Raw genomic sequence first — 72,089 nt, 5'->3', positions numbered from 1 at the left:
AAAATGTCAAAAATGACATGTCCAAAAAACAGCTGAAAACAGCTAAAAACTGCATAAAATAGCGTGCTAGACACGCCATAGCAAAATGTTGCAAAAATGGCCAAAAAACCATCAAAAACATGTTGAAAAAAAATGACCCAAAAAAGCAAGGCTATAGTAAGGCGAAAATGTCAAAAAATGACATGTCCAAAAAACAGCTGAAAACAGCTGAAAAACTGCATAAAATAGCGTGCTAAGACATGCCATAGCAAAAATGTTGCAAAAAAATGGCCAAAAACACCATAAAAAAACATGTTGAAAAAATGACCCAAAAAAGCAAGGCTATAGTAAGGCGAAAATGTCAAAAAATGACATGTCCCAAAAAAAACAGCTGAAAACACTGAAAACTGCATAAAATAGCGTGCTAAGACATGCCATAGCAAAAAATGTTGCAAAAAAAGCCAAAAACACCCAAAAAAAAACATGCATTGAAAAAATGACCCAAAAAAGCAAGGCTATAGTAAGGCAAAAATGTCAAAAAATGACATGTCCAAAAAAACAGCTGAAAAACACTGTAAAACTGCATAAAATAGCGTGCTAGAAGACATGCCATAGCAAAGAAAAAAAAAAAAAGCCAAAAACCATAAAAAAAACATGTTGAAAAAATGACCCAAAAAGCAAGGCTATAGTAAGGCAAAAATGTCAAAAAATGACATGTCCCAAAAACAGCTGAAAAAACACTTGTATAAACTGCATAAATAGCGTGCTAAGTTACGCCATAGCAAAAAATGTTGCAAAAAAAGCCAAAAAACCAAAAAAAAAACATGTTGAAAAAATGACCCCAAAAAGCAAGGCTATAGTAAGGCGAAAATGTCAAAAAATGACATGTCCAAAAAACAGCTGAAAAACAGCTGAAAACTGCATAAAATAGCGTTATAGACACAGTGTTAGCAAAAAATGTTGCAAAAAAATGGCCAAAAACACACCAAAAAACATGTTGAAAAAATGACCAAAAAAGCAAGGCTATAGTAAGGCGAAAATGTCAAAAATTTGACATGTCCCAAAAACAACTCAAAAACAGCTGAAAAACTGCATAAAGCACATAAAAGAGCGTGCTAGTAGACATGCCATAGCAAAGAATGTTGCAAAAAAAGCCAAAAACCATAAAAAAAACATGTTGAAAAAATGACCAAAAAGCAAGGCTATAGTAAGGCGAAAATGTCAAAAAATGACATGTCCAAAAAACAGCTGAAAACACTTAAAACTGCATAAAATAGCGTTATAGTAGACAGTGTAGCAAAAAATGTTGCAAAAAAAGCCAAAAAAACCATAAAAAAACATGTTTGAAAAAATGACCCAAAAAAGCAAGGCTATAGTAAGGCAAAAATGTCAAAAAATGACATGTCCCAAAAAAAACAGCTGAAAACAGCTTAAAACTGTAGAGGCATAAAATAGCGTGCTGACAGTGTTGCCATAGCAAAGAATGTTGCAAAAAAAAAAAAGCCAAAAAACCATAAAAAAACATGTTGAAAAAAATGACCAAAAAAGCAAGGCTATAGTAAGGCGAAAATGTCAAAAAATGACATGTCCAAAAAAAAACAGCTGAAAACAGCTGTAAAAACTGCATAAAATAGCGTGCTGAGTTACATGCCATAGCAAAGAATGTTGCAAAAAAAGCCAAAAACACCATAAAAAAACATGTTGAAAAAATGACCCAAAAAAAAGCAAGGCTATAGTAAGGCAAAAATGTCAAAAAATGACATGTCCAAAAAACAGCTGAAAACACTTAAAAACTGCATAAAATAGCGTGCTGAGTTACATGCCATAGCAAAAAATGTTGCAAAAAAAGCCAAAAAACACCAAAAAACATGTTGAAAAAAATGACCAAAAAAGCAAGGCTATAGTAAGGCAAAAATGTCAAAAATGACATGTCCAAAAAAAACAGCTGAAAAACCACTTAAATAGCACATAGAGGCATGTTATAGCGTGTAAACACATGCCATAGAAAAAACTTTTGCAAAAAAAGCCTAAAAACACCACCAAAAACAACATGTTGAAAAAATGACCCAAAAAGCAAGGCTATAGTAAGGCAAAAAATGTCAAAAAATGACATGTCCCAAAAAACAGCTGAAAACCACTAAAACTGCATATAAAATAGCGAGGAGATGCCATAGCAAACAATGTTGAAAAAACTTTCAAAAAAGCCAAAAAAACCATCAAAAAAATGGCACATGTTGAAAAAAATGACCCAAAAAGCAAGGCTATAGTAAGGGCAAAAATGTCAAAAAATGACATGTCCAAAAAAACAGCTGAAAACAGCTGAAAACTATGAAAAAACGTGCATAATAGCATGCTGAGACATGCCATAGCAGAAGTTGCAAAAAAACCAGAAAAGCCAAAAAACCATTAAAAAAACATGTTGAAAAAATGACCCAAAAAAGCAAGGCTATAGTAAGGCGAAAATGTCAAAAAATGACATGTCCCAAAAAACAGCTGAAAAAACTGAAAACTGCATAAAATAGCGTAGAGACATGCCATAGCAAAGAATGTTGAAAAAAAAAGCCAAAAAAAAAACACCATAAAAAAACATGTTGAAAAAATGACCCAAAAAAGCAAGGCTATAGTAAGGCGAAAATGTCAAAAAAATGCCATGTCCCAAAAAACAGCTGAAAAACACTGTAAAACTGCATAAAATAGCGTGTGCTATTGTATGCCATAGCAAAAAAATGTTGCAAAAAAAAAGCCAAAAAACCAAAAAAACATGTTGAAAAAATGACCCAAAAAGCAAGGCTATAGTAAGGCAAAAATGTCAAAAAATGACATGTCCCAAAAACAGCTCAAAACAGCTGAAAAAAACTGCATATAAAATAGCGTGCTGAGACATGCCATAGCATAGAATGTTGCAAAAAAACCAAAAAACACCATAAAAAACATGTTGAAAAAATGACCAAAAAAGCAAGGCTATAGTAAGGCGAAAAGGCAAAAAAAATGTCAAAAATGACATGTCAAAAAAAAAGCAGCTGAAAACAGCTGAAAAAACTGCATGTTGAAAAAATAGCGTGCTGAAAAGTCAACACGCCATGTAGCAAAGAATGTTGCAAAAAAATGTTGCCAAAAAAACCAAAAACCAAAAAACATGTTGAAAAAATGACCCAAAAAAGCAAGGCTATAGTAAGGCGAAAATGTCAAAAAAATTGACATGTCCCAAAAAACAGCTGAAAAAACACTGAAAACTGCATAAAATAGTGTTGAGTTACAGCCATAGCAAAAAATGTTGCAAAAAACAGCCCAAAAAAACCATTAAAAAACATGTTGAAAAAAAATGACCCAAAAAGCAAGGCTATAGTAAGGCAAAAATGTCAAAAAATGACATGTCCAAAAAAACAGCTGAAAAAACTGCTGAAAACTGCATAAAAATGCGTGCTGAGACATGCCATAGCAAAGAATGTTGCAAAAAAAGCCAAAAAAACCATAAAAAAAACATGTTGAAAAAATGACCCAAAAAAAAAGCAAGGCTATAGTAAGGCGAAAATGTCAAAAATTTGACATGTCCAAAAAAACAGCTGAAAACACTGAAAACTGCATAAAATAGCGTGTTGAGACAGTGTTGCCATAAAAAATGTTGCAAAAAATGGCCAAAAAACCATTAAAAAAACATGTTGAAAAAATGACCAAAAAAAGCAAGGCTATAGTAAGGCGAAAATGTCAAAAAATGACATGTCCAAAAAAAAAACAGCTGAAAACACTTAAAATAGCATAAAATAGAGGCATGTGAGACACGCCATAGCAAAGAATGTTGAAAAAAAACTTTCAAAAAAAAAAACCATTAAAAAAACATGTTGAAAAAATGACCCAAAAAGCAAGGCTATAGTAAGGCGAAAATGTCAAAAATGACATGTCCCAAAAACAGCTGAAAACACTTAAATAGCACATAGAGGCATGTTATAGCCACAGAATGTTGAAAAAAAAAAAGCCAAAAAACCATTCAAAAAAACATGTTGAAAAAAATGACCAAAAAAGCAAGGCTATAGTAAGGCGAAAATGTCAAAAAATGACATGTCCCAAAAACAGCTGAAAACCACTTAAAATGCACATAAATAGCGTTATAGTACACGCCATAGCAAAAAACTTTGCAAAAAAAGCCAAAAAAACCATTCAAAAAAAAACATGTTGAAAAAATGACCCAAAAAGCAAGGCTATAGTAAGGCAAAAATGTCAAAAAATGACATGTCCAAAAAACAGCTGAAAACCACTGAAAACTGCATAAAAGCACGTAGAGACACCATAGTATAGAATGTTGAAAAAACTTTCCAAAAAGCCTAAAAAAAACCATTAAAAAAAAACATGTTGAAAAAATGACCAAAAAAGCAAGGCTATAGTAAGGCAAAAATGTCAAAAAATGACATGTCCAAAAAACAGCTGAAAACACTTAGTAAAACTGCATAAAATAGCGTGTTATAGTAGACATGCCATAGCAAAATGTTGCAAAAAAGCCAAAAAAACCACAACAAAAAACATGTTGAAAAAATGACCCAAAAAAGCAAGGCTATAGTAAGGCGAAAATGTCAAAAAATGACATGTCCAAAAAAAAAACAGCTGAAACACCACTTAAAAACTGCATAAAATAGCGTGCTGAGTATACATGTAGCAAAAACTTTCAAAAAAAGCCAAAAAAACCAAAAAAAAACATGTTGAAAAAATGACCCAAAAAGCAAGGCTATAGTAAGGCGAAAATGTCAAAAAATGACATGTCCCAAAAACAGCTGAAAAACAGCTGAAAACTGCACATAAAATAGTGTGCTGATAGACATGCAAAAAACTTTTGCAAAATGGCCAAAAAAAAACCATTAAAAAAAACATGTTGAAAAAATGACCAAAAAAGCAAGGCTATAGTAAGGCAAAAATGTCAAAAAATGCCATGTCCAAAAAAACAGCTGAAAAAAGCTGAAAAACTGCATAAAATAGCATGTTATAGTACACCATGTTGCAAAAAAAATGTTGCAAAAAATGCCTAAAAAACACAAAAAAAACATGTTGAAAAAATGACCCAAAAAAGCAAGGCTATAGTAAGGCGAAAAAATGTCAAAATTTGACATGTCCAAAAAACAGCTGCTGAAAACAGCTGAAAACTGCATAAAATAGCGTTATGAGTAGCCATGTTGAAAAAAACTTTCAAAAAAAGGCCAAAAAAACCATTAAAAAAACATGTTGAAAAAATGACCAAAAAAGCAAGGCTATAGTAAGGCGAAAATGTCAAAAATGACATGTCCAAAAAACAGCTGAAAACACTGAAAACTGCATAAAATAGCGTGCATGTTACGCGCCATAGCAAAGAATGTTGCAAAAAAAACTTTCAAAAACAGCCTAAAAACCATTAAAAAAACATGTTGAAAAAATGACCAAAAAAAAGGCTATAGTAAAGGCAAAAATGTCAAAAATAGGCTATAGTAAGGCAAAAAATGACATGTCCAAAAAACAGCTGAAAACCACTTAAATAGCATAAAAGAAGCAGTACATAGTAGACATGTTGAAAAAACTTTCAAAACAGCCAAAAAAAAACCAAAAAAACATGTTGAAAAAAATGACCAAAAAAGCAAGGCTATAGTAAGGCGAAAATGTCAAAATTTGACATGTCCAAAAAACAGCTGAAAAAAACCACTTAGTATAGCACTGTAGAGGCACACGTTATAGTATACAGTGTTGAAAAAACTTTCCAAAATGGCCTAAAAACCATTAAAAAAACATGTTGAAAAAATGACCAAAAAAGCAAGGCTATAGTAAGGCGAAAATGTCAAAATTTGACATGTCCAAAAAACAGCTGAAAAACTGAAAACTGCATAAAATAGCACATAGAACATGTTATAGTATACAGTGTTGAAAAAAAACTTTCCAAAATGGCCTAAAAAACCATTAAAAAAACATGTTGAAAAAATGACCAAAAAAGCAAGGCTATAGTAAGGCGAAAATGTCAAAATTTGACATGTCCAAAAAACAGCTGAAAACACTTAAATAGCACAGGCACATAAAATAGAGGACACCAGCAAGGTATAAATGTTGAAAAAACTTTCAGAATGGCCAAAAAACCATTAAAAAAAACATGTTGAAAAAAAATGACCAAAAAAAGCAAGGCTATAGTAAGGCAAAAAATGTCAAAATTTGACATGTCCCAAAAAAACAGCTGAAAAAACTGCTTAGTAAGCAAATAGAATGCACATGTTAAAGTAGACAGTGTTGAAAAAACTGAGACACGCCAAAAAAATGTTGCAAAAAAACCAAAAAAAAAAACATGTTGAAAAAATGACCAAAAAAGCAAGGCTATAGTAAGGCGAAAATGTCAAAAAATGACATGTCCCAAAAAACAGCTGAAAACACTGAAGTATGCACATAATAGCGTGCTTAGACACGCCATAGCAAAACTTGTTGCAAAAATGGCCTAAAAACCATTAAAAAAACATGTTGAAAAAATGACCAAAAAAGCAAGGCTATAGTAAGGCGAAAATGTCAAAAAATGACATGTCCCAAAAACAGCTGAAAACACTTAAAACTGCATAAAATAGTGTGTTGAGTACACCATAGCAAAAATGTTGCAAAAAAAGCCAAAAAACCATAAAAAAAAAACATGTTGAAAAAATGACCAAAAAAGCAAGGCTATAGTAAGGCGAAAATGTCAAAATTTGACATGTCCCAAAAAACAGCTGAAAAAACACTAAAATAGCACATAAAAATTAGCGTGCTAGAGACATGCCATGTTGCAAAAAAATGCCAAAAATGGCCAAAAAAACCATAAAAAAAAACATGTTGAAAAAATGACCAAAAAAGCAAGGCTATAGTAAGGCAAAAATGTCAAAATTTGACATGTCCCAAAAAACAGCTGAAAACAGCTGAAAACTGCATAAAATAGCGTGTGAGACATGCCATAGCAGACAATGTTGAAAAAACTTTCAAAAAGCCAAAAAAACATTAAAAAAACATGTTGAAAAAATGACCAAAAAAGCAAGGCTATAGTAAGGCGAAAAATGTCAAAAAAAATTATGACATGTCCAAAAAACAGCTGAAAACACTTGAAAACTGCATAAAATAGCGTTATAGTAGACACGCCATAGCAAAAAACTGTTGCAAAAAAGCCTAAAAACCACACAAAAAACATGTTGAAAAAATGACCAAAAAAGCAAGGCATAGTAAGGGAAAAAAAAATGACCCAAAAAAAAAAAGCAAGGCTATAGTAAGGCGAAAATGTCAAAAAAAAATGCCACATGTCCAAAAAAGGCTATAGTAAGGCTCAAAAAGCTGACATGTCCAAAAAACAGCTGAAAAACTTATAAAAATAGCGTGCTAGAGCACGTTGCCATAGCATAGACAGTGTTGAAAAAACTTTCAAAAACAGCCTAAAAAAAAACCAAAAAAAAAACATGTTGAAAAAATGACCCAAAAAGCAAGGCTATAGTAAGGCAAAAATGTCAAAAAATGACATGTCCCAAAAAACAGCTGAAAAAACAGCTGAAAACTGCATAAAATAGCGTGCTAAGTTGCCAAAAAAATTTCAAAATGGCCAAAAAACCATAAAACAACATGTTGAAAAAATGACCCAAAAAGCAAGGCTATAGTAAGGCGAAAATGTCAAAAAATGACATGTCCCAAAAAACAGCTGAAAACAGCTAAAAAAACTGCATAAAATAGCGTGTTATAGTTACCATAGCAAAAAAGTTGCAAAAAAAGCCTAAAAAAACATTAAAAAAACATGTTGAAAAAATGACCCAAAAAGCAAGGCTATAGTAAGGCGAAAATGTCAAAAAATGACATGTCCCAAAAAACAGCTGAAAAAACACTTAAAACTGCATAAAAGAGGCATGTTATGAGACAGCCATAGCAAAAAATGTTGCAAAAAAAGCCAAAAAAACAACCAAAAAAAACATGTTGAAAAAATGACCAAAAAAGCAAGGCTATAGTAAGGCGAAAATGTCAAAAAATGACATGTCCCAAAAACAGCTGAAAACAGCTAGAAAACTGCATAAAATAGCGTGCTAGAGACAGCCATAGCATAGAAAGTTCAAAAAATGCCTAAAAAACACCAACAAAAAACATGTTGAAAAAATGACCAAAAAAGCAAGGCTATAGTAAGGCGAAAATGTCAAAAAATGACATGTCCAAAAAACAGCTGAAAACAGCTGAAAACTGCATAAAATAGCGTGCTGAGTTACACCATAGCAAAGAATGTTGCAAAAAAAGCCAAAAAACACCACAAAAAACATGTTGAAAAAATGACCCAAAAAGCAAGGCTATAGTAAGGCGAAAATGTCAAAAAAATGACATGTCCCAAAAAACAGCTTAAAACAGCAAAACTGCATAAAATAGTTGTGCTAGACACACGCATAGCAAAGAATGTTGCAAAACAGCCAAAAAACCCAAAAAAACATGTTGAAAAAATGACCCAAAAAGCAAGGCTATAGTAAGGCGAAAATGTCAAAAAATGACATGTCCAAAAAACAGCTGAAAACAGCTGAAAACTGCATAAAATAGCGTGTTGAGAGTACATGCCATAGCAAAGAATGTTGCAAAAAAGCCAAAAAACCATTCAAAAAACATGTTGAAAAAATGACCCAAAAAGCAAGGCTATAGTAAGGCGAAAATGTCAAAAAATGACATGTCCCAAAAACAGCTGAAAAAACACTTAAAACTGCATAAAATAGGCATGCTGAGACATGCCATAGCAAAAAATGTTGCAAAAAAAGCCTAAAAAACACCATTAAAAAACATGTTGAAAAAATGACCCAAAAAGCAAGGCTATAGTAAGGCAAAAATGTCAAAAAATGACATGTCCCCAAAAAACAGCTGAAAACAGCTGAAAACTGCATAAAATAGCGTGCTGAGACAAGCCATAGCATAGAATGTTGAAAAAATTTCAAAAACAGCCAAAAAACCACAAAAAACATGTTGAAAAAATGACCAAAAAGCAAGGCTATAGTAAGGCGAAAATGTCAAAAATGACATGTCCCAAAAACAGCTGAAAACAGCTGAAAACTGCATAAAATAGAGTGCTGAGTTACGCCATAGCAAAGAATGTTGAAAAAAAAAAAGCCAAAAAACATCAAAAAAACATGTTGAAAAAATGACCAAAAAAGCAAGGCTATAGTAAGGCGAAAATGTCAAAAAAATGACATGTCCCAAAAAAACAGCTGAAAACAGCTGAAAACTGCATAAAATAGCGTGCTAGAGACACGCCATAGCAAAGAATGTTGAAAAAAAAAAAGCCAAAAACACCATAAAAAAACATGTTGAAAAAATGACCAAAAAAGCAAGGCTATAGTAAGGCGAAAATGTCAAAAAATGACATGTCCCAAAAAACAGCTGAAAACAGCTTAAAACTGCATAAAATAGTGTGTTGAGTACGACCATAGCAAAGAACTGTTGCAAAAAAGCCAAAAAACCATCAAAAAAACATGTTGAAAAAATGACCAAAAAAGCAAGGCTATAGTAAGGCGAAAATGTCCAAATTTGACATGTCCAAAAAACAGCTGAAAACTGCTGAAAACTGCATAAAATAGCGTGCATGAGACATGTTGCCATAGCATAGAAAAAAAAAAAAAAAGCCAAAAAAACCAAAAAAAAACATGTTGAAAAAATGACCCAAAAAGCAAGGCTATAGTAAGGCAAAAATGTCAAAAAATGACATGTCCAAAAAACAGCTGAAAACCACTTAGCTAGAAAACTGCATAAAATACGTGTTGAAAACGCCTTAGCATAGAAAGAATGTGTTGCAAAAAATGCCAACAAAAACACCAAAAAAACAACATGTGGAAAAATGACCCAAAAAGCAAGGCTATAGTAAGGCGAAAATGTCAAAAATGACATGTCCAAAAAACAGCTGAAAACAGCTGAAAACTGCATAAAATAGTGTGCTGAGTTACACGACCATAGAAAAAACTTTGCAAAAAAAGCCTAAAAAACATTCAAAAAACATGTTGAAAAAATGACCAAAAAGCAAGGCTATAGTAAGGCGAAAATGTCAAAAAATGACATGTCCCAAAAAACAGCTGAAAACAGCTGAAAACTGCATAAAAATAGCGTAGAGAGACACGCCATAGCAAAGAATGTTGAAAAAAAAAAAGCCAAAAAACCATTAAAAAAACATGTTGAAAAAATGACCAAAAAAGCAAGGCTATAGTAAGGCGAAAATGTCAAAATTTGACATGTCCAAAAAACAGCTGAAAACACTGAAAATAGCACATAAAATATGTTATAGCATAAAATGTTGCTTTCAAAACAGCCTAAAAACCATAAAATGTTGAAAAAATGACCAAAAAAGCAAGGCTATAGTAAGGCAAAAATGTCAAAATTTGACATGTCCCAAAAACATGAAACCTGAAAAAAAGCAAGGCTATAGTAAGGCAAAATGTTGAAAAAATGCCATTTCCAAAAACAGCCTAAAAACCATTAAAAAAACATGTTGAAAAAATGACCAAAAAGCAAGGCTATAGTAAGGCGAAAATGTCAAAATTTGACATCCAAAAAAAAAGCAGCTGAAAACCACTAATAGCGTGCATAGCATAGCAGAATGTTGCAAAAAAAAAGCCAAAAACAGCCTGAAAAAAAACCATAAAAAAACATGTTGAAAAAATGACCCAAAAAAGCAAGGCTATAGTAAGGCAAAAATGTCAAAAAAATGACATGTCCCAAAAAACAGCTGAAAAACAGCTGTAAAACACATAGATAAATAGTGTGCTAAGACACGCCATAGCAAAGAATGTTGCAAAAAAAGCCTAAAAACCACAAAAAAACATGTTTGAAAAAATGACCCAAAAAGCAAGGCTATAGTAAGGCAAAAATGTCAAAATTTGACATGTCCCAAAAAACAGCTGAAAACACTAGAAAACTGCATAAAATAGCGTGTTGAGATACGCCATAGCAAAGAATGTTGCAAAAAACTTGCCAAAATGGCCTAAAAAACCATAAAAAAACACATGTTGAAAAAATGACCCAAAAAGCAAGGCTATAGTAAGGCGAAAATGTCAAAATTTGACATGTCCCAAAAACAGCTGAAAACACTTAAAACTAGCATAAATAGTGTGCTGAGAGTTACATGCCATAGCAAAGAACTGTTGCAAAAAAGCCTAAAAAACCACCAAAAAAACATGTTGAAAAAATGACCCAAAAAGCAAGGCTATAGTAAGGCGAAAATGTCAAAAAATGACATGTCCCAAAAAACAGCTGAAAACAGCTTGAAAAACTGCATAAAATAGCATGTTATGAGACAGCCATAGCAAAAAACTTGCCAAAATGCCAAAAAAAACACCATAAAAACAACATGTTGAAAAAATGACCCAAAAAGCAAGGCTATAGTAAGGCGAAAATGTCAAAAATGACATGTCCCAAAAACAGCTGAAAACAGCTGAAAACTGCATAAAATAGCGTGCTGAGACATGCCATAGCAAAAATGTTGCAAAAAAAAAAGCCAAAAACCACAAAAAAAACATGTGTTGAAAAAATGACCCAAAAAGCAAGGCTATAGTAAGGCGAAAATGTCAAAAAAATGACATGTCCAAAAACAGCTGAAAAACAGCTAAAACTGCATAAAATAGTTATAGAGACGCCATAGCAAAAAACTTTGCAAAAAAAAGCCAAAAAAACATCAAAAAAACATGTTGAAAAAAATGACCAAAAAAGCAAGGCTATAGTAAGGCGCAAAAATGTCAAAAAATGACATGTCCAAAAAACAGCTGAAAACCACTTAGTAAACTGCATAAAATAGCGTTATGTAGACAGCCATAGCAAAAATTGCAAAAAATGCCTAAAAAAACACAACAAAAACAACATGTTGGAAAAAATGACCAAAAAAGCAAGGCTATAGTAAGGCGAAAATGTCAAAAAATGACATGTCCCAAAAACAGCTGAAAAAACTGCCACTTATAAAATAGCGTAGAGACACCATATATAGCAAAAATGTTGCAAAAAACTTTCAAAAAGCCTAAAAAAAAACCATAAAAAAACATGTTGAAAAAATGACCCAAAAAGCAAGGCTATAGTAAGGCGAAAATGTCAAAATTTGACATGTCCAAAAAACAGCTGAAAACACTTAAAAACTGCATAAAATAGCGTGCTGAGATACGCCATAGCAAAAAACTGTTGCAAAAATGCCTAAAAAACACAAAAAAACATGTTGAAAAAATGACCCAAAAAGCAAGGCTATAGTAAGGCGAAAATGTCAAAAATTGACATGTCCCAAAAACAGCTGAAAACAGCTGAAAACTGCATAAAATAGTGTTATGAGTTACGCCATAGCATAGAAAAAACTTTGCAAAAAAGCCAAAAAACCATAAAAAAACATGTTGAAAAAATGACCCAAAAAGCAAGGCTATAGTAAGGCGAAAATGTCAAAAAATGACATGTCCCAAAAAACAGCTGAAAACACTTAGTGAAAACTGCATAAAATAGCGTGTGAGATACACGCCAGCATTGCAAAAAACTTGCACAAAAAATGCCAAAAAACCATTAAAAAAACATGTTGAAAAAATGACCCAAAAAAGCAAGGCTATAGTAAGGCGAAAATGTCAAAAAATGACATGTCCCAAAAACAGCTGAAAACAGCTGAAAACTGCATAAAATAGCGTGCTGAGACAGTGCCATAGCAAAAATGTTGCAAAAAAAAGCCAAAAAACCAAAAAAAAAACATGATTGAAAAAATGACCCAAAAAAGCAAGGCTATAGTAAGGCGAAAATGTCAAAATTTGACATGTCCCAAAAAACAGCTGAAAACAGCTGAAAACTGCATAAATAGTATACGTGTTGACACGCCATAGCAAAGAATGTTGCAAAAAAACCAAAACACACAAAAAACATGTTGAAAAAATGACCCAAAAAGCAAGGCTATAGTAAGGCGAAAATGTCAAAAATTTGACATGTCCCAAAAACAGCTGAAAACAGCTGAAAACTGCATAAAATAGCGTGCATAGAGAGACACGCCATAGCAAAGAATGTTGAAAAAAAAAGCCAAAAAAACCATAAAAAATGACATGTTGAAAAAATGACCAAAAAAAGCAAGGCTATAGTAGTAAGGCGAAAAATGTCAAAAATGACATGTCCAAAAAAAACAGCTGAAACACTGCTGAAAACTGCATAAAATAGCGTGCTGAGACATGCCATAGCAGTGTAGAAAGTTGCAAAAAAAAGCCTAAAAAAACCATTAAAAAAACATGTGGAAAAAATGACCCAAAAAGCAAGGCTATAGTAAGGCGAAAATGTGTCAAAAAATGACATGTCCAAAAACAAAAACAGCTGAAAACAGCTGAAAAAAACTGCATAAAATAGCATGCTAAAAAAACATGTTGAAAAAACGCCATAGCAAAAATGTTGCATGTCCAAAAAAAAAAAAGCATGTAAAAACATCAAAAAAATCAAAACAGCCTGTTGAAAAAAAATGACCAAAAAAGCAAGGCTATAGTAAGGCGAAAATGTCAAAAATGACATGTCCAAAAAACAGCTGAAAACAGCCAAAACTGCATAAAATAGCATGCTGAGACATGCCATAGCAAAAAATTGCAAAAACAGCATAAAAAACACCATTAAAAAAACATGTTGAAAAAATGACCAAAAAAAGCAAGGCTATAGTAAGGCAAAAATGTCAAAAATGACATGTCCCAAAAACAGCTGAAAACTGCTGAAAACTGCATAAAATAGCGTGCTGAGAACAGCCATAGCATAGAATGTTGCAAAAAATGCAAAAATGGCCTAAAAAACATTAAAAAAAACATGTTGAAAAAATGACCCAAAAAGCAAGGCTATAGTAAGGCGAAAATGTCAAAAAATGACATGTCCAAAAAACAGCTGAAAACAGCTGAAAACTGCATAAAATAGCGTGACAGTTACGCCATAGCAAAAATGTTGCAAAAAAAGCCTAAAAACATTAAAAAAACATGTTGAAAAAATGACCCAAAAAAAGCAAGGCTATAGTAAGGCAAAAATGTCAAAATTTGACATGTCCCAAAAACAGCTGAAAACAGCTGAAAAACACGTGCTAAAATAGTGTATAGTGAGACACGCCATAGCAAAAAATGTTGCAAAAAATGCCAAAAACCATTAAAAAAACATGTTGAAAAAATGACCCAAAAAGCAAGGCTATAGTAAGGCGAAAATGTCAAAAATGACATGTCCAAAAAACAGCTGAAAACAGCTGAAAACACTGAAAACTGCATAAAATAGCGTGCATAGACACGCCATAGCATAGAATGTTGCAAAAAATGCCAAAAACACCATAAAAAAACATGTTGAAAAAATGACCCAAAAAGCAAGGCTATAGTAAGGCGAAAATGTCAAAAAAATTTGACATGTCCAAAAAACAGCTGAAAACAGCTAAAAAACTGCATAAAATAGTGTTTGAGAGACACCATAGCAAAGAATGTTCAAAAATGCCAAAAAACCATTAAAAAAACATGTTGGAAAAAATGACCCAAAAAGCAAGGCTATAGTAAGGCGAAAATGTGTCAAAAAATGACATGTCCCAAAAAACAGCTGAAAACAGCTGAAAACTGCATAAAATAGCGTGCTGAGCACGCCATAGCAAGAAATGTTGAAAAAAAAAAGCCAAAAAAACCACCAAAAACACATTGAAAAAATGACCAAAAAAGCAAGGCTATAGTAAGGCGAAAATGTCAAAATTTGACATGTCCCAAAAAACAGCTGAAAAACAGCTGAAAAACTGCATAAATAGCGTGCTAGAGACATGTTATATAAACAATGTTGAAAAAACTTTCAAAATGGCATAAAAAAACCATTCAAAAAAAACATGTTGAAAAAATGACCAAAAAAGCAAGGCTATAGTAAGGCGAAAATGTCAAAAATGACATGTCCCAAAAACAGCAGAAAACTGCTGAAAACTGCACTTATAAAATAGCGTGCTGTAGAGTTACGCCATAGCATGTAGAAATGTTGAAAAAACTTGGCCAGAAACAGCCTAAAAACCATTAAAAAAACATGATGGAAAAAATGACCAAAAAAGCAAGGCTATAGTAAGGCGAAAATGTCAAAAAATGACATGTCCCAAAAAACAGCTCTGAAAACAGCTGAAAACTGCATAAAGGCAGCGTTGAGACACGCCATAGCAAAAAATTGCAAAAAGCCAAAAAAACACCATAAAAAAACATGTGGAAAAAATGACCCAAAAAAGCAAGGCTATAGTAAGGCGAAAATGTCAAAATTTGACATGTCCCAAAAAACAGCTGAAAACTGCTGAAAACTGCATAAAATAGTGTGCTGAGTTACACGCCATATAAGAAGTGTTGAAAAAAAAAAAGCCATAAAAAACAACCATAAAAAAACATGTTGAAAAAATGACCAAAAAGCAAGGCTATAGTAAGGCGAAAATGTCAAAATTTGACATGTCCAAAAAACAGCTGAAAACAGCTGAAAACTGCATAAAATAGCGTGCTGAGACACCATAGCAAAAATGTTGCACAAATGCCAAAAACACCATTAAAAAACATGTTGGAAAAAATGACCCAAAAAGCAAGGCTATAGTAAGGCGAAAATGTCAAAATTTGACATGTCCAAAAAACAGCTGAAAACAGCTGAAAACTGCATAAAATAGCGTGCTGAGACAGTGTCATAGCAAAGAACTGTTGCACAAAATGCCAAAAAACCATTAAAAAAAACATGTTGAAAAAATGACCCAAAAAGCAAGGCTATAGTAAGGCGAAAATGTCAAAAATGACATGTCCAAAAAACAGCTGAAAACAGCTGAAAACTGCATAAAATAGCGTGCTGAGTTACGCCATAGCAAAGAAAAAAGTTGCAAAAAATGCCAAAAAAACCATTAAAAAAACATGTTGAAAAAATGACCAAAAAGCAAGGCTATAGTAAGGCGAAAATGTCAAAAAATGACATGTCCAAAAAACAGCTGAAAACAGCTGAAAAACTGCATAAAATAGCGTGCTGAGACACCATAGCAAAAATGTTGCAAAAAATGCCTAAAAACACCATTAAAAAAACATGTGGAAAAAATGACCAAAAAGCAAGGCTATAGTAAGGCGAAAATGTCAAAATTTGACATGTCCAAAAAACAGCTGAAAACAGCTGAAAACTGAGGCATAAAATAGCGTGCTGAGACACGCCATTGCAAAAAATGTTGCAAAAAAAGCCAAAAACACCATAAAAAAACATGTTGAAAAAATGACCAAAAAAGCAAGGCTATAGTAAGGCGAAAATGTCAAAAAATGACATGTCCCAAAAAACAGCTCAAAACAGCTGAAAACTGCATAAAATAGCGTGCTGAGACACGTCATAGCAAAGAATGTTGCACAAAATGCCAAAAACACCATAAAACAACATGTGTGAAAAAATGACCCCAAAAAGCAAGGCTATAGTAAGGCGAAAATGTCAAAAAATGACATGTCCCAAAAACAGCTGAACAGCTGCTGATTTAAAAACTGCATAAAATAGCGTGCTGAGTTACGCCATAGCAAAGAATGTTGCAAAAAAAAAGCCAAAAAAAACCATAAAAGATGGATCTGAAAAAATGACCAAAAAAGCAAGGCTATAGTAAGGCGAAAATGTGAAAAAAATTTGACATGTCCCAAAAACAAAAACAGCTGAAAACTGCATAAAATAGCGTGCTGAGACATGCCATAGCAAAGAATGTTGCACAAAAAGCCAAAAACACCATCAAAAAAACATGTGGAAAAAATGACCCAAAAAGCAAGGCTATAGTAAGGCGAAAATGTCAAAAAATGCCATGTCCCAAAAAACAGCTCAAAACTGCTGAAAACTGCATAAAATAGCGTGCTGAGTTACGCCATAGCAAAGAATGTTGCAAAAATGGCCAAAAACACCATAAAAAAAGATGGATCTGAAAAAATGACCCAAAAAGCAAGGCTATAGTAAGGCGAAAATGTCAAAAAATGCCATGTCCCAAAAACAGCTCAAAACTGCTCAAAACTGCATAAAATAGCGTGCTGAGAGACATGCCATAGCATAGAATGTAGCAAAAAAAGCCAAAAAACACCATAAAACAACATGTGGAAAAAATGACCCAAAAAGCAAGGCTATAGTAAGGCGAAAATGTGAAAAAATGTCATGTCCCAAAAACAGCTGAAAACAGCTGAAAACTGCATAAAATAGCGTGCTGAGTTACGCCATAGCAAAGAATGTTGCAAAAAAAGCCAAAAACACCATAAAAGATGGATCTGAAAAAATGACCTAAAAAGCAAGGCTATAGTAAGGCGAAAATGTGAAAAAATGCCATGTCCCAAAAACAGCTCAAAACTGCTGAAAACTGCATAAAATAGCGTGCTGAGTTACGCCATAGCAAAGAATGTTGCAAAAAAAGCCAAAAACACCATAAAAGATGGATCTGAAAAAATGACCCAAAAAGCAAGGCTATAGTAAGGCGAAAATGTCAAAAAATGCCATGTCCCAAAAACAGCTCAAAACTGCTGAAAACTGCATAAAATAGCGTGCTGAGACATGCCATAGCATAGAATGTAGCAAAAAAAGCCAAAAACACCATAAAACAACATGTGGAAAAAATGACCCAAAAAGCAAGGCTATAGTAAGGCGAAAATGTGAAAAAATGTCATGTCCCAAAAACAGCTGAAAACAGCTGAAAACTGCATAAAATAGCGTGCTGAGTTACGCCATAGCAAAGAATGTTGCAAAAAAAAGCCAAAAACACCATAAAAGATGGATCTGAAAAAATGACCTAAAAAGCAAGGCTATAGTAAGGCGAAAATGTGAAAAATGCCATGTCCCAAAAACAGCTCAAAACTGCTGAAAACTGCATAAAATAGCGTGCTGAGTTACGCCATAGCAAAGAATGTTGCAAAAAAAGCCAAAAACACCATAAAAGATGGATCTGAAAAAATGACCCAAAAAGCAAGGCTATAGTAAGGCGAAAATGTCAAAAAATGCCATGTCCCAAAAACAGCTCAAAACTGCTGAAAACTGCATAAAATAGCGTGCTGAGACACGCCATAGCATAGAATGTAGCAAAAAAAGCCAAAAACACTATAAAACAACATGTGGAAAAAATGACCCAAAAAGCAAGGCTATAGTAAGGCGAAAATGTCAAAATACAACATGTCCCAAAAACTGCTGAAAACTTTTTTTGGGTGACATTCTATACTATGATTTTTCAACGAGAAAGCATACGATGACATTATTTATGATCTTTGAACATTTTTTTTTGGCATAGTATAGTATGACTTTTATAATGAAATTATTATCAGTATACTATACAATGACATTTTCATGACATACAATTGGATAATTTTATTCTGCTTTTTTGATGGCATGATATACTGTAGTGGCATTTTTACAGCATCATATACCAACACTTTTCATGACTTTTCATTAGCATACTATTTTATGACATTTTAATGACACACTATAATATGACGTTTTTCTATTAACTTTTTTTTAAAGTGAGTATTACAACAACATGTATTATCTAATTATTACAAACTTCAGCACTGGGGCATGCAGATACATTTTGGTCTTGTAGAGGGCAGCAAACTCTTTGGTGCATCTTCTCTACCGCAAATATTTTAAAAAGACGAAGAAGAAAGGTCGCCTTCCTATGAGTCCTTCGGGAAGTGTAGTTCTATCCTCGTAGCTATCACCTTTACTTCCATTGTACAGAGGCATCGGCTGCCCTACAGTTCCCAACATGTCCTCTGACCTGAACTAGTGGCAAGTTACCGACTAACAACTGAATTTATCTTTTACTGAACGGTGTTATTTCTCCCGAGAAAAGCAGAAGAACTACATTTAAAAGAGTAAGTCTCCGATTAGCTTTGTCACTATGCAGTTAGCTGGTGTGACTGTTGAGATGGAGGTCAAACTTCATGTTATCGTGTTGTGTTGCAACGATCTAGCTTTTAAAGAGTTAACGTTAGCTTTGTGCCGAGCGGTGTTTTCTTAACGTGCTTCAGGTAGCAGCGAGTTTGTGTTGAAACGAGTTAAGCAATATTTGTCAGCTTTCTCTGGATATCAGCAGTATGAATAGTCCTTTATCTCACAGTATTTGGGAGTTTTGCGGCATAGGTGGGTCATATGAATGTATTTCAGGAGTGAGGAAACATTTCAATGAGGTAGTGTTACTGCAACATCATCTTCTTCACCGACATAATTGGACTTGACAGGAAATTAAATTCAATCAGGTAACACGTTAGTATCATACATAGTATAGTTTGAATTAAAGCTAAACTAAGTAAACAGGGTGTTTTTTTGGCTCTTTATTCTTTGTTTTGTTTGGCTTGCCTTTTAAATATATGGTATACCTTATTTACAGCCGATATTATTTTACTTATGTGTAATATCAGTTACAATTGAAAAACACAAATACGAATACTATTTTTCTAAAGTAGCCTTAACATCTAAAATTGCAAAGATAATCTGGTTCTAACTTTTGATATGTGGATTGATTAGATTTTCACTGTTTTTTCATTATTACTAAATTATTTATTATTAATATTTAATATTTATTATATAATTATTACTGAATTTGAGAAATGCCATGGGCCAAAATTGATACACTGACACCAAGTATTGTTTTTTTCACATGTATTATTATTATTATAAATAAACTTTTGTTGGCCTACTAGAAAAAAAAAATCTTATGCTTCTTTTGCTTGTCACTGTATTTTCAGACATGTTTTACATTTATTGAGGAATTGATTATTAATAACAATATCATCTTAATTAGTATACTATATACATAATGCATACATTTGTATTTGACAGCGATGATATTTACATTTGAAAAAACCTTATTAAAGAGTGAAAATGTATTATTTACAGGCAGAGTGGATACTAGTTTTGGGGGATTGCTAGTTAATTCAGGCACTAAAACAACTTATTCTGTTCACAGCTCAGCCATGAGGAAACTTTGGTCCAAAGCTGGTGTGTTTGGTTCGGTGTCGGTGGTTTTTGGTTCAATGTTGTGGTCCCAGAAGAAGACTGAACCAGACCACTTTGCTTCCAGTTGCACCCCAGCTGAAACAAATACCAACTCTCCCTATGAGCTAAAATTAGTCCAAGTCGTGTTCCGGCACGGTGCTCGGACCCCACTTAAGTCAATACCTGACGTGATGGAGGTAAAACTCTTGTTATCAACTCATTTAGTATTTGTTTTTCTAAGTGTGACATAATATCTGCATGTAATAACATTTCTTTGTCCGGGCATGTTTGTTTCGTTAAAGGCCCAGTGGGTGCCCACGCTCTTGGAGCCTCCAGCACACACCAACATCAACTATAAAGTGACAGACCTACATGGTGGCCCCAGGCCCCCGGCTCCTGTAGAGGACAGCTATCGAAAAAAACACGCTGACCGTGAGTAGGTGTGTTTTGTGGTGTTGAATGCGGTTAGACGAGAAGGAAGCTGAAAGAATAAAGTTATGTGCAGTAACTTGTGCTGTTGGTTCCTGGTAAAAGGCTTTGCAGGGAAGAGATAAAAGCCAAACACGTGAATTTTCAAGGCAGATGTTCAGACATGCTTCTTTGTACTTTTATGCCACAACATTTCAGAGGGAAATATTGATTTAATAATATATTGATAATATTGTTATTATTATTATTATTATTATTTTATAAACTTTTGGGTTTTTTTTTTCATATTTTTATAATTTAGATTTTTTTTATTTATTTTTTTTACTTAGAATGCATTAAAAGTAATTTGAAGCTTTTGTGTTTTTGTTTGTTTTTTAAGATTTTTGAGGGATTTTTAAAAATTCTTTTTAATAATTTAATTTGTTGGGGGGGTCTTGTTTATTATACATTTTTGTGGCAGGGGCTTTTGTTTTATATGTTAAATGTTACACGATGGTGTGTAAAAAGGGTTGTGACGGTGATTTACTTCTTATAGACTCTCCATATTTGGACGTTCTTGCCCTTCATACATGTGAAACACCTTGTGGATTCAGGAGCTTTTCTCCCTCTAGTGGCCACTAGGATTCAATACAAAGCCTTACAGATGACATTCATTCATTCATTCAACTCCTCTCTGTAATGCTGCTGAACTGTCAGAGCTTCTCAGTGAAATAAGTTTGCCCCCCTCTGTGTCCATAGAAATGATAGTTTCCTGTGCTGACTTAGCTGCTTTGCTAAAGAGGTTTACTGCACTGGATTTAGCTCAGAAAACTAAATCCCACAACATGGACTCCTGCCATCCTTGTACCACATTGACTCTGGATTCCTGCGTGCCATGGCAGGTGTGTGTCTGTTTAGGCCACATCTGTGAGTAAAACCTCATCCTGTTTGTCGCACTTGGCAGGGTGGCACGTTCCCTGGTCAGCTGACCACAGTGGGCATGCAGCAGCTGTATGAGCTGGGCAGGAGGCTGAGGAGGAGATACACTGAGGAGAGTCCTTTCCTCAGCTCCACCTTTAGCCCCGCTGAGGTCTAGTAAGTGGTGCAACTTTTATGTCCACTACAGCGCTGATCCATTGTGTTTATGAGCGCAGTACAAAGGGTATCAGCCTAAATGCTTTACTATTTTGAAGTTGGCTGCCTTCCATGACCTGTGTTTTTTTTTTTTTTGTTCATTTTTAGTGTTCGCTCCACTAACATTGTGAGGACCATTGAATCTGCCAAGTGCCTGGTAGCAGGGCTCTTCCAACAAAAACAAAAAGGTAGGGGAGAAATCTGTACATACATGATGCTTTGTATTCTATTCTGGATTAGCTTTAGGCGATATGACCTAAAATTTGTATCACAGTATTTTTAAAGATTATGGATATGATGGTATTTTTTTCCCCTCTTTATATTGATTTAGTCTGTAATATCCCACTGTCACACGTGATTGAATTAGACTTTTGATTTAAACATTTTTTTCGGCATTTAAATTCCCATTGTTAGACTATCAACTGTCGATTCATAAGGATCAACAGGTCATTGCTTTTAGGCCCTCACAACTGTCATTTCATTTTTAAATTCTCATTTAAAAAGGTCGACTGCGTGACGTTCTAATCTTTTTTTTGTGATTTTCTGTCCTATTTGAAGAAGTTGTGCCTATATTAACAACGGATGCAGAATCTGAAATCCTGTATCCTAACTACCATGGATGCAAGCTGCTTAAATTCCTCGGCAGGTACGCACAGTATATTTTCATACCAGGCCTCAAACATCCTATGCGCTTGCTACCCAGAAAAAGGGAATCTAGAATAATGTGTTGTGCAAAATTATTAGCAGAGTTGAGATGCCTCTGACAGCTTGTCATGGTGTGTCTGTGTTTCGCGGCTGACACTGTGTGCGTTCTGTGCAGCCACCGCTGGGCAGAGTCGTCCACTCTGCCAGACATTGCAGCAGACCTGCAGAGCATCCAGAACGCACTGGGCATCGCTGCTCACCAGCATGTCGACTTCATCCTCATTAGGGACGACATGGTTGCCAGAGAGGTGACACCGCTGCATCACGATTCATATGACTTTTATTAGGTCTCACCACAAGCTATCAGAATACATACGATTATTATAAAAACTTGGCCTGGCTGGAGGCGCCAACCCAGCAAGCTGCTTGTTATGCGTGATGAAACTCCACAACAGAGTTCATCAAAATTTTAACAAGTAAAATATCAGATTCAGCATGATTTGAGTTATTAAGCCAAAATTATACTGCCTAAGTAAGTTGCCTGAAGTAGACACCATTTTTGAAAATAATAAAGGAGGGAAACATGGGTACAAAAAATCTCATAATAACATGACAGCCCAGGAAAAAAATGTGAGCAAACCTTCAGTCATGTTAGAAGTTTCCTTTATGAGGTTTGTGTTTCTCAGCAGCGTTGCTGATACTGATTGTGTCAAGTCTCCGCACATTAACAGACACATGGCCTGCCCTGCCCGTCAGTGTTGGACGCCTGGAGGAATACGGTGGAACAGAGAGCTGTGGACATGATCTGCCATGTGTATGAACCCGACAAGAGGTTAGATTTCACAACTCAGCAAATGGGGGGCTTTGAAATTTCAGATTTTTGATTTAGACAATAGTACAATGTAACTAAGTAGATTTACTAAACTATTGTACTTCAGTATAAATTTGAGGTACATTTTAGAGGGAAATTTTGTACTTTTTACTTCACTACATTTATCTGAACGCTTTAGTTACTTTAGAAATTAATATTTTCACATAAAAACATACCAAGACATTAAAGTTATTTTTTAAATATTTTTTCTTTTTCTCTTTTTTTTTGATAATTTAAAAATTCGGGGGTATTTTTTCTATTTTATGTAATAGAAAAAATTGGGTTGGTGTTTTTTTTAATTTTTAAATAATTTTAAAGGTTTTTGGGGGCGTTTTGTTTTTTCAAAATCTTACAATAGTTTTGAGGTTCGGGGTGGGTTTTTTTCCTTTTTTTTTTAAATATTGTTTTTTAGTTTTCAGGTGTTTATTTTTTTTAACAATTTCGAGAATTTTGAGTTTTGGATGTTTTTTTCTAACGTTCTAATGTCTAATGTTTTTTCTAAGTTTTTTTGGTTGCTTTATAAACTTTTTGGATCATTGTAAGGCTTTTTATGTGTTTTGTTTATTTCCTTTTTTAAAAAAAATCAATATTTTGGAGTGTTTTGTTTGTTTTTTTTAAGATTTAAGGAATTTAACTTGTAACAGTATATTCACAGGGCATATTAGTACTTTGACTTAAGTAAAGGACCTTAATACTTAGTCTACCACTGGATTTCAATCACTTGTTGTGTTTCAACAGGCCAACTTTAATTCTTGTGCTCTGTTTTTTTGCAGGGAGAACTTGCAGCTGTGCGTGGGGCCCCTCCTGCACATGTTATTAACCAACATTGATGAGAAACTAGAGGGCACCTCATCAGAGCCCAACAGGTTAGACACCTCTGGATGGACACACCCATTTTTCGCACAAACTTGATTGTGTTTGTTTTTAAAATGTTTCGCCTCTCTCAAACAGGAAGCTGTTTTTGTACTCTGCACATGACACCACTTTGATTCCCTGTCTGATGGCTCTGGGGGTTTTTGACATGAGATGGCCACCGTATGCCGCAGACATCACTCTGGAGCTGCACCAACAACGGCAGACCAACAAGTCCTTTGTGAAAGTGTCATACGTCGGCCAGGTAGGGGGTGAAAATGTGTTTATTTGATAAGCTGTGGCCTTTTTCCCTTCTGTGCGTTTACTCTAAGTTGCTTGTCTTTCTATAGGATCTACTTATACCAGGTTGTAGTGGAGTCTACTGCCCTCTGGAGGAGTTCAAACAGGTCCTCTCTGCATACTCACTGAGCACTGAACTCTACAACTCTCTTTGCAACAGCACAGAGGGCCTGACCACACCCTGAACACTCAACTAACCGTCACATCTCAACACAGTGCTACTCATGACATTACACTCTCATCATGTTTTTTTACGTCCACTGTTATCACTCCATCCAGCCAGCATCACCAGGTGAAACTTTCCTTGGTGTAAAAATCCTGGATCACAGCCTGTTTTGGAGATCTTTCTGTTAGATTTTTAATTTTAATCAGGGTTCCCACAGTCAAGAAAAACCAGGAAAAGCCATGGAATTTCACAATCACATTTTCCAGGCTTGGAAAAGTCATTGAACTAGTAAAAATTATTTTTGAAATTTTTTGAAAGGCATGTTTTCATTAAAAATCGCCCAAATGACACCATTGATCACAGCCAGAAAACGAAGAATTTCTGACTGTCCTTAAACACATAATGTGGTACTCTAAAATTATGTTTGAACAGAGGTTGTATATGATATGTTTAAATTACACCGGGCAAAAAATACATAAATAAATATTTTAGGTCCTTAAAAAGTCATGTAAAGTTTTGAAGTTTTGTACATGAAAATTATTGGGAACCCTGATGAATAATAAATCCTGATCTCCATCTAACCATGGCAGTAAAATGTTTTATTATGGTGGATTAATTTCATGGTTATGGCATAATGACAAGTGTAAGTGCAGAATAATATAGTAATAAAGTGTTAAAGTGATATCAGATGCTTTAGTGCAAAGGTGTCTGTTTGCATGCACTCAATCTTTTTCTTATTGTCAACAAATCCCAAAAGACTAATACCAAAAATGTTTGCTCCATCTCCCAGTGCTGTCATAAATCTTTTAAAGCAGATGACAAATGCATAATTTCATTTTTTTTTAAAGGTAATTAAAGCTTAAACAGATGGACCCTGGTTTTAAACAGGAGTAAATTGTGCACTTGTTAAGGGGACTACTTTCAGCTGCAGATTGATAGAAATTAGGTATTCTCAGGCATAATCACTAAAATGGCATCTAGTTTCCACATAGAGATGCCCGGCAGAGAATCCAATTTACATTCCATGTGAAAAAATAAACAGGTAAGTGTTGAGTTGCGTTATTTACCATGTTTAAATGCTGATTATAGCAGGACAATTTTTACAGTCCAGTCTGAAAATGCCACTGATGATAATCCAAAAATAGTTTAAGTAACAACAGATAAACTTAAAACAAACAAAAGCAGTTGAAAAACTGTGTGCTGGTGTTTTCCTGAGCTGATTAACTGACTGATGACACATGGGACAGTCAAGGGAGAGTCAAGGCTTCAAAATAAGAGCACTTACAAAAGTAAAGCAAAAAAAATCTCACTTCTCACCTAACCAAAAACATACATTGAGACATAAATAAAAACTGATTGGGCTCAGTTATTAAATATTAAAATACAAACAAAAATGGCTCCCATTATGACTGTTTCAGGACCATGGATGTATAAAAAGAATTGGATACAGGGTTGAAGGCAGGGCCCTGTTCATTTCTATTGGAAGTTGCTCAGGGGCTTGATCAGGACAGTGTATGTCTGATTGACTTAAAATAAGCTACAGTGCCCTTGTTTTGTTTTTGAAATAAAGGAACATATTGCTGTACATGTTAGTAGTGCGGTTAGATTTTAAGACAATACTGAAATACGTGGCACAGAGGGTTAAACTATATTGGGTTGTTAGTAGGAGAAATTGTTGGTTTTTCTCTTTTTGGGGATTTGTTGAAATAAAAAATACAGAATATTACTAGACTTTTCTTCAAAGTTCAAATCATTGCCGCAATTTACTATTACACAAAAATGTGAACATTTCAAAGGTTGACCAATGTGGGATCATCAATGCCTGTATCTGATTGCTGATGCATTTATTCTGCCAATTTGGTTGTGTTCACAATCAAATCTTTCATATTCCGTATTTTCATTCCTCAGGGGAACACTAAGCAGTTCATGTACTGTATCTAATTTGGGGAATGTACATTAGTGTGTAGGGGAATGTCTTCAAAACCATGTAGAATCTGCAAAAATGAAATAATTCTCATACCGTTTGTTAAGAATTAAACATTAGGTTGCCTTCTCGTGGGGGTTTGTTGGTACCATCAGACTGAAGAATAATGTATGCATGAATACATGGCCATTATACAGACCTGTGTTACAATAACACGCATTGTACCTCATCATTAGCGGGAGTTTCCCGTGCCCTGCTGCTTAAAATTAAAAGGTTGGGATTAGTGAGTCATAAATAAAGATTTTGATCACTCTTAAGTCTCTTTTTTTTTGTTGTTCATGTCATGAGGGGCAGGAGAATAAAACTTCAAAACACAGGTTAGTAAAGCGCAACTACACTGTAAAATCTGACAAGTTAAATAATCTTGGAAACCATTTTTCTTATAAAAGTAAAATAACTATGACTTTAAATCTTAGTTTATGTTTAGTTTATATCTAATTGTTGAGTTTACTTAAAATGTATCTGCATTTACTTAATTTTGTGAAGTTATTGCAACATAAAAATGACAAGTGGAATGGGGCACCTGTTAGCTCACCTGGCGCCCCATGTAGAGCGGCTGTGTCCTCGCCGCAGCAGCTGTGGGTTTCACTCTGACCTGCGGCTCTCGCTGCATGTCATCCCCTCTCTCTCCCCCTTCCCACTTGTGCTGTCCTATAAATAATAAAGGCAAAATCCAGAAAAACAACCTTTTAAAAAAGACAAGTGGTGTAATCTTGTTCTTTATAAGTGTTAGCAACTTCAGTAAACCAAGTTAGTCTGACTTGACCATTACAAAGAGGATTTAGCCAATGATTAATTTAGGAGATCTGCGAGATCTGTTTTATAAACATGTTTAAAAAATACAAATATGATTACAGATACATAGTGCAATAGACTTGGTTTACTGAAGTTGCTAAAACTTAGAAAGATTGGTTTAAAGTTGCAGCAAGAAAATTAAATGAAAACTACATTTAATGTAAACTTAGCAATTAGATATAAAGTTTAAGACACAGTCGTATTTTCTTACATTTTTCAAGGCAACTTGTCAGATTTTACAGTGTAGTTTAATAGAGTTGAAATGCATCAACATGCTTGCATCTATTTTGGAAGTGTGGTGTCCTCTGAAAGTAAGTTGCACTAAGTACCTCCTGATAAAATGTCAACTTGGCGATGCTGCTTCTTGGTATGACTTGCTCTCTTTGTTTCAGCTCAATGTTGGTGAGCTGGTTTGACGTGTAGAATAACAAAGACACCACCTGGTCCACATAACTGACTAGATGTGAAAAGCCACGTGGACCCATACATGCACGCCCACACACACCCACACTCCATAGACAACATGTATATACCAAAACAATATCTTTTATTTGTAGTCCATCACCACAGCCCTGGTAGGCTATTCTGCACCAAAGCCAATGGAGAAACACATGACAAGCTTATACAATAGAGAAAAGAGAGGAAGTCAACTGGATGGTAAGCAGTACGTGTTTACATTTCTGCGTGTCTCACTCTGGACACCACACCTGCCTCACTAAATTTTTTTACCAGATCTACCTAGCTCTAGTTCTATAATACCTGGCATACCTGCTGTGGCATTCAGCCACTCCTGTCCCATTCTGCTGACCATTGGGGGGAATTATTGCTGTGGGAATGATTATTACCCAGAGTCAACAAGAGAGTCAAAACAAAACAGGAACACAACAGGAACAAGAAGTACACACATAGCACATCTGGGTATTAGCAGTTATTATTCACGCTGGCGAAAAGTTGAGTCCTGAAAGTTTTGGAGCACCAAGTCAAATGTCATCGACAACTTGAAATGGACTGGGGATTATCATTGTGCTGCAAAGCTGCCAGGATCCTCACACTTCAATGTGTTGCTCTCAATGGTAAAAATAGAGAAAGAAGACGCTTTCTGCAGACGGTCCATGTTTGTGCTTTTTTAATAATACTATTATCTTAATGAGGTCATAGTTTGGTTTGTTATACACTGGAGTTACAAAGGAAATTAAAATAGACTAAAATTCGAATAGCCCACCAATGGTAAACAGTACAGTATTTTTAGGGGGCGTTCCTCCCCCAATGAAAGTTGGGTAAGAGGAGTTGAGAGGTCACTGATAGAATGCCTATACATACAGACACATACATACATACCACACAAACATACAGTCTGTCAAGCACGCACACGCACTCTCACACGTATATACTGTACAGAAACAGTCAAAACAATGGAGCGAGAGACAAGATGGAGTTCCACTAAAGTCTTCACAAAGCACAAATTCTTCTTATTCCTTTCTCTTGTTCCATACCACTTTCATGACAAATTTTTGTTTTTTTTAAATTTGAAAAAAGTAGACATATACTGTAGCATCTCCACGCTGACTTTGAGTTAGGTTGATTCCTCTTTGATGTTGAAAGTCCTCTTTATAGTCAGATAATCAAAAAACACAAGAACAGTTTTTGCGAAATTGATGCACAACAATCCCATACATTCTGAAGTTCATGAGTCAAAATTAAATGTTCTTGTGGCAAAAGTACTCCCATCTGGGCCTGTCCTAGTCTCCACTGGAATAGTTCCCACAGGACATTTTTAGGTGACTGGTTAGCTCCGTTCTGTTCGTCTCTGGGTACATCCTCTCTCTCAAATTATACTTCCTTTACTTGAGTCCATCAGAGTTTTCTGAACACTCTCCACATAACATCACCGTTACTCCATCCTTGTGAATTGTCCAAGAACATTCTACATACAAGGTTTCTGTTGGATTAGAACATTCCGGGGCCCGGACTGAACCCCATGTCCATGTCACGTGGCCTCATCTGACCCCCCATCATCATTGTCTGCTGTGGGGGGCCGCCCATTCCCTGCAGTGACATCATCATATTAGGTGAGCCGCCAGGGCCTGGGTGGGCCATTTGTCTCCCCTGCATCATCCCTCCCGGACCCCCCGGGGACATCATCCGGTGCTGGGGGCCCATCATGCCTTGGCCCATGAATCCTGGTGGCCGCATCGAGTTGTGGCCAGGGTTGCCCATTGGCATGTCTTGGGGGCCCATTCCCCCACCGGGCCCCCCTGGCATCCCCCCCATCCCCTGCATGGACATCCCCATCCTCGGTGGACCATCGCCCATCATGCCCTGCATGGGGAAGCCAGAGGGGTGTGGTGGTTTACCCCCAGGGTTGTCTCCCCCTCCTCGAGGGAAGTAAGACAGAGTCTGACTGGGCTTCTCTGACGGGATTATCCTGGACAGATCAAACTCAGGAATGCCAGACGCTCCCGGTCGCATCACCTCATGAAGGTCTGCGTCACTGAATCCACCTTGCATGTTGTTGAACTCTGGCCCTCCAGGGGTATTGGGCTTGCACATACCCCCATCACCCCCTCCCCCGTGAGGCATGTTCCCCATCCGTCCTCCCATAGGTCCTCCTTCTCCCTGGAAGCCCATGGGATGGCCAGGGAAACCTTGGGGACCAGGACCATTGTGCGGGGAGAAAGGGCCTTGCTGGGAAGGGGACTGGGTGAGGGGGTACGGCTGGCTTCGGTGAGGGTAACCCATGCGTCCCTGGGGCATCATTTGAGGGTTCCCCATACCAGGGTCCTGGGGATTTGGTGGTATCATCATGCCATGTGGCATCATGCCTGGGCCCATGTTGGGGGCATTGGGAGAGGGCATCTGTGGGGGCATGCCATGGGAGAGGGGCTGGGATCCCATTGGATTCATACCCAGAGGGCTGAGGGCAGACATGGGTCCAGCGTTTCCAGGTCCCATCATACGAGGATTGCCTTGATGATTCATTGCCATGCCTGTTTACGCAAGACAAAAAGGAGTGATTATAGGGTTGGGCTGATGTGAAACTTTTCAAACCAGTTGTATATCAAGCACAGGACCCGACTGGTTTACCGACTTTTACCAGATGTCCCTCTTGTCTCAGCAGTCAATCCTCAGTGGAACATACTGGCACTGTGTCCTGACAGAAGGCAAGTGTCTAACCATTACGTAGCATCACATAACACCGGAGCTCTTTGTCGACACTGAATCCATTAAATATGCACCTCTGTTGCTTCATGTAAACAAACCATGGAGCTATCAGCTGTGCACTCAAGATCAGAGATATAAATACTTAAAAGATGTTACAAAATGTATCTTTCTATATTTAACGTAACTTTTTAAATAAAAAAACACGTTTTATGTTGTGATACTAATTGGAAACTATATAAAAGCTAGCTAACAGCAAGTAACGTTAGCCATGCTTGTTTTTTAGTGATGGTTATTTACTTTGGCAGAAACGTTCACCTTCCCGGTGATCTCCCTTCAGCAAGCTGTCACCGTTTAGGTTTTTGTGGTGAAAAAAGTAGGTTTCGTACAAATAATTCCTCATTTTACTTCGTGAATCAGCCAGTCTTCATCCACTGCCTTCAGAGCGAGCATCGGCTATACATAGAAAGACAGCGTCCTACGACAGTTCAGCTTACAACAGCGCCTGCATCCAGTAAGGACACCCCTATGGTCAGCATCAAATCCAAGAAGCTGTCATTTTGGTGCATTGTTTGGTCTTTTTAATAGAATAACTCTGTCATCTCTTTTCATCACCCCAAAAGTAAACAAACATGCAGCTCTCCCCCCTCGGCTGAAGTTTGATCGGCCGCCCCCGCTCTGAAATAAATGACATGCAAGGTGTGACACCAGTTGCTCCACTACTAAGCTACAAACATGATATTATATTTATCACACTGTGATATTCCTTATTACTACTGCAATTTGAGTTCAATTTAACACTGTGACTTAGGCAACCGGTTTGCATACATTACAGCAGTTTAAGCTTGTGGACTAGCAAAACTGAAAATCGACCCAACTCTAGTTACATATTCAGTACACACACTTGTGAGGCAGATCAAAGGAGGATCAGTAGAAATATGGCGCAATGTGGGTGGAATCGAAAGTACAAATTAAACAACAAACAAAAGATATTTCAGATGGCTTACCGTTATTGTTCACTGATGGCAGGTTAGGAGAGCGAGCCGGGGGCGAGTCGTCATCAGAGCTGGCAACAGTCTTTATGGCATCATGGTAGAGCGGGGTGGAGCTGGGCATTGCAAACTTGGACATGCGTGACATCATGATGGAGAGAGGATTCTGGGATAGAGTTGGCTCAGGGGGTATGGTGTATGGACTGCCAGACGGGACGTTGCCTGGGAGGGACATGGAGCCAGATGGAGCCCCTGATGAAGGAGGAGCTGAAGGAGGGCCGTTACCACCTAGAGGATGGCGTGACGAGAAAGAGAGGACACGACAAAGAGATGATGAATCTTAGCATTTGAGACTTTTGATTCTCTGACACTGTTTTTAACTCTGAAGATATGTATCAACACTGTGTGTGCTTTGGCTCAGTGAGATCTAAATGCTGTGGCCACAAGAGGGAGCCACTGGACCATCACCCACCCAACCCCACCCCTCATACAGATGTGTTCACTTGAATGAGACATGTATTTGATAAATAGCCTCTAGATCTATTTTATTTGCATTTTTCAGTTTAGTTCTAATTTCATGAGGGGGGACAAGTCAGATTTTTTACAAATGATATTAACAATCACTAAGATCAGTGACTAAAAATGTAATACAAATTCAACACAATATTTACAAAACGCATCCACACCCCCCACTACCCTTTTTGACGTTATTTACATATTCTGGGGGAGTTTTACCAGCTTTTGGGGCTGTTGCTTTCACTGCAGACTATACTTGTTGTATTGCACGTCGACCCTGCCACCGCCACAACGTACCTAAAGAGTTTCAGCTGATTACAAGACACACCCACCCCTCTATTGGTCTCTCAAACTCAGACCAAAATCATATCAAACAGTGCAACTAGGCAGTGCTGATCGAATATAAATAAAGGTTACATTACTGCACTGCTTTTGTCTCACCTAAATTGCTTTCAGAAACATGTTTTAATGCCCCGTATTCCTGTAATGGCGAGAATTTGTCAACAGGAAGTGGGCGCCACACTACTTCCTGCACAGTGAAAACAGAAGCCGAAAACTAGAGCTTAAATGTTAAACCGAAGCAGCGTGGATATAATATAACCGAGATTCTGTTACTGCTGTATATTTCTCACCTCAAATGTTTTCAGAAGTGCTCTGTAGCTCACTGTTTGACGTTGTAGCTCACTATTTGACTGTAATGCAAGATATGGCCAGTCGCCGTTGTTTCACACGGGCCATTCCAGATTACATCAGGCTTATGGCATTCTGGTAGTTGTAGGTTTTCTACCTCTTGAGCAAAAGCAGCACCCTTTTTCTCTGTTTTCTCAGGTCATGTAGCACCGATTTCAGAAGTATTTGCTTCTTTCTACTGCAGAGACAGCCTAGTTTTAGATGAGGGCCTTCTTTATATCAGTTTAATACTCCTTTAACCAAACTGAACTGAATTTAATAAAGATGCAGTGAAAAGGGAAACGGAAACATTAAGCACAGAAAGAAGAATAAGTCCAGGTGCTGCTGAACACAGAAAATAGAAGAGACAGTTGTACCTTGCTCCATGCTCCCCATCATGTTTGGTGAGGTGATACTGAGGGGAGGCTTGCCACCCTGAGGTGGTACTCCAGGACTCTGCATGGGTGGTTTTGGTGAAGATGCCCATCCTGGAGAGGGGTTTGGAAGAGAGGGAGACCTCATATGAACAGGAGAGGCACCAGCTGATCCCATCATGGAGTGGGGCGACTTCATTGGTGCTGAAGCTGGAGGAGGTGGAGGAGCACTGGGGCCTGTGGGACCAGTGAGCATGCCAGCCAGCTGGGACGGTGTTTGGGGGGATTTAAGGTTTCCAGAGGGAGAGCCCATCATGGGGGACTGCACTTGCCTCAGAGGAGGGGACTTAAGTGGGTTGATACTGGGAGAGTTCCCCCCTCCTGCTTGGACATTCAGATCTGCTGGCTTGCGGCCCCTCTGACCTTGTGAAGGGCCACCAGAAGGGGGCAGGTGGTTCATTCGGCCATTACCTCCTGTCGGTGTAGATCTGTGCTCTGGACCAAAGGCTTGGTCTGCATGTGGACCCCTCATTCCTCCAGGACCACCTGGGAAAGGCCGCCCAGGCCCCATAGGAAAGTCTCCTGGCTGTGTCTGCTCAGGGAAGGGAGGACCCTGCATGGGTCGGCCTTGTGGACCCATGTTCTCCATCGGAGGTCCTCCACCTCCTCTCATTCTCATGATCTCATCAGGACTCATGTTCATGGAGGGATCTCGTAGCTTTGAAGGGTGCATATGAGGTCCTGGCCCAGGGCCGGGCCCCATGCCAAACTCAGGCCCCATTTCCCTTCCCCCCATTCCCTGAAGCCTAGAGGATGGACTCATAGGACCATCACCAGGCATTCTGGGAAACATGCCCATGCCATTACCAGGCTCCATTCCACCTCTTTGGTGCCCCATCATCCTTTGCATGTCCATCATCATCCCTGGAGGAAGGCCCTTCTCTCCACCCATACCTTGGTGGAACATTGCTTCTTGGACTGACTGAGGATTTGGAAAACGCTCACCACGACCCCCTGGACCAGCAAACATTCCCCCAGGCCCACCAGGGAAGCCTCGTGCATCTCCCATCCTTGGAGGCATGTCATCGGGCCAGCCCATTCCAGGCCTTGGGGGTCCCTCCATCTCGGGATTCATCATACCAGAGAAGCCAGGCATCCTCTGCATATGTGGCGGTATACCCCTGGGGCCAGGGCCTATACCCATGCGTTCCTGGTAGTGCTCTGGTGGACCACCTGGTCCTCCCCACATCTCTCCTGGGCCCATCTGGTAAGGAGGCGGGGGCCCTCGCATCATGCCACGTGGACCATGGGGGTGCATCATCATGTCTGGAGGAAGTGGCCGATGTTGCATTTCTTGTTTCTTCCTTTTCTCTTCATAAAACTCCTGCTGTAGCTTTAACCAAGCCACCTGTTCTGGGGTCATCTGATCTCCCTCTCCACAGCCCCCTGGACCCCCCATGTGTGGACCCATTTCATCCTGTGGAAATGGGGGCATGTCCCTGGGACCATGGGGAGGGCCAAAGGGTGGACCTTGTGGACGGGGCCCTCCTGGCCCACCTGGTGGTCCGAGGCTCTGAGACTGCGCCATCATAGCCTGTAGAGGGCCCTGCTCAGACCTGCGGGGTGCACCATCAGGGCCTCCATCATGGGGTCCACTATGGGTCTGTGGAGGCCCAGCTGGTGGGGCATCACGGTCATCAGGGAAAAGCATGCGCTGAATATCTCGCAAGGTCTGCAGGGAGCGCTGGCGATGCTCTAACTGTTCTTGGGACAGACCCTCTGTGTTGGCCTCCATGTTCAACAGCTCCTGGGCCAGCTGCTGCTGTTGTTGCTGCTGCTGGGGGGTCAAACCCGATCCACCAGAGCCTCCACCCTGCCCTCCTTCACCTGCTGGTGGAGGGTTGAGGCCTGCCTCAGGTTGGGTGACAGGGGCCTGGTCAACTGGAGCTGTAGTGTTACTGGGGCTACTGCCGGGAAGATTTTTGGATTCCATGCCTGCAGAGGATGACCCTTCCTGCGGAAGAACACCAGATTGGCTCCCTTGGTTTGAAGGCTGGGGTGGGGCTGGCTCTGCCATGCCAGGTAAGGACGGCTTGGATCCAGGCTGGTGGCTCTGATCTTGGGCATGGGACGGGGGTTGCTGGGGAGGCTTGGAGTCATTTCGAAGGTTGCTTGCTGCATTGTTCTTTAACAGAGAGCGACAGAAATAAGATTAGGTTATGACATACTAATGGGAAATGTATGTGCATGAAAGTATATATATATTTGTGTATTGAAAAGGGCGTGTGTGTGTCTTTACCAGGAGGAGGTGAGCTTTGTCCTTGCTGTTGGAGATGTTTTTCATGTGGAAGGCAATGATGTTTTCTGTATGGCCAGTAAGGACTGCATCAGCTGCCCTGAGGACAAGAAGGCAGACAGTCAGATATCAGTCATCAGACACAATAAATATGTGTGTGTGTGTGCCTGTTTGAGAGAGCCGGATGAATGAGTACTAGATGGGACCATGAAGGTAAAACCAAGGTCAACAGACTAAGCAACCTATTGCACACACACACCTTTCACTGAGCATCCACATCTTTGATCTATAATTCCCAATGGAGTGTTGATCTAAGTGTACGTTCCCACTGAGAAACACACATTTCTGTGCAGATACACACAATGGATTTAGGCTATGACTGGGAAAGTTGGGGGAAGGAAGAGAAGCGCTGGGAAGCAAGTATCTTAGTGCCACAAAAACACCAACAGCCGCAGCAAAAAACAACAACCGCCGCTGATGACAAGGGCACACTGATATACTTCAGGCAATTGACATTGCTAGTAATTCCATTTAATTTTGAACTGCATTTCAACAAAGGATTTCAGTGTAGGTGTCTATTGTGCTTGTGTTAAAAACAAAAGGGTTTAGTTCTGAGATGATGATTTAATTTGCCTGTCTTCTATGGGTGTGCAATATCATATCGTCAACGATAATACCAGGTCTGATCGTCAGAGTGAAGCATGCTTCAGCAAAAAGAGTGGAGGAGAAATAACAGCGCATACAGGTCCAGGTAGAGAAACAATTCAGTCATTTATTTAAATATGTAGTGTTTAAAGATTTAAGACAATGTTTTTAGGATTCTGCAACTATTGAAATGTTTAATTTTTGTTGTAATTATATTTTGTACAGAATCCCAATCTTATTACGAGTTACTGTTGTTTAAAATACAAAGATCTGAGACATAAACATTTTGTTGAAATACCGTGATATTATTTTACGACCATATCGCCCATTTCTACACACAAGTGGTAATGCTCAGCATCCTTACTTGTTGGCCATCTCTGTGGTGAAGACATAGACGAGTTTTGAGCCTGGTTTCTGGCCACTAGCAGGTTCTGTTGTGGAGCCCTGGCCTCCCAGCGTATTGTGGGAGGGCGTGGAGGAGCGACTGAGTCCGGCATTGGAGGTAGAATGTGTGACGGAGTCCTGGGGCTTCACGTCGCTGGAGTTACAGTCTATGGGGAGACAACAGGGAGGACGGTGGCTTTAGGACCAGCACAGGCTTATGGGATGTGTAGTTGTACTGAGGAGCTGGCATAAGTCAAGTTGATCAGCGAAGGGACTGCTATGTATGCTTGGATGCACACGTTAACACACTTACTGAAGAATCCTTTGTCATCTTCGTCACTTTCTCCCCCAGAGCACCAGTCAGCTCCACTGTACGGCTGCCTCCTCTCTGCCACACACATCCTCTTCACCCTGCTGCTGTCTGCTTTCACACACACACACACACACACACACACACACACACACACAAACACAAACACAAACACACACACACACACACACACACACACACACACACACACACACATCAGTGGCTTGGGTTTAATCTGTGCAAGTGAATTTAAGGGACTACGAAGTATATATTTCAAGATGTCCAACTGTTGCCATCTCCAGATGAAGAGAAAATAAATATATGTGGAGCACTTCTCTAAATACAGTTATGCAGTGGTAAATCATAAAAGGGACACAACAAACCAACCATGGGCAGTAATTAGGGAGAGTTCATGCAATTTCTGCCATTAATTACTGCAGAATAAATCTGATAACTGCTTCTACAGGAAATCATGTGTGTAGATCATTCTCTGGTGAGAACATAAAACATTTTAAATTGTATCAGATATTTAAATTTTTTATTGTGAAACTTCAAGACTGACTGTAGCACTTCACAGTAACTATTAGACAATTTCTGACCAAGGCTTCCTGCTGAGACTTAAAATGATTGGATCGGAGGTTGTGTTAGACGTCTGCTGCTTCAGCAGTGGAGGTGTTGCTGAATATGACTTGTAAAGCTGCGTGCAGCGTATTGATACGCTCAACCTATCAAACACCCCCCCGCTCTGGTAATCATGAAATTGCTGCAGGAATGTGAGCTCTGTGCCTGCAACAGTTTGAGAGTGTCCACCGGCACGCACCAAGCTAACTGTTAGCAGCACACAGGCTAATGTTATCTTGTAATTATCAACCGATTTAACGGCAGAGTCGAGTCATTTCAGTGTCAGTTTGTTGGAACTGTAAAATGGCTCGGTGTTCAATGTTGGTCGCTGCTGCTGCGTTAGCTTGTGCTAAACAGGCAGACATGAACTGACCAGCCCCACTTTTTTCACCTCATTTATCACACACCATCACAATTATTTGTTTTTTTGGAGGACCTTCCAATACCAATGTGATGGCTATAGCAACTCTTTGGTTAAAGCCAGCCATACATTATGGCCATGTATGCAAGATCAAAGACAAGACTAGACAACAACTAATTAATATGCACACACTCCCAACTGGAAGGGGTTTGAGCTAACCCAAATCAGGCTAGATCGTCCTCAGTGTTATAATCTGTCAAAATAAAAAAAAAAGGCTTCAGATTTCTCCATCACAGTTGAAAAGAAATAATTAAATAACAGAAAATGCTCAGTTGAAGTGACCTCTGGCTCAGATAATAATAAGTAGTGGTTCTTACCTTTTTCCTCACTTGTGGGCGTGCCGCTCTCTGGTTGTTCAAATGACTCCACCGAGGTGCTTCTCTCCCTTTTGACTTTAACCTTGGAGCTCGGGCCTGAGGTCAGGCCCTGGCCGTTCTTCAGCCCCATGCCCCCTGCCACGTTCTGAGCCCCTTTGGAACCCAGGGTCTTGGGGTCACAGGGTGAGGGCTGTGATTGGCTACCAGTGCTCCCTGGTTTACCCTGATTGGGCATTTTAGAGTCCATCTGGGTGGCAGTGGAGGGGGACATGACGGGAGGTGAGCGTACCATGGCCTCCGTCTTAGGTTTAGGGCTGGGACAGAGGAAAAAAATCGCAGATATTATTAAATACAATAAATTGTCTTGTTGCCTCTTTTTTTCTTATGCAGCTGTGAAAAAAGCCATTATGACATCCGGCATTTGGTATGGATTTCTATAAAAGCTATATTAGATAACTAATATTGGGAAATCCATGCACATGTTTAAACCTTAAGTCACAGACTGTAGAGCAGGGATACTCAACTTGCTTTGCTTGGGGGCCACTTTTGCAAAATGACAGGAGGCCAAGGGCCATTCGCAGCAGCCCTATACATGTTTTTAGGATTTTAGGACACATCTAGGGTTTTAGGATGTTTCTTGGATTTTAGGATATTTCTAGAATTTAAGGACATTTTTAGGATTTCATTTTTGATGATTTTTTACGCACTCTATTACCTTATGTATACTAAAAATACAAAAACAATTCCCAGTGTGAATAACTTACTTTCCCCGTGATTTAGAAATGGTTAGGGGGCCACCCTGCACCCTTGTTGGGAACCAGATTTGACATACGGGCCGTAAGTTGAGTATCACTGCTGTAGAGACTCGGGATGTCTACAAATGACTGCTGCTTACTAGTTGTGAGAGCAGTTCAGTTCAGGCAAGCAGGACACATCCAACTGGCAGAGAACTCCCTTACCACACCCTAATCTCTTTCTCTGTCTCTCTCTCATGCACTTGCGCACGCACACGCACACGCGCGCACACAAACACACACACACACACACACACACACACACTTGTACAAGTAGCATAAAACAAATGCCAACATGTCCACAAAGCACAGCCGCGGCCTAGCACACTTTATGTATGTTCACACAGACTCGCAGCTAGTAGAAAAGAGGGCAAAGCCAGAATTTTGGCAGTCCAGACAGCTGTTTCCAGAGGCTCCAGAACCATGAGTCAGCAGGGAAAACTTCCAACCTCAGTGTACTCTCTGACCCTAAAACAGCTCTGGATCATGCATCAAGACCTTGCAGGTAAAAAAAAAAAAAAAAAAGGAGTGGAGAAGCTGATCTTTATGACACCTGACCAACACTTGATCTGTAAAGAGCTCAGGTAATGCTCAGGTTTGTGTGCACTATGACTTTCACTACCGATCATCATGCTTACACACTTGGTTACAACCTGGATGCATGATACCATGATCGTTAAAACAAGAAGGTCTCAGCCTTGGACTTTTGCATACAGAAAAATTTACATGGGTTTTCTTCCAGATGTCACCCCCTCTTTAAAAAAACAACACAAGCATGCTAAGTAATATAAAGCCTTCAGCCACTGGCCTTAGATACAGTTGCAAACTTTACTTAAATAGTTGGGATGGGTCACATTTCTCCACAGGGATTAATTAAGTATGACCCAAAAATGCTGCTTAGGGCCTTAGGGCCAGCTTTTTCAAAATGCACCTTGCAACTAATAAGATATGAGTTGCACAACATACCAGCATTGATCACTCTGCAACCTCTCATATCAGCCAAAAGACTGCTTCAACTGGCATCTGTACTTGGCTAAACGGCAACAAATATTTTATCATCACAGAATGATTCCATACATTACCAGTAACCTCAGCATTTCTGTTTTTACAGACCAGTTTTTTCCATTTCATTCTGTTTTGAACAGAGGGTTTAGTGTTTGTATTTGTTCTCTCTTCCCAACTGTTAATAAACACTGACAGCTAATGTTTATTCATTTTTGATATTGTGTGATGAGTTTTTTTTAGGTTTATGTACTGAAAAGAAGCCCCAGTAAGCCTGTTTATATTTTATTGATGTGGGAAGACATAGCTGAGTACTTCAGTCATCAGTTGTTTGTAGGAGTGGTGGAAAAAATGTATACAGTATAGTATTATGATACTTTGCATGGCAATATTGTATGGACACACAGATGCCAAGTATTGATTTATTAATTGCATGAATTATTAATATTGAAAATAGATTTTTTTGCCGTCTAGATTATTAAAATCAATTGCTTATTTAGTCCATTAGATACCTTTTAAGGCAATATAAATGACTGAAGAGAGATAGAGAGACTGAAAAGATTTAATAGATACAATCTTAATGTCTTAATTATACTAGACTGTGACAAAGATTGCCAGGGTTCCCACACATTTTCACAAACAAAATTTCAAAACTTTTCCCTGACTTTTTCCAGGATCCTTAATAGGGAGACTTGTCTTGTCCCACTTGCCCTGCATTTTTCAAACATACCAGATTAAAATTGCAATCAAACATAATTCCAGGTAGTATGAAGAGAGAGACGGCATGGAAGATTGGAGAAACTCCCACGTATAAGAGGCTTGCCTTTCCATTATCGCTCGCATAACACGCCTACGTCACCTTCGATTGGAAATCATGACAGCTAGCGTGATGGCTGCAATAGAATAAACCTACTGTTTTGAACATCCATCGCCATGCTTCTTGGAATGTTATTGCAAAAGGAGGAGTCACACAACATCAATGGAAACGCAGTCATATCACAAACTGTGTTTTACTGACATTTCAAAAATATCGCTCAAGGTTAGCGCAAATCTGTAATGGAAACCCACCTAAAGGGGAGTACATTCCTAAAAACGGTAAATCTCATCAGTGGTTTGGAACTGGTTCGGTTTTGCGGCATCAGATCTCAACAAACCACAGTCCACTGCAAAGTTGTTGTTTTTTTTTTTTTGTTTGTTTTTTTTTGGCATTTTTGCCTTTATTAGATAGGAGATTGCTAGCGTGAAAGGGGGAGAGAGAGTGGATGACATGCAGGAAAGGGCTGCAAGCCGGTATCAAATCCACGGATGAATCCACACCACCTTCACACACGGAGCGCCCGCTCTATCCATGGAGCCACCCGACGCCCCATCTGCTGCAAACTTTGTTTACAGGCTGTTGCAGCTAAAGGCATGACCAATTTCATAACCAGTTTTCAACATCTCAAGCAGAGGAGCGCAGCCCAGTGGGAGAAATCAGTCTTATTTCAAGATGCACGAGATCGCGTCAGCCCACAAACACCAGGTAAAAAGCAGCCGACATTAGTAGAATCATTTTCCCATTGTGTCCCGTATGACAGGAAAGCAACCTGGTGCCAAGCCGAACTGTGCCCATATATACAGTGGAAAAACCTGGGTTTATCCACATGTTGAACACTATTGACCCCAGGTATGTGTTACCAAGCCGCAAGTATTTTGCTGAAGTTGCCCTGCCTCATCTGTACATGATGTCATCTGACTCCACTACAACAGACCTGAAGTGACGGTTGTATGATTTCAGAACTGATCATTTTCGATGCTCTACTGTTTCAATTGCAAAACTGTACAGTATGCAAAACTGCAATATGCAATACTGCTTTGAAGCCTTCAACATTTTTCAGTTTGCCTTTGTTTTTTTTATTGCTAAAATCAAAGCAAAGCAAATGTCGTTTTTCATTTATAGTCTGGTTTTAAGAGGCAAAAAAATCCATTAAAATTGTAAATTGAGTTTGGTGAGACAAAAATCTGAATTTTAATTTTAGGCCATATTGCCCAGCCCTATGATGAGTAAAATGTCACAAAATGACACATATTAGAGCAATGTCATGTGGACAGCTACAGAAAATAAATTTGCTGTTAGGTTACAGTACATGTGAGGTTATCTACAAAAGATTACTGTAAAAATGTCAACACACACAACATAATTTCCATGACTTCCAAAACTCTCAATGATTTTTCTTAATTCCATGAGTTTTCAAGGACCGGAAATTGTGATTATGAAATTCAATGACTTTTCCAGGTTTTCCATGATCACAGGAACCCTGGATTTCTTTTGTGGAGATATTATATTATAGATATAGAGATTTGGTTAAAAAAAGATAATACATTGCAATGAATTGTATCATAGTCCTCAGCTTGCAAAACATTTAAAATTGCACTAATATTGAATCGTGACTTGAGTACCGTGATAATTTCGGATTGTGGGACCTGTGGTGATTACCACCCCTAGCTGTTAAAAATGTTAAATGTTATTTAGCATCACTGATGACAACAATATTGTGCAGCCATAAAAACAATCTGTTTAACATGGTGCAGAAGAAATTTTAGATCTGCTTGCTGTGCAGTTGTGCTGCCATTCATAGAAAGTCTGGATTAAATGCATAATTTTAATCAACATTCACATCAGTGTTTGGCTGATTAGGCTGTTAAAACAATCATTAAAATCTCACACACTCATACTCACACACATAGACCAGTGCTTGCTTATTACTACCATCACAGCACCCCATCACTGCATCACAGCACTAGTCCCACAGGTGGTCAGTGAGAGAGTCCACTCACCTCTGCGTGTTGGTGGACGGGGAGTTCTTTAGCCTATTGGAGTGCATTGATGGGGCTCCCAGGACTACAGAACAGGGTGGAGTGATGAGCTGGTGAGGACTGCCGGTGTGTGTGAGTGGCGCCTTTGTGCGCACGTTCCTGGAGCCAGGAACAGGATTCCCAATGTTGGAGAGGTTTCCCCGACCGTCCTTTGCCTCTTCTCGCTCTTTCTTCCCTCGCTCCTTCTTGTTAAAATGTGTCGCTGCTGTACCTGCCGCCGCTGGCCTCTCCTCTTGGACCTCCAACATTCTCTCTATGTCCTTGTTTGTGTGGATGTGTGTGTGTGCGTGTATGTGTGTGTGTGTGTATGTGTGTGTGTGTGTGTGTGTGTGTGTGTGTGTGTGTGTGTGTAAGTGTGTAAAAACAATAACAATAGTCCAGGAGTCTTTTCTTGTTCGGTGTGTATTTATGAAAATCCCCCAAGGGGGCTTTTAACGGCCCTTGGGCACACTGTTGAGAGAAAAAAGAGAGGGAAAAGAACAGTTAACAAAACTAAAAAAGAGGGAAGCAGTCTGAAAAAAAATAAAGTGACACTCAAAATCTTTTTAGTATCAATTTACTAGTGAAGGCTTGAAAGATGGCTGCTAAAAGTTGGATTTTTTTTTTTCCCCCACTGCGGCTTTGGTCAGCTTTAATTCATGTCAGCAGGCATGGATTCAAATTTTGACATGTTCCAGTGGGTAAAGCACAAGTTTCATGAATAAAATTTGTTATTGAGGCACTTGATTAGAAGAGTTAGTTGGTCATTAGTGTAACATATGCTTTTGCAGCTTTGAAAAGTAAAAATGTCCACTATATATATATGAAAAAAAAACCTATAATGATAAGTTTTCACAGGATATGGGAACTGGGTCCCCACACATTTTCATGGACAAAATTTCAAAACATTTCCATTACTTATCAAGGATCCATAAAAAAAGAGAAAAATTTGTCAAACTTGTGTTTTTTCAAACATATTAGATTTGAACTCTATTCAAACTAATTCCAGCTAGCTAGCCTACACGAACCGCAGGAGAAAAATGAAAAAACGTATGCAATGGCAAAATGTTGTCACACATCGACACGAACATTAAATGAACATTATGGCTACAGAAAATAAATCTGCCATTATGTTACACTGTGTGGGAGGTTATCCACGAAACTGTACTGTGACAATTTCATCACTAACGAAAATCCACGACTTTTCAAAAGCTTTCGGTGACTTTTACTAATTCCATGACTTCTGACTTTTTCAGGTCTGGAAAAAGTGTTTTTGTTATTCTATGACTTTTCCAGGCTTTCCATGACTGTGGGAACCCTGTGGGAAGTATCAGACCTAGTCTACACACTTGCACAAGTATTTTTGAAAACAGGTTGTCTCCTCCTTTGTTGCAAAAAAAAAAAAAAAAAATCCACACAAGCACTAGGTCCGCTCCATTTCACTGCGCTAACCACACAGTTGTCAGCTGACGATACAAACAGTGATGTCGACCTACTGAGCAAAAGCCATGATAACTTTCCTAGTTGAGAAATATTTGCCTGCATGGACAGTAACATTCACAACACGATTTTATGTAAGCTCGAATGACGTTCATCAGTTTTCTGTCTGAACAATCTCCCATGACTTGTTGGTGTTTGTATGGGCAATGTGGTCCTGATGACGCAAGCACCGCTCTCACTGCTGAAACTTAGCCAAATGGCAAAATGTCAAATGGAGTGCTGACTCCACCTACTTGGTGCTATGGTGCAGACCCAATCTTAAAAAAAAAAAAAAAAACGCCATTAAAATGAAAATACAGAAGTATGCCAAATCAGCAGGAGGCTAAATAACTCACGCTAAATCAATGTTGACCAATCACACACAAAGAAGATAATTCTTGATGACTGTTCCTCAATATAGTAGAAGAATAACTACATCTATTTGTAAACAAGGAAAATGTCCTTATCAAGTTAAAGCCAGCATTATTTTCTGCTTTTGCACACCATTTGTGACAAGATAACGGCACACGCTCTGAAGACACAAGCCCCAAATTCCATTTTCCCTGTCTCGCACTGACACTGAAAACAGAGTTTCTGAAAATCTGCACCATCCTAGAAGTTTTACAAACGATCCGTTTCTGTGGCATAAAACACTGTGTGCATTTGGATGAAAGGCCGAAGCCCAAAGAAAAAGCTTCTTCTTAAATAACACCTGTGTAATGTGCATCACAAAATGCTCACAGAAACTTCTCTCCTACAGCACAATTTAAATCTACGCTGCTCATCTGTGTGCTTGGTATGACAAGTGATCACCGTCAATAGCTGATGGCACAGACAAAAGCAGCATATTAAATCAAAAGTGTGAGTATTCGTGACATGCTGCCACATTCAAACACTATGGTAAGTCTTTTATGGAGTTAGACAAATAAAATGGCCTAAATAGCTTATGCAGGTACATCGTTTCATTGCATATGTCCACTGTCACGCCAAAGATATGTTTGGGTTCAGCTAGAAACAGTCACCTTTACATATTCTGTCAGCCAGAGAGCACTGAACTGTATATATTTATGTAAAATGTATAATTTTAAAAAAATTACATTTTTTTTCTAAAGAAAACATGCCTTCCAAAACTATTTTCTTAAAAAAAAGAAGAAAAAAAAATCTCCAAGTTTTTAGTTTTTCTACAAAAAATATTTTTTTAAAACAAGAAGAAAAAAATCAATTAAGTTTTAAAAATCGGCTATAAAATAAATACAAAATACATCCGCTGAAAGTTGCATGTCCCTCCCCTAAAGCCAAAAAATGCTGAGAAAGTTTTTTGTGACGTTTCATGGGAAAGATGGAACACAGGGCGAAAATTAAGAAACTTTCATGGTTAACAAATTAACAAAAAAAACAACCAAAACGTCACATGTTGACACATATTAGAGCTACGTTACTTCATCAGCTACAGAAAATAAATTCACCACTTTATTACACAAGAAATTTCCATGATTTTTCCAAACTTTTAAATAATTTTTACTAGTTCCATGAATTTTCCAGGTCTTCTATGGCCATGGGACCGTGGGAATGGGAAAAGATGACTAGTGGAAGATATCACTATTGGATCTTTTCACTTTGCAAATCTTAACATTGCCATTGGCCTCAAAAATTTCAATATTAGTCAGGTTAGACTTTTATACTGTGCAGACTTTGGGTGGAGTATCATGTTAACTATATAAATACCAGCACTAAATTGTAACTGTAGCCGACAATGAAGTTCGGCGGTGGTGGTAAAGTGGGAGAGGTAGTGCTGTGGTCCAAACTAACCACTGTGTGTTTCTGTTTGCGTGTGTGCTAAACACGAGAATTGCATGAGAATCCTGTTTGAGAGAGCGGCCCAGTCAGTCAGATTACATTGTCATCCTGAAAATATTTAGGAGCTCTTCCAAAACACTCAACATTGTAACTGGCTCCAGAGTTTCCCTGGGGAGAAGGAGGTGGGGTGTTTGGGGGGGTTTGAGGGGGGAGGTGTCACTGGGAACCAGACAAATACACCGACTCCTGCTACAGCAGCAACACTCATCTCTCGCTGGTCTACAGGAGAAGTGATTTACAACTATCGGGGGCTGCAGATCACTGCTGCACACGAACAGAGGCTGGCTTCTCCAAAGGGACCGAGAGGGAAACACAGAGGAGCCTTGTGTTGCCAAATTACACTAACCTTTAAATATAAAAATACACTTTCTGACACAAGACTGGGAGCTTATGGGGGCCCAGTTGTTCAGAAGATCAGGTTTCTGCCATCTCATTGGATCACATAGTGAAAATGGGTTGTTTAAAAAAAAGAAAAAAAAGGATATTAAATTTGACTGAAGTTTTGATTCTGATCTGGATCAGCTTTCAGTGTGTGTTTTTCAGACTTTTAATAAGGATGGGGAAACCTTTGATCCATTAAAAAACAAAAAATCTAGATGATCCTGATCCCAGCAGAGGGGTGGATTTAGGGTGGACTTCAGACACAAAAAAACATTTAAGTTGCTCAAATTTAAATGCATTTGTTTATATTTTTTGCTTTATTTTTCAACCGTAAGTGGATAAAGCAGACATTAGGCTACACACGAGGCCTTTAACAAAATACTTCACCAGCAAAATGCCTGTTTGTATGTCAATTACTCACAGCATGTTACCCTGAAATTGTGAGGACAACTTAATTTTTCTGTCTTGCCTCCTCATTCTTCATGAATTGAGATAAATGGGGACTGAGCTTAACAACAGCAAATCTACATCAAAACATCTGTTTACAAACTCTAACACAACTTGTGAAGTATATTCCAAGACTCATTTATCCAGTCATATGCTCAGTACTTCGCAAAGACATGCATTTTTGCTTAAACATTAAGATTTAGAAAAAATCGGTACAACTTGTCTCATGCACGGCCGAGGTGTGTGCCAAAGCATGCACATGGGTTTAAACTCTGTTCAAGCAGAGCTCATACGCACGTGTGCTCATGTAGCTCAGGGCAAACTACACGTAGGCGTACAAACAACCAAGTGTTTTATATTGTAACGTTTTAGTAAAAGACTGTTCGTAAACAGATGTTTTGATATAGTTTTGCTTTTGTTAAATGTGGTCCCAAATGACTGCAATTCATGAAGAATGTTTTTGAAGAGTTTTCTTCAGAAATTCAAGTATCTGCAGTGACTGATTATTACAGAAAGGGCCATTTTGGAAGGGAAGTGCTACTCTCTTGATTACAATAAAGTAAAACAATAAAATAAGATAAAGGATTTTGTCCCCATGAAAGTACCCCCCCCCCCCCCCCAAAAAAAGCCATTCATATCAAACAAAAAAATTTCATTTCTCCCTTTATATTGATTATGGCGACACAATTCTTAATACTTTCAAACAACTGCATTCCCCATGATGTTTTCTGTCTCTTCAAATAGAAACACTGCGCTGGTGGTTCTAGCTGTTGTTCTTGTAGCTGGTAGCGTACACGGTGACATGTAGTCCCATTTAGAGCACTGGTTTTCTAGATTTGGTAATCTTGAAAAGTTTTTGTCTGGATCAGGGTGATCCAATTCAATATTTCTTTAAAAAATTGACACAAATGTAAAATGAATTAAATGATCCCAGATAGCAAAATTTGGGATTTTCAGATCCAGATCACTCTGATACAGATCTTTTTTTTTTTTTTTGAAGAACTGGGCCCTGAGAAGCAATGGGCTTATTATTGATTGCTGAACATGTGATTTGACTCCATGTTTATTTACAGCTGAACTGTTGAAGGACCTCTATTCTGGTGAAAGGACATGTTTCTATTCTGTGACACAACATAACTATGAAACAAGGACCGCAAAACAATTATACACGAGTAATTCAGCAGCAGTGATGTTTAGCACACATAAATCAACAGAGACGGCTTTTGCTATGGACCTGGAATAAAACATTCACAATTCAAAATATTGTGTCTCAATAATTTCACACTATCAGCAGAAAAGACACTTTATATTAGCATCAGTTCGGTAGTTGTTTCTGGAATTGAGAGACAAAAACAGTGGCAAATGCAGAGATGCATGTTGATTTTGCTGTTGACTATAATTTGCTCATCAAAATGAGGCACTGACATGCGTAAGTCACAGTGGAAACGACCTGCCAGAGAGCCGCTGTGAGTCAAAACACTGTCAATAAAAACATTCAGGATTATATGCTTTGTTCAAAGACAGGAAGGCAAAACTCTTACTTAAAAGACACATTTGACAAGTGGGGATTAAATGGCACACAGAAATCATAATCATACATTTGTCCAAAGCCACTTATTGCTTTCAGTCGCAGCAGGAACAATAGGAAGATATCAAACGTTTTTAGTGCGGAGCTCCTTCCAAAACAACTAAGAGCACGTTCAGCACTAATATACATGTGCTTGCGAGTTTTTCTTTTTTAAATGACACATCAGTGAGTGTGGGTGCTAAGTGTACATAAAGGCCAGGGTGTGCTTCAAACAAACTAGCTCATACAACATGTTGTCCAACCACGCCTGAGGACAAAAATGTTCATAGCTATTCTAAAATGGCTACATTAGAAAGCTGGGCAAAAAGCCTGCCATCAGAGAGAGGGACAAGACACACACTTTCAAATTTTCCCCAGTATTATTCAAGGTGTTTCACTTCACAAAAAAAAATGACAATAGCTGTTTGAAGAATGACAAAAGAGAGCTTGAGAGAGAAATTAAAATTCTGCTTTCTCTCTCAGCTCAGCACACCGGGCCAAGTGCTGTTTAAGGTGAGTGAGTGGGTGAGTTTTTCATTTCAGCCATTCGCAAAAAGTGTTGGACGCAATCCTCTCTATTCCAACATCAAAAAGAACATCCCAAACACCGTGGTCTGAAAGAAACAGCATTTTGATCATCTATATGCCCTGTAAATATGGCAGAACTGATGATAAAGTTATAAAGTTGACTTCAGCCTCTTTTACACTGCCTGTTCAAGGCAGGAATGTTACGGCGACATAAACCCCGCCACACTATTTTGCATAAAAGGTACTGGTGTTATCACAATGCTGGAATTTCAAACTTTGATGTAATACGTTGACAGATATTGATACGTTATACCATTTTCGATAACTACAGGAAAAAAAATTTAAATTGAGGACATACAATTTACATTTGTTATTAAATAATAAATACACCAAGGCCATAACATAACCGTGACTTTTCTTTCCTTGGTTAGTAACAGAAACAGCAGAATGACTGTAATAAACATCAGCAATAAGCAAGAAAATGAAGCTGGTACCAGTGTTTTGATACTATGAAAAATGAGCACTGAACCTGTTTAAAATATTCAGAATCGCTATGTATCAGGGTTTCACACACATTCATTTATTTGTGGCAAAAAGAGGTTTCAGAAGATGTCCGACCATCTGAAAAGCATTTTGTCCTAAGTACAATGGCGTGGGGTGTCTAGGTGTAGTTAAAAAGGCTTCTGGCCTGTGAATGAGCAGTGATTCTGCTGTCCTGACTCAAATGCAGAGATGATTCCTCCAACGTGGTGGAAGGACGGAGACGAGCCTTGACTGAGTTGATGTACCACAGGGACCATACATGGCGGCCCATTGGACTCCATTGAAAAAGGTATTCAGTTTGCTAAAGGAGATTTCATTTTATTATATCAAAGAATCGGTCTCCTTCCTAATTCAGCCCTAACTAGCATGTATGCCCTCAAGGGGTGTTACCTAAGCCTAAACCCCAATCATACACAAATGTGTGTAATGTGAGTATATACACGCACACAGACGCAAACAGCAGGACCTGTCAATCACCCCTTCCCTCCAATCGCACACTAACGAGACACTAATTGGGGAGCTTGCTGACATGACTGTCATAAGGAACACGCTGGCACACATACACGCACGTCAGGCGTGCGCACTGCAGCCCACCGAGTGCATGCACACAACAAAAAAACGTAGAGGTAATCACAGAGATTTCTCTTCCTCTATCTCCAGTAAAGACGCTGAACTGTCTATCACAGCACACGCGGGGAGCTGCAGTGCATGCAAGTTAATGGGAAAACAGTATAATGAGGCTCTAAAAATGAGCTTCTTGCCTCTGATATAAATATGAGGTTCCACATGAAAAGAGGGCAGAAAATAGTTCAATTCAATTAGATTTGGGTTTTCCAATGCGGGTGGCACTAAAAGGGAGCATTTCATTTCATGCTTATGTAACAGTCATCGTACGCTGGCTGAGCGCAGTGTAGAGAGTAGACCTTCTCTGCTACGTCACCCAAATTCCTCTGAAGGGGAGATGGGAGGCTTTGTACCAGTTAAGTATCCACTGGTAGGGGAGCGATTTAAAGGTGTATGAATAAGGAGAAGACACCTTGACCTTGTAGCCAACCCAGTCCACTGGCTTCAATTTTTAACACAACAGAACCACAAAGAAAATATTTCAAAAAGATGGGGGGGAGCACACAAGTATCAAAACACACACACACACACACACACACACACACACACACACACACACACACACACACACACACACACACACACACACACACACACACACACACCAACTCTCTTCCCTCATCTCAGCCCTGCTGTTGGCTGTAAAAGGGCCTGCTGATGTTTCAGCCTTATTTATGCAAATCCCATTTTGCAGTTCAGTCACAATGGAGTATTGCTCTCTCTCTTTCTCGCTCTCGAGCTCCCCTACGCGCACTCCGTCTGCTCGGCCTCCATCTCAAGAATTTCTTTCGTCCATTATTTGTTTAGGCCAATATCAGACACATTATTTTCACCTCTCCCTGCAGTTCTCTGCAAGAATATACAAAAAATAAATAAAAAAAACGCAAAGCCATCAGCAAGTAACCGTGCAGTCTGCTCTCTGAAACAGTAAAGCCTTTCCATCTATCAACACGAGGGTGCAACTCGCATGCACCAAATAATCATTTAAATCAAATTATCACATATGAAGTCAAATGTTTGAGACAAAACTCAATCAGGTCTGGCATCTAGTCTCAAATCCTTCCTGAAAATTTAAAGTCAAACTATTGAAAAAAAAGCTTTTAAATTAAAAGAATAGATACAAATTTCCAAGTCAGCTGAGTGACTTTTGTTGGAAAGCAGTCACAGGTGGTTATTATGAGATAATGGCACATTGAAATTTGGTACTTTTTAAAAAAATCCAACTGAGTCAATGCTTCAGTGCCGTCATCTGTGTCTTGAGAGCAACTGTAACAGAATCAAAAGCAGGAAACAACAATGAAGTCTTCCCACGAGGCACAACGGTGTATGTTTACTTGTGTTTTACTTTTGTGATATGAATCACGCATTTTACTGGGGATGTTCCCAAAAACTAGTTTCCCTGACAATTAAATGGAAGTTTAAACTTGGACCTGTTGACCTGATTTGAAAAGTAAGAAAACACTGCATATATTATGAGAGCCATTTAAAATCAACAATCACATTTTTCAGTAAGCAAATCATTTTTTTAAATGCTGCTGAGATGTGTGACACTTTGCACTATTGAACACTTCTTATTACCCATAGACAACATGAACACAATTCACTATATAAAATCAAAATACTGCAAAACCCCACTGGTTTATGTAATTACATTAGTAGCTGACAGATGCTTGATTTTTGGATTTTTTGCATTTATTTGGCAAGACAGCTTTTAGTGTGAAAGGGGGAAAAAAAGCGTATGACATACAGCAAAGGGCCAGAGTTGGAATCAAACCCACGGCCGCTGAAGCAAGGACACAGTTTTTATGTATAGGGTGAGCTACTTTAATACAGCAACATTAAAGTAATCATGTAACTAATGTGCAAATGACAAATTAAGAATAATTTAATAATAAGTTTATTAGACTAGTTTTTTTGGTGCAGACTAGTGAGGGTAGCAACATTTAATCGACTAGCCAGAAGTCCATTTTTCCGAGCCCATCAGCATGTGGTTCTACTCTTCTGCTCTGTTCTTATCACATGTAGAGCTCTGACTCTGTTTTCTTGTATGTCTGTGTGTGTCTCTCTGTGTCTGCTTGTCTCTCTCGCTCCCTGTTTAGTCAAAACTAACAAGTACTTTGAAGTACAGGATGCGTGTTTAATATTTAACATTATCACATCACATATATCAAATATAACCTTTTACGTTAATCAAAATAATAGATAACCTTTTAGTTTTCCTGCCAGATTTGCTCGAAAATCACGGAGAAAAAAAAACAGCGTGCTGCTGACACCAAGCCGACCATGGAGCTCAGGGCTGCCGCTCATCCAGTGCGAACAGCACTTTGCTCAACATGTAGGCGCCAAAAAAGGCGTCTAGCGCTCAACGGAAAATCAGCACACTTCGCGCAATTCTGTGTCAAACATCAACCCAGGGTAAGGACTCAAACCTCATAAATGAAAATGTACTGAATAAAATAGATCTTTCTCAAAGGATTTCATCCAACACACCTGTATATCAAACTTTCTTGGGCGCAGAACTTTGTAGTAATTCTTTACAAAAACAACTAAAGGTTTTTTTTAGAGAGAGTAGACTCATAAAGTCAGTAAAATGAGTCATGAAGTGAACAAACATTAGTGACTGTTGTCCCTGAACAAACACAAAGACTGAAACAACAAAGGCAGAGTGTATTGAATCGAGGTAGTGTGTTTTATTGTTCATAAATTAAACTTCACATGCATGAAAATCAATGTGCTACCTTTTTATTCGTGCGTGGCAGAGGCTAGCTTAAACTTAATTCCCATCAAACCCAAACCAGTGTCAAAACTTTACGTATCTATTTCATTTGTTATTTTTTGCTAAAAATGTGTCATTGAAAGGGTATTATGAAGACTGTATCAACTTAGTATTTATCAAGTCTTAAAAAAAGAAATAGCTACATTTATCTTCATACACAGCCAGTTCCCCTGCTACAACTGGTTTCCACACGTACCCGTCTGGCTGCTCGTGAAGCAGTAACTAACTGCAGACTGAACAAACTGCATTAACTCTACTTTAAGAAAGGAACAAAAACACAAGACTTCTGCTGCCTTTAAAGCAAAGATTCGCTGGACATCCCACCCTGAGCTTGCTGAGAAAACACCTGCATGTTCACCTGTTGAGGTGCTCCCTGAGAGCACTATCCCAACATGCCACACCCTGCAGATAACATGCATGACTCACGCTTCATACATACAGAATGCTAGGAATGTAAAGTGTCTCTAAAGATAGAGCTGTGACGCAACAGATGTAACATTTGACATAATGCATCTACCATGACAAGAATAAGGGCGCTCACACATGAACAGCACTCACACAAGTATGACTGAGGTCCGAGCCGCGCAAATATTTACAGTGAACCCTTCTGCATTCTCCATACTCTTAACTGCTCCCAGAGTACAACAGCTACATATCTCCACCTGTCTCCACCCAGGTTTTCTCCCCTGCTCACCAGAGTGTGTTTTAGCCTTTCACCCTCACTACTCCCTGTGTCAGCTGTCTCTCCACCCTTCTGTCTGTCCTGCATTTGTGCAACAACTCTCACTCCCCCATCCTCGGGTTCATCCTTTCCTCTGGTCGGCAGACGATGCCCCTCCATCCCCAGGGAGGCGACATGTGTGTAATGTCATATTTTGTCATATCATATCGTGGTGACAGAAGCCTCACCGTGTCCATCACAATGATGGAAGTGGCAATGAAAGCAGGAGGATGGGAAAGGGGTGTGATACAGATTTACCCGTAGGAGGAGGGGAGGGGGGGTTATTACACAAGGCTCTCTCTTCACAGAGTGTGCGGGTGGGTGTCTGTGTCTGAGACACAAACACAAACACAAACACACACACACACACACACACACACACACACACACACACACACACAGCTGACTCACTAGTGACACATCTGCTGGCGTAGCCTGGGCACAGTGCCATGTGTGGCGGCCAGCTCCAGCAGCAGGACTGGCACTCAGCACTCCGGCCTGCTCTGATCTCCGTCTAACACACTTCACCCTGCACTTCCATCTCTGTCCATCTGCCCTGCGTCTCTGGATCTCTGGCTAAGTGGGTGTGTCTTGCTTACACACACACACACGCACGCGCACACACACACCTTTCTACGCAATACGAGACAAAGAGAGTGGGTAAACGGGAACAATGTGCCATCATTTCTCTAACACAACAAGCGTGGGTGAAAATTAGGGATGTGCCTTTATAAAATGTCTATGCTGTGATTATTGTGGCCAAAAATTTAACAGTAAAAACTAGAAGATGAACACCACATTTATCTTTGATTTAATTTACCATAAAAACTGAACAGCAAAGCGTATATTGCAATTTTTAGACTCTGCAAGATTGTCAATGTAAAAAACAGATAACGTTTTATAAAAAGGTTGGTTGTAAAACATTACAGACAATTAACTGGAAATTGCTATTAATTCACTCCTCCGCTCATAGCATATGTGCTATCACTGAATGCCAAAATGAAAATCCATGAGCAAAGCTGAGGCCGACTTGGAAAGACAAATATCTACACAATGTGTGCAATCTTTTTGAGGCAGAAAGATTTCTTCTTTATAAGGCAGGCCCATTGAAGCAGGCTCTCTTTTGCTTATAGGGACAATTTCCAAGCACCTTTATATCATAAAGATATAAAAATGTCGGTCATATGTGTAAATGAATTGTGTTCAACTTCCCTCCATCTTTCCACAGCAATTTCACAGCTCAAACGCGTCATCTGACAGATTTTTGCTGTCTCTAGGACTGTAGTTCGAATTACGTATTTCACATTAGCATTTTTGTATACCTGCCGCTACAACCGACACAAAGAATTTTGAAGCAGATCGAGAGAGAGACGCCTTTCTTTCTTTTTATCAAACTCAGACCAAACTCCAGACCAAACTGTCAAACTAGGTAGTGCTGATCAAATATAAACCCAGATTCAGAAATTTTAGTTCACTGTTTAGCTGTAATATGAGAGTTTGTGAACAGGAAATCGGTGCCATACTATTTCCTGTATGGTGGAAACATAAGCTAAAAAAAAAAAAAAAAAAAGTATATGTCTTATACGCAAATGGATCAGAGTGAATTTGCAATCAGCTCTAATCATGTGCTGTGTCAAACTATAAGACAAACCTGTTTCTCAGCCAAAAAGTTGCCCATGAACACACCGCAAAGACTGCAACCAACAGCAAACTCGCACGTTTATTCTGTGCCTGCATGACAGGAAATAACTCATACCAGCACACAGTGCGAGTCTGATTCAAAAAAAGGAAACCAAAAGACCAATTTGATGCTAGTTAAGCAGTTAGCACATTAACAACACAATCCAGTGTTGAAAGAGCAAAGTATATTTGCCGTGAGCCAATAAACAACACAAACCACCAGGAAATGTTTCTGCTAAAGAGCTCTATGGCCAAACAAGAACAATCTTACCTTGTATAACAAGTTTTTTTTCAATCTCACTTCCTCTAGAATTTAGCTTTGTGTTTACTTTCCTCACTTTCATTTCTGTTATTGTGCGCTGAGCTTAACGGCCAATCAGAGTGATTACATTCACTGGAGAAAGTTGACGAGGAACAACTTTACGTGACACACCTCAGCGACTAGAGCGAGGGAAAAGTCACTACCAGACCAACATAGACCAACGGCGGACCGTCTGCTTGGTGTGTCAGGGCCTTCAGAGGATGTGAGAAACACTCCAGCTTTGTTTTGAACTGCTTGCCACAAGTTTGAGAGCAAAGCAGATAAAAAGGGTCATTTTTCATGACGGTTACCTGGAGTCTTTGTTGTTCTTTGTTAACTGCTAATAAATAAAACAAATTCTATCAGGGCGAGTAAAAACTGACTTTGGTCGAGTAGATTGCTGACCCATTTGCCCGAGAAATAAAACATCAACGGTGAACACTGCACTGGGCTGAGGTTTTCCTCAGGATGAACTTTTTAGAACACACGTCTAGCAGAGGGACGCTTCCTTTCTGTGATTTGCAGCTAAAATGAAAAGCCAAACAGAAACTTCGTTTGCTTTAAAGAAACTCTGCTGCCCTCTGTGTAGACCCCTTCTTTCCTCCCTTCCCTTGACCATGCTCTCTGGTCCGTGACTCCCTCCCTCCATCCTGACGGTCGCTCCCACACTCGGGCCACATTCCTCCCTTGTTCATGCTGGGAGGACGTCTCCCTGTGGCTAAAAGCATTGTGGGAAATCCCAACGGCCAGCCCCTTCGGAGGTCTAGCAGACCATTGCAGTAAAGCGTAAAGGAGGTTCGCTTGCTGGTTAGAAAAGGCTTCTCTTGCAGGCCACTTGCCAAAATATTACACGAGTGTCATTAATGTCTTGATACTGAACCTCACAACAAACAGCACAGAAACATTAAATACCCACATTAGAGGCAGCCGTCGCTACAACCCACACTGTGCAAAACCTCAATTTATAGCACTAAGAACATTAAGCAAGGAACCAATGAATTTTAAAGATGTGCAGCCCAAAATATTTTTTTCATAGATTCTTTTTGTACATTACAAATCACTACTCAACAGAAACAAAGTGACTTCTCAGCCTGTCAGACCATGTGACACAGTTCAGGCATCTCCACTGACCTGGCATGACATCAAACAAGCATAGATATATTTTACTCAAAGCAGAACACTCACAAACACACGGAGTACACAATACATGCTCTGTCTCCTCTTCTATCTTACAACAAAATTAGCACTCTGGAGAGAATACGAGCCAGATTGTGTCCCTGAATTACCCCAGTTTGCACTTGTGTGTCATTCCCGTGGAATTTTAAACACACTGGCTAAGACCTGCCCAATTAGATATCACAGGCATAGAGCAATATACGTGCACATAGTCATAGTATTGCGCATGGAAATACCCACATGCGGCAGTTGTTAGCTGCCCTAATAATGTCTGAGATGCACTGAAAACTGCTCTGCAAGTTTATGGCATCTGCTGTTCCCACGAGACTGAGCTTGCATGCCTCTGAAACTATGAGTGCTCTGCAACAAGACATGTCTACCCCGCCATTACCCACATGCTATATGTTGAGAGCATACGGTATATTGCCCACGTAGTCCAAGTAATGTGGCTTTTAATGCAATTTGCCCACTGACAGTGACACAGTGAACTTTCTCCCTTACTCTTAGCACCTTGTCTCCTCGGGAAAGGAGATGATAATGTTGTTACACTCTTTATTGTCACACCTCTTGTGCAGTTGTATAGCTCTCAAGCTGGTCAAAACTTACAATTTTGGCTTGAGTAAGAGAAGGAATGTGACATTTTTTTATCACTTTTATGACTGAAAATTTTCAGCTGTAAGTTTGAGGAATGTTTTCATTACGTTCAAGGTGGGTAAAACTGATTAAGAGGAACAGAAAATACATTCACTTCCTCTGTTTATGAGCATGAGCACATGGCTCAAATTACTAGAAAATGAGCAAAAACAAACATCAGGGTTCGTACAGACAGGGGCAAGTCAAATTCAAGGACTTTCAAGTACTTTTTCAAGTACTAATTTTTACTTAAGGATGAAATTGATTTCTCCACAACCGTCTGTTGCAAGAAAATTGTACAAATTCATAAATGGAGCAAACACGTGCTATTAGAGCCTAAAATCAATCATAATTAATCAAATGCAGCTTATTTGCTATCAAATAACAGCTACAACTTGTGCAAATGGCTGACGCTACTTCGCTTTTAGTGTAATACCATTCATAAAATTATTTTCTCCCAATTATATGCAAATACTTTCTCAAAGACCAAGTTTAAAAATGTCTTATCAAGGTTTTGAATTTCAAGGTATTGAATTGTGTTGAATTCAAGCACCTCAAGCACCTTGTTTGAACCCTGAAACATGGAGAATAAAGACTCGAGCAGTTCAGATCTCGTGTGGCACTATTTTGAATGTCACAATTTCACAAAAAAAAAAAAAAACGTGATAAGACTTTGTTGATTGTAAACAAAATAAAATATGGTGGTAAAACAACCAACATGCAGGCACATCCAGCTCGGCACCATCCATAATTAAACTCTGTAGAAGCATAAAGGAGAGCTTCTGTTGATTTGCCTGCCCAAAAAACTCCTGACACATTCCAGTAACTTTGACAACACACCGCCTCCAATTATCTGCTCCACATAATCCAATATTAAAAAAGCAACCAGGATAACACCAAATATCTTATCACACCACAACATAAGAGAATTTAAGCACTCAAGAAACCACTATAGATGTTTGCATGTTAGCAGCAATAGTGCCTCAGGGATCATATCATATTTTATTTAGAGGTCTCCACTGAGTGCCACCAACAGTGATTGACTGATAATGCTAGAAAAACTACTACATGGCTTGTTGGCGACAAAACAATCAGACTGTAATTACAAGTAGCTGAGTAGTTGGTCGGGCTGGGTATCAGTACTTACTACCTTTTAGGTATCATCCGAAATAACAACAAGTAGTATCAAAACTTCTCCAATCAAACCAGGGTTCCTATGGTTTAAGATAGATTTAAGACTTTTTAAGTAAAGATAATTTTAATATTTTAATAAAGTTTTAATACCACTCAAATTTAATTTAAGACCAATTTTATACTTACAAAAACTGAAATAAATGACTCAAGATTGCGAACAATTTCACCCAAATGTTTATGTAAATATAAAGCATGACCCTTATGGTTAATTTAAAAAGGCAGTCTATCTACTTAAAACATAAAAAATAAATGTATTAACTTTCTACTTCTATCCTGATCTGCGTGATTTTAATGCAAGAGACATTCAGTAAATTATTTTAAAATAATTATTACCAATTATTTTGAGATTTTGCAATGCAACATCAGAAAAAAATAAGATTAATAACATCCTATTTCCAATGTCTAAACATTTTAAAGACTTTGAAAGAAAGATTTAAGACACTTTAATGTCAATTAAGGCTTCATTTTTTAATGAATGAATTTCATGCCTTTTATGACTTTTTAAGGATCGCCGGGAACCCTGCAAAAAAATATCTGCATTCCTTTTTATACCCAAATTTGTAATTCCTCTTTGTATGTTTTTTCTCAGAGCCAATCACCGCAAGTATTCTGCAGTTCAATGCAAAGGGCAGCTACAACCTATACAGTCTGAGATGTGGTAAAATTAAGCACTGTGTATGTGTCGGAGTTGGATGTTCAGCTTATCGAGATATCATTGAAGCGTTCAACACTATCCTAAAATGCCACCAGACACAACACACCTGTGACTTGTGGTGAAATTTTATGGAACTGAATGCTTCTATTCACATGATATGTTTTAAAGGAAGCAGGAAAAGGGTATCAAATGAAGCACTCTTGATATCTGTATCACTTTAAGGGAACTGGTATTGGTACCGGTATTGTAATTTTTTAAAACTATTTTCAGCTCTAATGGTAGTTTTGGTTGATATGATGGTATATGTAACAGTGAAAAGGTGTCCATCAGTAGGGATTTGGCAATACCTTTCCAAAAAGGGAGCCAGTCGGGGCAACGTCACCCTACCTTCCCTCCTCAAAAAGCCTTTTGGATTTCATTTTATGACACTGTAGAAAATAAGCTTGTTGAAGACAAAAGTTCATGATACTGTCACATTGTTCAACAAGATCATCTTCACAAATGAACACGACCTTTATACGTTTTTTGATAAAAGAAACAAAAAGCTTACATTAGGCTCTAAGTGAACTACCAACACTGTCACATGACTTAACGTAGACACAACAAGGCTGTAAAGCCATGTTTGGTTCGATGACGCTCTGTGGTCTCTGTTTTAAGACATCTTTAAAAAAGCTCTACAGAGGTAACAACAAACTGGTGGCAAAATCAGAATCACTGGTGGTTACATCCAAGTCAATTAAAAAAATTACCAAATAACCAAAGCACTGTTTGCAGTTTCATTTGCGAACAAACCACTACAGACATGTAACGCATTAAATGTTGCCAATTTAGGCAATTAAAAAGTCATCATCTAGTTTTTAATGAATTTCTAAATGTCCAATAATCTTTGTGTGAAATCATTGAAAACATCAAAATGTATAAGAAACAGACAGACTGATTAATGAAAAAAATATTCAGCTCTGTAAAGCCTTGCTTATTTCTCACAAACTCATGTAAAAGACTTTCTACAAAGCACTTAGACATACACAGCATCACTTATCAGAAGCTTCCTCTCATTTACGCCGACAGTGTTGTCAAAGAACACTTGATGATGAAGATTTGACACAGCTGATGTTTATCACTGCTTCGTAAAATTAGCAAACTGATTTCAAATTAAGAATACAAGCTCTTTGAGTTGTCTCAGATGCACTACATTTTAAAGTAAATAGACAAACAGAAGAATATGTAAGAATTTTGGATCAATAAAGTAAATGTATTTCATCTATGTCAAAAATCTTTGTTAATGTTTTAACACTTAACCCTTTAGCCTGATTGCAGTTTGCTCTCTTGACATCTGCTGGTTAACACTGTGCCATGATGCTAAATTAAACCAGACTAACTGGTGAAACAATCAGTCTGGTAGCTGTGGAGGACCTCAGCCTGGCTGACAGCTTTTAGCATATATCCCCCAGCCTTGTGTATCCAATTTCCTTTATGACTATAATTTATCTTTATACCATTTCTTGGTAATGACTGCTCTATATTGGTCAGCGTAGAATTTGAACAAATGAATAAATAAAGAAAATAACTGAAGCACTTATTCTTCTACTTGCTGAAAATGCTGCGTGGAAGGAATGGCTATAAATTAAGAACAGATATTTCTGTCATTTGATCTATCTTAAACACTTAACACTAGTTTCGGATTTGAATAATTGGCATTCATGCTCCTAAAACAACAGGGCCTTATTTATTGAACACATTTATTGTGTTTTTTTTAATACCACCATAATATCCATCCATCCATTATTGCTTCCTACTTTCTATATTGTAATTACATTTTTACTGTATTGTCAAACATTTCTCTCCCATTATATCTTGTTTTATGTTTTATTGTTACTGGCCCTATCTTGCTTGTGCAATTTTTAGCTTGGTCTCTCAAAAGTGCTATACTATTATTATTTTTAGGGGTGCATTGATTCTACTTCTTCTCCCTCTAAATACCAATTCTGATACTTAAACTCTGGGTGCTGGCTGATACGGAGTAACAATCTAATACCAGTTCATTTACTTCTAGTTAGTTAAGTAATATTGAGGTGTTGAATTTCCCCGCATTACAGCAAGTATTCAGCATTACTCTAAACTTCCAAGCCATTTGAGTGTAAACTTGCAGACCTACGATGCTTAAAAATTAAATAGTATTATTCCTACTCCATGGGGAATACTATAATTACTGTACTATGGAGGTCTGATTATTGTCGGAGTTATTCAGCATTCCTTGGTTGTGAATGGATATCGTACTCAGATCGTCAGGTAAATGGGAAGCTGCTTTTTTTTCTAAATCTAAAAACTCTCAAACCAGTACAAAAAAAGAGATCATAATGAGGCAACAGAGAGAAAATAAACATTTCAAGCAGTAGAAAAAACGGACACACTTGAGTCTAATCTACCGTATGAACGGGGAGGGGAGCCTCCTGCCACCCACTACACAGGCGATGAGACAAACCGCCTCGCCAACACATCCCTCCAAGTCATACACTACACGACGCTTGCGAGTTTTAATTAGAAAACCCATGAAGCAAACAAATGCACGGAAACATGAGAAACGAATACACAAGAGGAGAAAATAAATCCTTTGCCGCTTTACATCAATATCCATTTCCCTGCGTCCTTCACCTCACTGTGGTTTTTGGTCAACACGCTTCGGATTAGATAGCAGATAAATAAACAGTGCGGACAGCGTTCTCAGGAAGAGCGCCCTGACCGTGTTGTGTCCCCAGCATGTGCAGATCAGAGAATAAGACCAAACATCGCACTGATAGTCCAGAGCAGTGAGGTCCTTTTCCTCAAGACGCTTTCCTGAGCATCAAGAGCGGTTGCACAGGGGTAACCGCTCTACAATTCAAGGCCTCTCTCATCAGACTGCAGCTATCAATGTGGGCACATCCATAGATAAATGTCAAAGAGATAGTGACAGATGTGAGGAAGAGCCTATGCCTGGGTTGTTACTGTTGCATCAGAGCAGTGTTAAGCTTTCAAGTTATAGCACCAGTTTAGTCTTTGAGTGCAAGAAAGACGTGTTTGCTGCCGTGCTTAATAATGTCAGGAAAGTTGGTTTAAAAACAGAAACGACATTATAGTGAGTGAAAATGCATTACATGTGCTAGACAAACATATTTCATTCTGCTTTAGCGATTTAAACATATACTGAACAAATTTTACTCAAACCCAGTTCACAAAATCACAGCCTTACTCACTCAGCACTCACAATAGGAACTCGGTAGTTTACTCTGTAGTGGGCAGTAAATTGAGATTTCCAAAACTAATTAGTCATTGTCCATATTTTATATATAGTCCTGGCAAATGGTACTTCTTTGTTTCATTCCACTGTGAAGATTTGTGAGGACAATATATGATATTTCACAATCAGAGTCCAGACACTCAAATAAAATTGGTCATAGTAAATATCAGGGGTGTAACAGTAATTCCCCCCAAATCATTCGGTGCAGGATGTTCGGTTCAGTATGCAACATATGTTTGGTACAGTTTTCAAAAAAAAAAAAAAAAAAAAAACACTCAAAAATGGTTGATTTAAATCCAGGGTTTTCCCACGCATTCATTTATTTGTGGCGACCCCGCCATGTGCTAATTTTATATTTTTGGAGTTGGACCATTCATTAAGAGCACCACACTCTTGGAGTGCAGGTGTACTCTGGACACAGACGGAGCAGTAAAATGGCAAGCGCAATGAAAGTGAAACTTAACCATTCATTGCTTTGGGTCTAAAATTTTTCATTTTCTCCCTCAACCGCTGCTGCTTCTCTCATCCACTGATCTGATCAGCTCTGACCAGACCGACAGATCTATTATCCACCCCGCAACTCAAACTCCTCAAACTGCTGTGAAGAAAAAAAGGTTTCCCCGGACATTTATGTCAGTGCACAAGTTGTAATCTGTCAGCAGTAGCATGCTAGTCGCCTCAGCCCAGTTTGCTGGGTTTGTCAAACTCGACGAACGGTTTGTGTCTAAAATTCTGCAAACATTGCTCAACTTAAGTCGGGTATATCTATGGAAACACTTTAAATATTTCAATTATGATAGCAATACCCGAACGTGTATATTAGCAGAACGAGACAAAAACAGACTGAAAGGCGAGTCCTTCTTCCCACAAAATTCACACTGCCTCCCTGCAAATTTAGACAGTGTGTTTATCGTCGCAAATCAGGGTTTCCCACACATTCATTTATTTTTGGCAGCCCACCACAATCAAAAACACCTGCCGTTACATAATGATTTTATACCTTTCGAGCAGGAATATTCATCAGGAGCGCTAGAGGAATATATATCTCGAAACGCAGAGCGTACTCTCGGCACAGACAGAGCAGTAGAATGCCGTGCGCAGTTAAAGTGAAACTTATTAGCATTAATTGCACCGGATCTTACAGTTTACATTAACTCGCCTTCTTCTCTCATCCACCAGTCTGATCTGATCGGTTCTGACGGCTTCGACAGATCAATTATCCACCACGCAACTCAAACAAAGTGCTAAAGAAAAAAAGGAACCCCACCATATGATGAACTGATTTGTTGACTGGCATAAAATAATAATTTTAAACTATTTTGGTAATTTATATATCGTTGGAATTTACGCTATTTTTTTAACATCTCTAGTTTCAGCTTCTCAATGAGAGTTTGCTGCTTTTATTTGCAAAATAATGGACTTTGGATGTTCTCATAGATGCTAAAAAATGGCCTAATTTAGAGAAGGGACACAAAATGATTTTTAAAAAAAAGGTATACTTGTCAGTTACCACCACACAGATTTGAATTCTGTGGGGAACACTGCTGCATATATGCTACCAGACCTGCATATACTGTAACTTCTGTCACAGAGAATACCAAATTAAAGCATATAGTCAAAGTGCGAGAGCTCTGCTACAGTGAGCCTCCCCGTTTGCATTTTAATCATTCCATTGTATCCGCTCTGTAAACGTGCAAACTGAAGTCCAGGAATTAACAGCAGGTCAGAGTTTACATTTTATAACCGACAGTTGCGTTATTTATTTATTTATTTTTGGGGTTTTTTTTGCAGTGTACCGAAAACATATCGAACCATAACCCCAAACTGAAGTACACACTGAACCCTGAATTTTGGTGTGCAGTCACACCCCTTGTAAATACACAGCAATACATGGTGAACAGGAGGTGGTTTCATATATGGTCCTGCTGTGTCTTTTCGTGCTTGCTTTTTGACATTTCTACAGTTATCAGAACCAAAGCAATAAAAAAAATGGGAATGAGAGAAAAGCATTTATGTGCAGTCTGTCGTGGAACAGGGGAGATGTGTATGCATGAAAGAAACTCTGTGGTAAAGTGTGAAAAAAAAGGGCATGAGTTGAGCTGGGTTACCTCAGAAGCCCCCCTGCCCTTTCAGCAGGGCCTCATATGGAGAACCAGGCCTCAGGTCCCCTGGGCACTGATGTCTGCTCTCCACTCGACTCCTCCCAGCAGTCAGCCACGGAGGCTGTGCAGGAACCTGGCCCACTCACGACACCTTACAGCCACAAGTCATTCACACCTGAAACAGAGGGAGACAACTTTGCTCATCGGGTGAAGCACAAACAAGCGGATGGCAAGGAAAAGCACTCAGTCAATCATGTTGACAAGACCAACATGTAGCAAACACATAACCAGCACACAGCTTAGGTCATTAGGGGCTACAGCAACAGTGTGTACTCGCCTTTTTAACCCGGACATTCATTTATACTTCAGTCATCGACCGGTGTACACATAAGGGACTACAAAACAGCACATGATACTCTTCCAAGAGCTTCCTCACTCCTTTGCATCCTCCTTCCTTCAAATATCCTCTGCGGGAGGGAAAAAGCGACTTTTTTACATCTCAGTAAAGCAAAGAGAAAAGGGTGACCACTGAAAAGATAAGTATGAAACAGCCTGAGGACTATGCAACAGTTGCATGTACGTGCAGACAGCAGTGTTGCCTAGCAATTGAAGAGACCATAGTCCTGTAAGAGGAAGGTCTGCAGTTCAATCTCAGCAACTGGCAGGTATGCTTCAAATCCTTGGACACTGAACCCCTACCTGCCAAGTCAGAGGTCGCTTTGGATAACAGCATCAGCTAAAGGGCTAGAAGGCAAACTGCAACAAAGCAGAAAAGCAGCTGAGACTTTATATTTACAATTATGAGGGAGAAATCAAAGCATAAAGGCAACATGATGCTAGAAAATGTATTTTTGAATCCATGCAAAATGTTTTATCTATAAAAGGAAAATCAAAGAAAGTATTTAGGGACGCTTGCTAAATAAACTAATGAAAGGTAACAAGACTGTATTCATCAAATTTCCCAGGTATCAGATGTCTGCTACTTAACATTTCTACACTCGAGGACCTGTGGATTTTTTCACTCATAAGTTTAAAAAATATATAAGTAATCCTACAGTACTGTGCAAAAGTGCTAGGCCACTATAGATTTGTCGTTTTTATCAAAGAGGTAATGAGGATATATATATTTATTCCTCAGTCGCTTTCTTAAGTTACAAACAAAGAATTAAGAGAACATGTGCAATGCTTTAAAATCCCAAAAAGTCAGAACAAAATGGCTTCTTCAGACTGAAGTCAATATTTAGTGTGAAACATGGAATCGTACAACCATAACAAAAGGTAGCTCAGACAATCAATATTGAGCTTTGGACATGTCTTGAATGCAACCTGGTATGAATACATCAGACGATTAGTAATGCAAATCTCAAATTGTCTGCCCGAGAGAGTTCAAGACATGCCAAGTGAAATACTTGCAGTTTTATCCTGCTGAAGCTATTTTAAATCAAAAATATTTTCATTTTTCGCATTGTATGTATATTTCCTGCAAGGTTCTGGTTGTGTTTTAGTAAACAGACTACCGAGAAATAAGTATGTATGGTCATTATAACCTTGCTAAAATAACAAAGTTTAAGACCTTTGCACAGTAGTGTAAAACACTGAACACATTCTTTGCCATGTTTAGCTCTCTTGGTTTTGCCAAGGTAACACTGCACAATGCCACACAAGTTACTCACAAACGGGCCTAGTCGAGGAAGTAAAATATACACACACTCATCTACAAACCCTAAAACTCTGCAAATAAAGCACACAACAACTACACAGACCAGACTTCCCCCCCTGAAATCTCAGCGCCTCACTGGACAACTCTTGGCGGACAAAGTAATTCCATGGCGCTTGAAACTCCAGGAACTTTTTTTTCTTTTTCCTAAAAGAAGTTGTTCCTGTTTCGCCAGAGAACTGGGGGGGAAGGGAGGACTTCAGCACTTGCATTCATGGAGCGTCGGCCAGCGCAAACAAAGTCTTCCCCGAAGAGGGAGGCACTGGACGGCGGCTGAGAGCGAGAACAACGACGTCGGCCACAAGCACACGAAAAAACACACACGAAATGAGATTCATTTTAGCGCTTTGTCTGCTAATAAAACAATTCAGGCCCTCCATCTCAGGCAAACGTTCATTTTTAAGTTCTGCTAGCTCCGTTAACAATGTAACAATTCAATCGCTCGGCAGATGATAGGGCTGGCCGACACAATCACCAGCCGAGGCCTATAATCTCGCTACGCGTTTATAAATCATATCAAACACATTTTTAATAAAATAAATACAATACCAGCGGTGTGGTAGTCCCGAAGAATGCAGAACATGCATGCTGCATTGTATCCTTTTTTCATTTTCACGAAGCACGGGCGGTCCTCCAGTATAATGGGGTAAAAACCAATATTTCTCCGCGGGTTTTACACCACGCCGAAAACATCGTGAATAATCCGCTTTTGGTGCGCTGGAAAAATCGGCATTTACGGTTGAAAGGGTGCTCACTGTCTGCCAGGCCAGACACGACGTGGGTTTGCTAGCCAGCCTTCGGGGACAGAGGCAGAGAAGAACGGATACCGGAGTGAGATGTCCCCGGGAGGAGGACCCGCGTGTGCCCGTTGCCAGGAGGCGAGCCGTGGTACCGACACTTTCCACCTGGATTCGAGAAAAGGAGCACTCACCTGGAATGTTAGCTTAATTTTCCGTTTTCCTCGAACGACGGATTCATATCGTACACTCATCAAATCACAACATTATCACGGGAACATTATAAAATAGAAATATGTCTCCCCCCTTTCGCCCGAGCTTTCCAGTGGTCCTACTCCATTACATCCCAGTCAAGATTTCCTGTCGTCTCCCCCCCCTCCGTTCCAGCGCGATGGTTCAGCCCGAATTCTAAGTAGCAATTCTAGGTCAGGTCTGTGTGCCAGTGAGAATGTTACTGTCGGACAGCAGCGAGACGTCCACTCCATGTTACACGGGAATCACTAAATTACATACAACTATATAGAAGACGACAAACATGCAAAACGGTGGTGCAAAGACTAGTAAGGGTATTTTTCGGAGTTACACCCGTGTCTTTGTAGAGACATCGAACTTCCTTGTATGAAAGAACTTGGGAGAAGTTCTAACAGAATAACGTTTATAAGTTAAAAAAATAAAGAGTTAAAACTATAAGTCGATCAACTGTTTTGTTGAATGCAACAGGCTTAAAAAAATATATTTTTTACTATTTTGATCATTGATTAAGGATTAGAAATTAGGCTTTTTTTCAAACATATCTGGTAGGGTCGACCAATATTAGTTTTTCAGTGCCAATAAGCGATGACCACTAATCGATATTTGGAACCCATATGCATTTACAATAATCATGAAAATATTTCTGTGGAGATTTAGAATTTAGTATTTCACAAACAACACAAAACTTTGTTTAAATGCCTTAAGCAAATATTTAATCAAAACTGAAACTTCCAGATTCATATACTGCAAGATCACCACAACTTTTTTTTTTTTTAGAGTTCATTGAAAATTTAAATAAAAATAAAAATTTAAAAAGAATTAAATTAGCTCCCTAAGGTTTTACAAAGTTCCTCCCGTGCTGACACACTCTTTGCATGTATTGCAGACTGCCTTCCCCAGTGTTGGTTGAGTGTAATTGGCACACTTTTTGAATTCATTATTTTTATCAGCAATCCTTAAAATGAAATGCCAATACAGATAATTGGCAAAATGCCAAGTATCTGCCCCGATAATCAGCCAGGCCAATAATCTGTCAACCCCCCCCCCCCGCCCCCAAAAAAAGACTGCTGCTTTTATTTTCTAATCAGTAGTGGTTTTAATATTTAACTATTTTGTAATATTTATTTATATAATAATGATTTTACTAAGGTCACAGAAAAAGGTCCATAGAATTCAGCATCAAAAAAAAAAGAAAAAAATCAGACAAAAGTCCATATACAAAAACACAATAGATACAATAAATACAACTACAAATTACAAATACAAATTCAAATCGAAACAAAACAGGAAATACACAACACTATATTATTATATATAAAAAAGACAAAAATCAAGCCACTGCACCCACAAACCAACTGGAGCAGCAGTGGCTCCAAAGTTTGGATGAAAATCAGACTGAGCTCAGCTCAGAGTTGGTCAAGGTCTAAATAATACAGTTTTCTGAAGACACAATCTCATGCCATCATTATAGGCCACATGTATGTAAACAATCTGTCCAGTCTGTGTACATAAAACAGCCTATTGCTTTGTAATTTCTACTGAAATTTATTGTTGTTAATGTTATTTAAATTTTAACTACTGTTTGTGTGCCATTCACTTAAACTTGTACAGCACTTTGGTCAATTTGATTTGATGAATCATGTGATAGCAAATTGAATAACTTAAGGTTTCGGACTGTTTATCAAGACTTTTTCAGATGTCACTTTGGGCTTCAGGATTTTGTTGTGGGCTTTTTAAAATATCTAATGATAATGTATATATTAAACTATAAACCAAGTGATCAAGAAAATGATAATAAGATTTACTGTTGTTATGTTATTCAAATTTTAATTACTATTTGTGTGCCATTTACTTGTACAGCACATTGGTCAACTGTGGCTGTTTTTAAACATGCTTTATGAATAAACTTGATTTGTCTTGATTTAATTTGACTGATTATCATGTAACAGTGGCCTAAATACCTTAAAGTTTTGGACTGTTAGTCAAGACATTTTAAGATGTCACTTTGGGCTTCAGGAAATTGTGATGGGTATTGAAGTAATTGGTGGATTAATTTCAAGTCATTTGTCACTGACATTTAGTCATTTGTGGAATCAAAATTCTGGTTCTTTATTTTGTCCAGATGTTTTTATTCCATTAATGAAGCTGTCAATCTAGCAGCTGCTGTAGCATATTAAGGTGTCTTGTTGTGTTCTTTTTCTCTCTATTTTTTAAGGAATACGTCCCACACAAAATGGCCATTGACAATTAGTCATATCGTGTTACCTTCAATTCGTGGAGAAAAAGTTTTCTCGCATGCCTCCATGGAAAATGGTGAACATATTGATTTACTAACTAATTGGGGACAACAATTAACAGCAAAACTATAGCAAAACATCTGCTTGCAAGTGGATACTTAGCACTTCCTAAACACATGCATTTTAACTAAAAACATATTGGAGTCTGAGTTTTAATAGAGTGTAGATAAGTTTCAATTTCAGTTCAGTTTTTAATATTAAGGTATTAGTGAAATGCAAGTGTTTGAGAGACACTAAGCATACGAATAGATAAATAAAACTTGGATTACACTGCACCAGTTGTGTGATAGTTTGTAAACAGATGTTTGATATAGTTTTGCTGTTATTAGGGGTTGTCCCCAATTTATTAATAAATTAATATGTTGGCCTTTTTCCGTGGAGGCATGTGAATTTGTGTGTTTCCTCACAAATACATGAAACACGGAATGACTCATTTAAAAATGGTTGTTTTATGGGTCAAGTATTCATTTAAAGATGCTGTATATAACTCTGGGGAAAAAAAATAATTGTTGAATCTCAGCCGGTCATCAAATACAGAAACTTTTTGTTGGTGGTTCAGGCTAACACAAACTCAAAAGGTGCCTATATCTGACAACCTGGAAAAGAGTCTCAAACAGGACTCAGTGGTCAACTATTTTCTCCATACAGCACCTTCAAGGTTTTGGACTGTTTGTCAAAACATTTAAAAATGTGACCTTGAGTTTTAAGAATTTATGATGGACATTTTTGGTATATAATAATAATAATAACAATGGTCAAATTATTATCAAGAAAATATTTGGCAGATTAATCTAGAATGGTATGTTGCAGCCAGGTGTTACTGTCACTAGGCTCCTGACATTTAGCCATTTGTGGAATTAACATCCTGGTTATTTTTTGTCCAGATGTTTCTGTCTGTTAACGAAGACATCAGTTTAGCAACAGCTGTGTTACACCGCTTTACTGGGGGTTTTTTTTTGTGCGCTTTCTTTACTACATCTGTATTTCTTATACAGGAATACAGTCAAATAACAGTACACTTCCATGAAGTCGGTGGAGTCTCAAGAGGAAAAAGTAAAAATCAAAGCCGCAAAGGCTACAATATCTAGTTTTTTGGCCCACAGATTGGGTTCAAAAAGTCCTCAATCCTACATTTCCCTACATTTCCCACAGTGCAACTATCTTTCATCAGATCCTCCCTGTCTGGCAAATGGCCATATCCTTCAAACCCCACCCCCAGTTTGTAACTCATGTTTTCTCTTGTAAATGTGTAGTCTTAAAGCTCACGCTGAGGTAACCCTGATGTCCTTTAATGCATGTGTAACATTAGTGGAATTCTCTCGTAAGATACTTAGAAACATAAGTTATTGTAATTTATTTATATTATGTTACTTTACTGCTCGTGTAATTTAGTTCATAACCCCCAAATCATTATTGTAATGAAAATAGTGTAGTTATGTAGAAAAGCTCTATGCTGCATTATAATGAGAGATGTTTCCAATAATTTGTCCACACAGTCTATGTCGGTGAGGGGGTGGAAGTTATTAATGATGCACAAAGTTCGAGAAGAAAAGAATTTGAAAGATTAAAATATTATCATAGAGGTCTTCTTCAAATTATATTAGATCATCTGTCATTCCTTTTTCTTTTAGCAGGGTTGCTCAGTGGCATCCACTTTTAATAGGGTTCATGATGCGCAAATTGGCTAATAACATTAAAAAATAGACTGATACTGCTTAATAAATAAAATTATGTTCAGCTACAACACACACACACACACACACACACACACACACACACACACACACACACACACACACACACATCAGATCAGACTATCACAAGCCTCAGAGGATGAGTGAAACATTAAGAACATGCAATGTGAGAGTGGTCCTTCTCAATATTTAATCAAGATACATTTCAAATCTAACCCAAATGTATAATCATGACAACTGGGGATTGAATGAATTGGTGTTTAAGTGCACACAATATTAGCTGGCCTGATTGTGTTTGTGTGTGTGTGTTCCCGTTCCTCTCTGAAAACTGATTTAGTCTCAAAGAGAAAAACGTCTTTTCAAACTGAGACTTTCCTCTTCAAGTGGCTGTTTGAGGGCTCAGTTTTATGCGTGCATGGCAGTTTAAATGTGCAAGGACAAAATCATGAGTCTATTATATCTTTTCAGTAATGAGAGGAGTTGCGTCACAAATTTTGAGTTAGCACAACGCGTCTTTTACTTTCAAACCTCAAAATGTCAAAACAGGCCCATGGTAATAGCATAATTCAACTTAACACAGAAAATAGGGATGCCATGCTGAAAAGTTGTTTGGGTTGCATGTTTAGTGTTGGGCCGCAACTCACAATTATCCTCTTTTATTTTTTAAACAAGCCAATCATTTTCTTAAATTAATTGTTTGGCCAATAACATATCAAAAAGTAGTGAGAAATGTCCATCCTGAATTCCCAAAGCCCAAGATGACTTATTTAAATTACTTGTTTTGCCACAGCAAAGGTCCCAAACCCAAGGGGTTTACAGTCACAGATGACTAAGAAAACTAACAATACTCACATTTACATTTTAGAAGCTGGGATTGCTGAATTATTTTGCTTGAATTTTTAAAATTAATTTAACTAGCTCTTTAAAGGAACAGTGTGGAGGATTTAATGGCATCTAGCAGTGAAGATAGATTGCAATCAATTGAAATTTCTCTCATGTAACAAGCGAAATTTACTACACTAGTGTTCACTGTTCAGAAGGTTTTTACCGGGAGTCGAATTATCCGCAGAGTTCCCCTCTTCTCCAAAACAAACTGAT

General features: G+C 38.4%; 2 protein-coding genes across 4 annotated transcripts; one reads left to right on the top strand and one right to left on the bottom strand.

The window, feature by feature from the left end:
* Positions 1–18,610: 18,610 nt before the first annotated feature.
* acp6 (acid phosphatase 6, lysophosphatidic) lies at positions 18,611–24,467 on the top strand. Its single transcript, XM_042495266.1, is given in 12 exon segments — positions 18,611–18,740; positions 19,835–20,060; positions 20,166–20,279; positions 20,281–20,295; positions 21,236–21,366; positions 21,514–21,593; positions 21,964–22,051; positions 22,226–22,358; positions 22,782–22,882; positions 23,695–23,787; positions 23,873–24,038; positions 24,124–24,467. Coding segments are annotated over 11 exon segments (1,275 nt in total). The 5' UTR covers positions 18,611–18,740; positions 19,835–19,841; the 3' UTR covers positions 24,259–24,467.
* A 3,079-nt stretch (positions 24,468–27,546) lies between these two features.
* Positions 27,547–67,094, bottom strand: bcl9 (BCL9 transcription coactivator). 3 transcript variants are annotated; one of them, XM_042494346.1, is made up of 10 exons: positions 66,943–67,094; positions 64,301–64,469; positions 42,336–42,824; positions 37,723–38,036; positions 36,367–36,477; positions 36,034–36,220; positions 35,028–35,124; positions 32,732–34,913; positions 31,185–31,457; positions 27,547–30,005 (listed from the first exon to the last, which is right to left on the bottom strand). In XM_042494346.1, exons 3-10 carry the CDS (start codon positions 42,620–42,622, stop codon positions 28,966–28,968), a joined length of 4,491 nt encoding a protein of 1,496 aa, XP_042350280.1. In that variant the 5' UTR covers positions 42,623–42,824; positions 64,301–64,469; positions 66,943–67,094; the 3' UTR covers positions 27,547–28,965. The 3 variants fall into 3 exon arrangements, with proteins under 3 accessions (XP_042350280.1, XP_042350282.1, XP_042350281.1); XM_042494348.1 differs by having other exon boundaries at positions 36,367–36,474; XM_042494347.1 differs by lacking the exon at positions 66,943–67,094 and adding an exon at positions 66,561–66,888.
* Between the last annotated feature and the right edge of the window lie 4,995 nt (positions 67,095–72,089).

The sequence above is a fragment of the Plectropomus leopardus genome, chromosome 10 (genome assembly GCF_008729295.1).
Source record: "Plectropomus leopardus isolate mb chromosome 10, YSFRI_Pleo_2.0, whole genome shotgun sequence".
In the NCBI taxonomy this organism is placed as follows: Eukaryota; Metazoa; Chordata; class Actinopteri; order Perciformes; family Serranidae; genus Plectropomus; species Plectropomus leopardus.
The sequence above is the reverse complement of the archived record's forward strand: the minus strand, read 5'-3'. Positions and strand labels throughout refer to the sequence as shown.

Bases quoted from the DNA above. Each gene is read 5' to 3' on its own strand.
- bcl9 (XM_042494346.1), bottom strand. From the start codon at position 42,622: ATGTTGGAGGTCCAAGAGGAGAGGCCAGCGGCGGCAGGTACAGCAGCG. The intron at 35,125-36,033 runs GTAAGGATGCTG...TCTTGTCCTCAG, and splicing joins ACCACAGAGATGGCCAACAA to GGCAGCTGATGCAGTCCTTA. The intron at 31,458-32,731 runs GTACAACTGTCT...GCCATCCTCTAG, and splicing joins GATGGGGAGCATGGAGCAAG to GTGGTAACGGCCCTCCTTCA.